The sequence below is a fragment of the Mytilus trossulus genome, chromosome 4, assembly GCF_036588685.1.
Source record: "Mytilus trossulus isolate FHL-02 chromosome 4, PNRI_Mtr1.1.1.hap1, whole genome shotgun sequence".
Classification (NCBI taxonomy): domain Eukaryota; kingdom Metazoa; phylum Mollusca; class Bivalvia; order Mytilida; family Mytilidae; genus Mytilus; species Mytilus trossulus.
In genome coordinates this window covers 1,988,434-2,051,943 of record NC_086376.1, presented here as the reverse complement: position 1 = coordinate 2,051,943, position 63,510 = coordinate 1,988,434, and the positions used below count along the sequence as shown (strand labels likewise).

General features: G+C 30.7%; 2 protein-coding genes across 4 annotated transcripts; one reads left to right on the top strand and one right to left on the bottom strand.

Annotated features, from left to right (window-relative positions):
• Window positions 1–3,531: 3,531 nt before the first annotated feature.
• Window positions 3,532–23,358, bottom strand: LOC134714477 (uncharacterized). 2 transcript variants are annotated; one of them, XM_063575760.1, is made up of 9 exons: window positions 23,182–23,358; window positions 20,519–20,564; window positions 18,836–18,909; window positions 17,868–17,918; window positions 14,549–15,865; window positions 14,248–14,283; window positions 10,409–10,612; window positions 6,676–6,777; window positions 3,532–5,524 (listed from the first exon to the last, which is right to left on the bottom strand). In XM_063575760.1, exons 2-9 carry the CDS (start codon window positions 20,553–20,555, stop codon window positions 5,399–5,401), a joined length of 1,947 nt encoding a protein of 648 aa, XP_063431830.1. In that variant the 5' UTR covers window positions 20,556–20,564; window positions 23,182–23,358; the 3' UTR covers window positions 3,532–5,398. The 2 variants fall into 2 exon arrangements, with proteins under 2 accessions (XP_063431830.1, XP_063431831.1); XM_063575761.1 differs by lacking the exon at window positions 14,248–14,283.
• Window positions 23,359–23,511: 153 nt separating this feature from the next.
• Window positions 23,512–62,904, top strand: LOC134714476 (ubiquitin-like modifier-activating enzyme 6). 2 transcript variants are annotated; one of them, XM_063575758.1, is made up of 35 exons: window positions 23,512–23,621; window positions 29,831–29,883; window positions 30,737–30,831; window positions 31,146–31,174; window positions 32,223–32,317; window positions 34,149–34,260; window positions 34,859–34,939; window positions 35,900–36,022; window positions 37,576–37,705; window positions 38,109–38,221; window positions 38,665–38,727; window positions 39,193–39,269; window positions 40,619–40,832; window positions 41,414–41,481; window positions 42,021–42,099; window positions 42,540–42,611; window positions 44,199–44,276; window positions 46,172–46,220; window positions 46,990–47,019; window positions 47,415–47,520; window positions 47,847–47,952; window positions 48,642–48,731; window positions 49,114–49,194; window positions 49,568–49,696; window positions 49,987–50,038; window positions 53,247–53,310; window positions 55,018–55,087; window positions 55,480–55,551; window positions 56,571–56,694; window positions 57,254–57,333; window positions 58,596–58,709; window positions 59,360–59,490; window positions 60,128–60,215; window positions 60,710–60,804; window positions 61,585–62,904. In XM_063575758.1, the coding sequence occupies exons 2-35, from the start codon at window positions 29,846–29,848 to the stop codon at window positions 61,703–61,705; spliced, it is 3,069 nt and encodes a 1,022-aa protein (XP_063431828.1). In that variant the 5' UTR covers window positions 23,512–23,621; window positions 29,831–29,845; the 3' UTR covers window positions 61,706–62,904. The 2 variants fall into 2 exon arrangements, with proteins under 2 accessions (XP_063431828.1, XP_063431829.1); XM_063575759.1 differs by lacking the exon at window positions 23,512–23,621 and adding an exon at window positions 29,161–29,391.
• The last annotated feature ends 606 nt before the right edge of the window (window positions 62,905–63,510 follow it).

Below are 63,510 nucleotides of genomic sequence, written 5' to 3'. Positions count from 1 at the left end.
AAGTGCAGTGTATGGCCAAACTCAATAAAGATCCATCTAAATTCCATTTAGTTGATAAATTCAATTACACTTACCGTTGTAGTATAGAAAATTCAAAATCATTATGTCATCTTGTGCTGAGATACATTTCTACATAAATTGATACACGACATGAGGAGATGTGCAAAATATGAAAATTTAGAAAGACACATTTTAAAAGCTTGTTCTTTGTAAATAATCTCTTCATAGATACCGGGACTAAATTTAGTATACGCCAGACGCGCGAATCCAAAAGACTCTTCAGTGACGCTCGAATCCCAAAAACTAACGTTTTTTCATTATATCAGAAACCAGTTCAAACCGTTCATCACAGATTTATTGGACTTTATATCTTCATAATCTAATATAACAAAGAAAACGATACCGTAGAGGAAATTGAAACCACAAGCCATAAAAAAAAAACACAATCCAGCATAGTCAAAATAAAAAGACACTAAACAAAACTATAGTTAATTGAGAAACATGTATACCCATCAAAACACCTAGATTGACTCAGATAAACCGAAAACTGTAAGAAGTTCCTCCTCAACTATTGTTAACAACTTAGTTAATTTCAAATATTTTGTCCTCGAGCATCACTGAAATGATATAGTATTGTCGATATACGTATATTGGTATCTGTAATATTGTAACAACAATGAACTTCTGCTGCGTCGTTTCGTTGAAAATAAAGAAGGGATACACAAGGGTTCTTCATTTATGTGTTTTTTTAAAACAATTTATCCCTATTCTTTAAACCTTTTGTCATATACTATCTATTATTTCCTATTCTTTATATTTTAGCACACCATTATTATTTATCATTTATATTTCGGTAAACTATTATTCTTAATTCTTAACTATGTTTTTGCTATCTTTTCCTCATTATATCTTAGCCATTTTTTCTGCGCTTGTTCAGTATTCTCTATTCGGTAAAAACCATCAAAACCCTCCTACAAGCATGTATCAATTAGAATGATCACTGCAATAGTATTGTGACACGACAGACATCCAATTTGATGTGCGCAACTGAGTCCATGCAGAGCAATTTTAGAGTAGGAGTTAATGATTCATTTGATGAAAGTATTATTATAAACTTTGAGACAATGTATACAGGATACTTACTGACATCAGTCGCGATGATCAATGTCATTCTGCATTCTTTCACAGATGAATAAGAGGTCAGCACTTATTAAACGATAATATAAATCGTGTTATTTATACATTGTATACTTAAATTCCTTTGAAACAATTAAAATATAGTTGAAAATAAACTTAAAAGTATATTTTCTGTCTGATGTTTCTCCTTATAATAAAGATTTCCGGACAAATTATTTAACATCATGATTTAACTTGACATTGAGAACAAAGGACGAAAACTTCAAGGTTAAAACTTTGCTAGATTCACTTTTTACTTTTACCTGAGGAATCCATGATATATTGTACAGTTTGTTTTGTAATTTTCGTCTTCATAAACTAAAACCAAGCAAAATATAAAATCACGAAAATACTGAACTTTGAGGAAAATTCAAAACGAAAGTCCCTAATCAAATGGCAAAATCAAAAGCTCACACACATCAAACGAATGGATAACAACGGTCCTGACTTGGTACATGAATTTTCTAGTGAATAAAATTGTGGATTGAACCTGGTTTTGTAGCTAGCTAAACCTCTCACATGTATGAAAGTCGCATCATATTTCATTATATTGACAAAGATGAGTAAACAAAACTTACAGACATAATAGGTAAAAATGTCAAAAATATGGATACAGCAGTCAACTTTGTGTTGTAATGTTAATCACAATAAAAACAAACAAATATTAAACAAAGAAGCACAAAAGGGTATATATCAAATTGAACAATAATTATTCATTGCTTTCTTATTTTTGTATATTATTAATGAATGTTCAATCAACCCCTAAAGAATTGAAATATTGTACTGGGGTCGAATGGTTATATTTACATTAGGTCTAACTTAGAATCACGAGTTTGGCGTCAGAATGTAAACGTAACACAGATAGAGATATAAAATAATTGTATATAAAGGATCGAACGAATTAAGTCTTAAAATGAAATGTAGACTATCTATGAAGGGAAAAATTAATTATGAAATAAAAGGTCTGAATCGAGTATGTGTCCTTCTTTTTTTTAAATTAACAGCTTTGATAAGAATTATAATATAATGTATATACAGAAATAACACTCTAAAACGTTTGCCTGCTTTAATTATTATGATTGAATTTCATAACATCAGAGACATATTGTATTATATGTATCTGATAACATACCAAATGTAAAAAAGACTTTTGTTTCAGTTTGTTTCAGTTGGCAATCACACCACAGCTTCTTTTTTATAATTACAAAAATTGAATATTTACCAATGAACTATCAAAACGAGGTTAAGGTCAGACAATTTGAAACCTTGTCGTATAGCGTGAAGATCACTATGACTATTTTACTCCATAAATCCATCAACAGCTTCAATAAAAGTCGGCATGTCAAAAACAATAACATAAGCTCTTCATTTATTTGGCCAAGATGTCAGAACTAAATTGAAAGAAACAAAAAGACCACAACTCTACTCATACAAAACTTTATCAGACACTGTGGAAGCAGCTGCTGCTGAGTGACCATCTATGGTGTACAATTCTATTACCAGACTAAACAAATGTAAATCCTAATTTCCAAATGGTGGCATTTGTTTTTGTCATTTCCCATTACCATGATTACATGTGCATTATTAATCATGACATGCATGTTTTCCAGAAATCTGTAACGTGAACATAGAAATGATTTTTTTCTGTGACTTCTAGGTCTGTAATATGCTGTGGGAACATCAGTCCCTGTGTAGTACACAGTACCTAAAGATTCGATTATGCCAGAAAACATTGTGTCCATAGATTTCATTGCAATAAATCTAATTGTGTAGTTTCTTGCAACAATGTTTGTTTAATCATTTGTTATCGACTATTCACAACATCACTTGAAACAGGAATTTTACTTGTCATAAACTTTAATGTGCCTTGAACAACTTATTCCTTTAGCATTTAAGCATCTCAGTTCATCTTCTAGTTGTTAATATTTTTCCTGTTATTCATTTTATTTGAATCTTAAGTTTTAAGCGTTTTTTTTTTCATATAAATTGGTTGCCTTTTGGTCTGTTTTTGTTTGCAGCCTTCAATTTATGACTTCGACTTTTTGATTTACTCATGTTCATCCTCTAGTCCTTCTAAAATTCAACATATGACCAGACAAGTTTTGCATTATACCTATTGATATTAACCTATTTTGTTGTTTGTACATGTACAGGGTAAGTGAATAATGATAAAATGAAGACGATTTCAACGAAAATAAATAGACAGTACCCTGTACAAAATGATAGAAAGAACATAAATCTAGGTATATGTTTGCTCTATGGTAGGGTTGTTGTCACTTTGACACATTCCCCATTTCCTTTCTCAATTTTATATCAGATTTTTTACTCTGATTAAAAGGAACAGATAACAGTTAATTGTCATACATATAAGTTTATTTGTAACATGTCCTGGCTTAATACACTAGGACCCATTGTCAGATATATTAATTGGTTTCCAGGAACAACAACATCATTAGATGATTTGACAATAACACACAAGATACTTTTACACCATATACTTCACCAGTCTATGCTTTTAACAATTTTAACAAAATTGGTAAAAAAAAATAAGCTGACACTTAAATAAAAAAATATGAACACAATATCATAAAAGAAGCAAGGTTTTATAATGAAATATCATATAGTTATTTCGTTTGGATATGTTAAAAATTTGAATTGCATTGTATTTATAAGTATCATGCTACTACTTTTACTTGTTGTTATATAAATTTCTGTTAAATAAAAAGCCCACATGAACATTATATACGACTATTGCAATATTGTCCAAATTGAATACATATATTATACAGCACAAGCTTTTGAATTAATGAATACAATATACTGTATACAAGTATCTGTTTGAAAGCGCTTTTATCACATGGTGATGACAACAGTAACTATATCATAGCCATAACTTCATATACATATACTTTTTTTAAAAAGTGATATTTGACTATCGAAATGTTGGTCTCACAAAGAATTAAATTTAGACAAGGTTAATATTGAGTTTTCTGTAATTTCAACATGTTAAGAGACATCCTTGCTTAAAAAAAAATCTAGCAATACAGAATAATCCAAAACTTTGGTATCATAATATGTATTTTTCAAGGTATATTACTATAAAAGGGTGGAGATATATTTGGGGAAATTTTTTAAAAGGAACCATATTTCTGCTTTCTTTCCAAAAGACAAGTCATCATTAAAGGCTACATTTCACAACATCAGTAGCAAATGCACTGGGAAGTATAACAATAGTCAAAATTCAGAAAATTTGGTTGACATTACAATTTGATGGTAGGCAAATGACCAAATCAGATTTTATAAACTTAATGCTTTTTAAATTACCAGTTTAAAAAAAATACTAAAGCTGTTCAACAATAAAATTCTTAATCCCCTTAGCACATTAGCTTAATCTATACTATAACAATGTGGTTCATTCATATCATGATGTGTAAATGCAAAAGGCAAATTTCACAACAGGTACCCCATCCTGTTTTAATTTTCATATACATAACATTAAAACATACTTATAACATAAATGGATTCTTCAACAAATAAAACAATACATACAAATGAAATAAATTAAGATCACAGTTATGTAGCTAATATACATGTTTTCTGTCACTGATGACAGGGCTATTCTAGAAATATAGCCTTTTTAAAAACTAAATTTCTGATTCTTGAATCTATTTATGTCATTGAATTTTGAAGCAAGATGTTTTTTCCTGGCTGGCAAACAGGACTGATTTACAGCAATAGTCAGGAATCTCCTCAAAACAGGTGTATGCCCATTTTGAAGAAGAAACAACAAAATCAGTCTTCTTAAGTTTTAGACTCTGACTACAGAGGATTGATAGCAAATTTTAAACAATTATAAAATATTCTCAATTATAAAATGTACAAATTAATCATTAATTTATACAAATTTTAGTTATTGTTTCTATGAAATGAGTGAAATAGTATAAAAATATAAGGTTTTAATTTGTGAAATACCCTTGTTAATGCATGTTTTGCGGTTGGAAATGAAATACCATAAACGGTTACTCAGCAAGGTTTTAGGTATCAAACTTTATAAAAAAAAGTTATAAATACTGACACTATTTTAGCTTCATCTGGTTGTAAGTACAATTCTAGATTACAGTGCTTACTTCCATATGTTTGTATGCTTTCACTCATTTACAAATACTGTCAAAAATATCAATTATGCCTCATATCACATAGGTAATTTGTTTCACAACAATGTTTAAGTGGTAAGAAAGTCCAGAGCCTTGTCACCATCATTCTCAAACTTGACTAATGCTTCTTTTATTCTATCACCACTAAATCCCAACTCCTGGAACTGTTTGAATATCTTTAAGTATGCCTCTGCCTTAAATAAGAATAAAATTGTGAAAAGTGAAGTCATCAAATTTAAAAACAATTTATGGAGAATATGTCCATGTCTCAAAGATAATGCCCCTCCTTGCATATAATATTATAAAGAGAAATAACTCGGGAATAGTAAAAGTGGGCATAAAGAGAAAATTAGTCAAATATGTATATAGAGACCTGGACAACAGAAAACTGATCTTATAAATGAGTTGACTTACTTTTGAATAGAATTTCAAAATGGATATGTATAACTGCAGCTTATAAGTAAGAACTTAAAGAAGTCTGAAACCCAACAAGACAGATTATTTAGTATTAAATAGGCTATTTGCCAATTCCGGTAATTGATCCTGTAATTAGAGATCCTTAAAAAAGTTGTCTCCCTTATGAGGGACATTAACTTTTATTTACAATGGAGAGCTAGCAGAAAGAGCAAATCTACATGTGCGTCAAGTGAGTAATTTATAAGGTTTCCAAATCTTTTAATAACATTAATTTGTTGTTAAACTTAATACTTTTGACATCAGAAATTATTTTTCGTAAAAAATTAGTTAAATTGCCAATACATCATTTTCAATTCATCATGCTTTACGATTGACAAAGGGAAATAATTTGTTTAAAAAGTGTGTAATAACAGAATCAAATTGGTAATTGGCAAATGGACTATTGAGAAGACCTTTATAGGGTATCCATCCAAACACAAAATCAGAAGATGCACAACCATAAAAACCTGTATGCAAAGCTTGTATTGCTGTTTTTTATCTCCAAGAATGTAATTCTGTTGTACATTGCAATCAGTGTTGTATTATAACCAACCTTTCTTATTCAACTATAGCTTGTACTATTTCTGGGTCTGTATCATAACTGAGAATTCTTTAGAAAGTTCAATTCATAGTTTTTCAGTGTAAGGGTTCATTTTACAAATAAATGAGAATATATCAACAAATTCATTTGTTTATGGGAACAATTTTTAATTGGGATCTCAGCAATAATAAGAAACAGGAATTAAGATATTGAAAGATTGTAGGATATGTCTCAGTTTATGATCCTTATAGTAAGAGAGTGTCATAATAATTCCCCTGCAAGTACATCAAACTACAAATTAACTATTTGTAAACATTTATGTATTATGATAAGTAACATAGAACAAACCTTTTGTTTATCATTTTTATGCAGAACTAATGCCAATTCACTTTGGTAAGTATCGTAACCAGCTTCATTCATCTTGTCAACATTGAATAAATGATCTACAATCTACAAACAAGAATAGATGTTTTCTTTTACAATGTTTTTGGAATTCACATGACAAAAGTTCTTTTAACAATCTATTGTATTATGTAGAGAGTCTTATAACAACAACACTTTACGGACTGCTGCAGAAATTTATTGATCGACATGTTTCGGTGCCTAGGGCACCGTCATCAGGATAAAAACAATACATAAAATCATGTTGAAGTACAAAATCGGGTTGTTAAAATTTGAACGTCACAATGTTGCAATGGTAAGTAACGTTATTAATAGCAACGTACTGAAAGTGAAAGTGAAAGTTCATTGTAAGTATGTAAATAAACTATAAAAAGAAATTAAAAAAATAAAATGTTTTTGTTGTGAAAATGTTTGTTAAAATTATTCTGCCAGCATGTGTTTGTCCTCTTGCATCGTGGAAGGAATAATACAATAAGTTGTCAGGCTGTGTATAGACTGTATTGGTTGTGTGGTCTGAATGTTCTGTTAACTTTCTTCCCCAAAATGGACGACATTTAATCAGCAATTCCGTACCATTTCGACTGGCTTCCCTTGGCCAGAGGTACTGCTTCCAATCGCGTCAGGAATGCTGTAAAATGTTTCGGTCGCCGAGAGTAAAGGACAAAGTATAAATATCACTAGTCTATGTTGAATCTTAACTATGTGTTCGTTCATCAAACTATCGGGAATGGCCAGTTATCTGTAAAAATGGTTGTATCTCGAGGGTTGTATGTTTGATTAACATATTTTCGGGAGCATCAGATTGAATTTGAAGAATATGAAATCGGGTGCATTTAATTTCAAATGAATTCTATCAGAGAAAAACAATTTCCTATCACTGTTCTTTTCCTCCTTAAGGCTCGTTTTAGGTTAAGATGGTCCGTTATTATCTATTTCTTTTCTAGTGGTTGATGGCAGCATTCTCGGAAGGTTCCTGTGGGTGCCTCAATAAAATATAACTTTGTTTACTCTGTGCGAATGGCTAGTATGATTAGCGCTGGTTGCAACGGCGGTTCCTTAAAAGGAATGCAGGGGTTCACGATAAAACAATTAAATCAATTACAAACGAAAGTGAACCAACGCCTGGTGAGTCTGTAGTACGATAGAGTCCATAAAGTGGATACCCGAGGGTATGCAGGGTCGTTATGATAAAAAACATAAAATGTAGAGAGTCTTATAACAACAACACTTTACGGACTGCTGCAGAAATTTATTGATCGACATGTTTCGGTGCCTAGGGCACCGTCATCAGGATAAAAACAATACATAAAATCATGTTGAAGTACAAAATCGGGTTGTTAAAATTTGAACGTCACAATGTTGCAATGGTAAGTAACGTTATTAATAGCAACGTACTGAAAGTGAAAGTGAAAGTTCATTGTAAGTATGTAAATAAACTATAAAAAGAAATTAAAAAAATAAAATGTTTTTGTTGTGAAAATGTTTGTTAAAATTATTCTGCCAGCATGTGTTTGTCCTCTTGCATCGTGGAAGGAATAATACAATAAGTTGTCAGGCTGTGTATAGACTGTATTGGTTGTGTGGTCTGAATGTTCTGTTAACTTTCTTCCCCAAAATGGACGACATTTAATCAGCAATTCCGTACCATTTCGACTGGCTTCCCTTGGCCAGAGGTACTGCTTCCAATCGCGTCAGGAATGCTGTAAAATGTTTCGGTCGCCGAGAGTAAAGGACAAAGTATAAATATCACTAGTCTATGTTGAATCTTAACTATGTGTTCGTTCATCAAACTATCGGGAATGGCCAGTTATCTGTAAAAATGGTTGTATCTCGAGGGTTGTATGTTTGATTAACATATTTTCGGGAGCATCAGATTGAATTTGAAGAATATGAAATCGGGTGCATTTAATTTCAAATGAATTCTATCAGAGAAAAACAATTTCCTATCACTGTTCTTTTCCTCCTTAAGGCTCGTTTTAGGTTAAGATGGTCCGTTATTATCTATTTCTTTTCTAGTGGTTGATGGCAGCATTCTCGGAAGGTTCCTGTGGGTGCCTCAATAAAATATAACTTTGTTTACTCTGTGCGAATGGCTAGTATGATTAGCGCTGGTTGCAACGGCGGTTCCTTAAAAGGAATGCAGGGGTTCACGATAAAACAATTAAATCAATTACAAACGAAAGTGAACCAACGCCTGGTGAGTCTGTAGTACGATAAAAAAATAAAATGTTTTTGTTGTGAAAATGTTTGTTAAAATAGATAATAACGGACCATCTTAACCTAAAACGAGCCTTAAGGAGGAAAAGAACAGTGATAGGAAATTGTTTTTCTCTGATAGAATTCATTTGAAATTAAATGCACCCGATTTCATATTCTTCAAATTCAATCTGATGCTCCCGAAAATATGTTAATCAAACATACAACCCTCGAGATACAACCATTTTTACAGATAACTGGCCATTCCCGATAGTTTGATGAACGAACACATAGTTAAGATTCAACATAGACTAGTGATATTTATACTTTGTCCTTTACTCTCGGCGACCGAAACATTTTACAGCATTCCTGACGCGATTGGAAGCAGTACCTCTGGCCAAGGGAAGCCAGTCGAAATGGTACGGAATTGCTGATTAAATGTCGTCCATTTTGGGGAAGAAAGTTAACAGAACATTCAGACCACACAACCAATACAGTCTATACACAGCCTGACAACTTATTGTATTATTCCTTCCACGATGCAAGAGGACAAACACATGCTGGCAGAATAATTTTAACAAACATTTTCACAACAAAAACATTTTATTTTTTTAATTTCTTTTTATAGTTTATTTACATACTTACAATGAACTTTCACTTTCACTTTCAGTACGTTGCTATTAATAACGTTACTTACCATTGCAACATTGTGACGTTCAAATTTTAACAACCCGATTTTGTACTTCAACATGATTTTATGTATTGTTTTTATCCTGATGACGGTGCCCTAGGCACCGAAACATGTCGATCAATAAATTTCTGCAGCAGTCCGTAAAGTGTTGTTGTTATAAGACTCTCTACATTTTATGTTTTTTATCATAACGACCCTGCATACCCTCGGGTATCCACTTTATGGACTCTATCGTACTACAGACTCACCAGGCGTTGGTTCACTTTCGTTTGTAATTAATCTATTGTATTGTATGATTTCTAAATTCAAACAGGGCACACACTTCTGAATGATTGTAAAAGTTGATGAAATGTATTTTGTATTTTTGAAAATAGGTTGTTTTAAAAACAAAATAATATAATGTCTAAAAATTAATAAAAATACATGTTAAAAATAGCATTCCTTTAGGAATTTTTGGTCCTCAATGCTCTATAACTTCCTACTTTATTTGGCCTTTTTAACTTTCTTTGATTCAGGTGTCACTGATGAGTCTTTTGTAGACAAAATATGCAACTGGTGCAAAAACAAAATTTAATACTGGTATCTATTATGTCTAATATGAGTTTATTTACTAAAGATTGCTTGTTCAGTAAAAAATCCATAGATTTATTTAATAGGTCTCAAATTGCGGCATATTATGATTTTATACTTCAAGCACCATCTTAAAACTTCATTTCCACTTTCACACTTCTTATTAATAACTATAAAATATAAATAACATACAAAAAAATAAAAGTTATTTCAGTTACTTACCTCTTTATCATCACTGCCAAAATGTTCAACAGCGCGAGCAACTCTTGGTCGAGAGAATCCCATACCGACTAGATTATTGACAACCCCCTGATGCTCAGTGGTGAGTTTAAGATATGGATCCACCTCGGATGGACTAGCAAAGTCACTACTACTGTTGTTTGATGCTCCTGACGGGGAAGGAAGGGGAGAGTATTTGTTCCATGACTGAAATATAAAGAGAAATCGTTACTGTTGTTTGATGCTCCTGACGGGGAAGGAAGGGGAGAGTATTTGTTCCATGACTGAAATATAAAGAGAAATCGTTACTCATATGTTTTCCAGTCTTCATCTTGATGTACAAATGGCCTGAAATCTAAGGTTATACTTGGAACTTTTATATGATATGGTACAAAAAAAAGATGGGAAGTAAAATAAAGAGTCCCTCTTCCAAATATAGTGTTCCGCATTTCTATTTCAAGGCTTTTTTGCCAAAAGCCCAGGTTTTAAGCGTATTACCCAGCCATGCTAGCCTAATAATCAAATGTGTATTTGTGAAACAAGGTCTGTTTGCCGTCATTGATTTGGGTGAAAAAGGTTGTAACAATATGAAAATCTCTACCATGATTCTTTTAAAGGATTGTTTCACCATGTTCACAATCATGGCCATTTTCATGATATTTGGTTCAGTTCTTAAAATGATTTTCTAAATATATATTCATATCATTATCATACATGTCATATGTCATGTATGGGAATTTCTCGCTACATTGAAGACCTGTTGGTGACCTTCTGCTGTTGTTTTTTCTATGGTCGGGTTGTTGTCTCTTTGACACATTCCCCATTTCCATTCTCATTTTTATGTTATATTGTCAAGATAACTACATTTTGTGCATCTATGTATACCCAAGTAAAAAAAAACTAAGCTGAATATCAAGATACAAAAACACATGCAAGAAAAAAATGTACTTGTATGATTTTATAATTTTAGCTCATTCATAAATTTTTGAGTTTAGTATGACGTCCATTATCATCATTATCACTGAACTAGAACAAATTTTTGTTAAGGGGACGACTGAGGCAAGTCTCCAGAAGTGTAATTTTTTCCCTCTGTTGAATATCTATTGCTGGCATTTAGTTGTTTTCTGTTCTTTGGTCGGGTTAATTGTTGTCTCTTTAACTTCCCATTTCTTCAAGAGGCTCTCAAGAGCCTGAATCGCTCACCTTAATTTTTTTGGTTAAATCTCTCATCAATGATTATTTTGGCTTTTCAATTTATTTAAATGTTCTTTGAATGGTCCTATTTTCTTCAAAAGCAAAAAAAATAAATCATTTTCTCCTATGTTCTATTTTAGCCATAGGAGCTATGTTTCTTGACATACAAGGAAATAAAATATAAAATTTATACTAGATACTCTGAAACTCATTTAGCCTTAGTTTGGCTGAAATTGATACAGCAGTTTCAAAGGAGAAGATTTTTTAAAGTAAGTCAACATGATGAACAAATTGTGAAAAAAAGTAAGTCTTTAAAGGGCAATAACTCCTTAAGGGGTCAATTGACAATTTTTGTCAAATTGACTTATTTCTAGATCTTACTTTGCTTAACATTTTTGCTATTAACAGTTTATCTGTATCTATAATAATATTCAAGATAATAACCAAAAACTGCAAAATTTCTTTAAAATCATCAATTCAGGGGCATTATACCTGAAAAACCAGTTACCCAATTCGGCTGAAAATTTCAGGACAGGTAGAACTTGACCTAATAAATACTTTAACTTCTTGTCTTATTTGCTCTAAATGCTGGAGTTTTTTGAGATATAAGCCAAAAACTGCATTTTACCCTGTGTTCTATTTTTAGCCATGACAGCCATGTTTTTTGACGAAATAGAAAATAAAACACAAACTTTATTTTATACACCCTACTGATCATTCAGTTGAAGTTTGGTTGAGAAGTTTTAGAGGAGAAGATTTTTTAAAGTTAGCAAATATGATGAACAAATTGTGAAAAATTGTCATTAAAGGACAATAACCCCTTAAGGGGTCAATTGACAATGTTGGTCATATTAACTTATTTGTAGATCTAACTTTGCTGATCATTTTTGCTGTTTACAGTTTATCTTTATCTATAATAATATTCAAGATAATGACCAAAAACTGCAAAATTTCCTTAAAATTACCAATTAAGTGGCAGCAACCCAACATGCCCAACAATGGGTTGTTTGATTCATCTGAAAAATTCAGGGCTGATAGATCTTGACCAAATGAACATTTTAACCCCCATGTCAGATTTGCTCTAAATGCTTTTGTTTTTGAGATATAAGACAAAAACTGCATTTGACCCCTATGTTCTATTTTTAGCAATGGCGACCATGTTTGTTGATAGATCAAAACTTCGGATACAATTTATAAACTAGATACCCTAAGGAACATTCAGTTAAAGTTTGGAAGTATTTGGCCTAGTAGTTTCAGAGGAGAAGATTCTTGAAAAAGTTTTTGACGTCAGACGAGGGACGCCAAGTGATGGCATAAGCTCACTTGGCCCTTCGGGCCAGGTGAGCTAAAAAGACATGCACATATAAATAAATACTGGTTCTCTACATTACATGTCATGCATGTAAATACATGTTTGGATTTGACTTATATGTCCCATAAATGTAATGGATTAAGTTATAGCATTATTTGGTAAACTACATTTTTAAATTAAACAAATTATACAAAACATTTAAATCCTTCACCAAACATGCCTACACTGTAAGCTATACAGAATATATATGACATGTATTAAGCATGTTAAGTAAAATTTGAGTAATGACTAAATGTAAATTCAATTTACTCCTATATCTGTACCTGCATCTTTCTAAATAAAATACAACAATCATTTGCATTTTTTTTTTTTATCATTTTTAATAATTTAGGCTTATTTTGATTACCATTACAGCATCTGAATGTCAACACCAGTCAACATAATTATTGACAACTAATTATAATACCAATGCATGTGTCATTAAAAGTCACTTATCATGCTTATAATGTATGCCAGATTGGTTTAATTCTATAATATTTAGGTCCACATGTAAAAAATACAGAAGTTAACTATTCCTGCAAAAGTTAGATGTGATGGTTGGTGTCTAATTTGTGTCTCTGGAAATTGTCAAAGTAGGAGTACACAAGTCATGGTAAATTTAACAAAGAAATATATTTTTTGGATAAAGTGCAATGAGGACATCATTTCATACAGTATACATGGTACAAGTTAATGTATATATTAGCAAGGATTTGTATAGTAAATGTAAATACAAATCCTTGATATTAGGGATAGATAAATATTAGTACAGAACTATTCTAGGATATATTATACAATGCTATAGACATGATAGAAGGATTCTAATTAAACAGAAAGTTTTCTACTCCTTCATTGATTTTTTGCTAATTCATGTAATTTTAATGATGTTTCTTAAACATTTTCAATGACTGGTTCTGAGCTGGACATGAGATCTTTACTTAAACATGTAAAGCAGCCATAACAATTTCTATATAACTACATTTAGCATGTTTAGTTTGCATTCCATGGCCATTTATCTTTATTCTAAAGTAAATCTAACTCTGAACATGATGGACATGAATAATGAAATTTGATTAATCTCGTTATTATTATAGCACAACATGACTTCATCTTTGAAATAAAGGTGACTCTAAATAATTTTATTGAACATTCATTTTCCTCCTTTGACTGTTACCACTGGCACTATGGCTCCCTTTTTCTTAGATTTTGAATTTTAAATAAAGTAAACATTTTAGGCTCCAGAGTAGAAAACAATCATACAGTCAAATACAGGTAGATCAGAAATATGAGTACTTACTGGCAAGTCCACATATAAATTTTGTTTTATAAGATCCTAAAAAATAATGTTTTACTTAAAAAAGAAGAAGTTCTATAGATACATGTACAGTTGCATTAAATTATCTAATCTAGGCATGATCATGATGATGCCTATTTAATTTTCCTTTTCATAAAATTAAGTCATCTAACTCATCATGATTATAGTCATGATAGTTAGCTAGTTAGCTAAGTTCATGAAGTTCTACCAAAGAAAAGAAAAAACACATTTATTGTAAAGGATGATTATTGTATACAAATGGCATGATATATATAGTACCAACCTGTTGTGATGAGGGTCTGTATGGTGGAGATTTTGACAGTGGAAACGGCGCTCTATCAAACACTTCACTAGAATTTTCTACACCATTCACGGTTTTGACAATATCCGGTGTACTTTTGGCATTTCGTATAGAACTGTCATTTAATGGCGCTGCGGGAGCAACATTTACATAACTAGATGCATTTGTTTTCGATGCAGTCTTTAATAATGACTCATGTGAAAGAGAAGATTCACTTTTCTTACTAAACACAACTCTTTCACTTTGAATGTCTATATTTTCATAACTAGGAATATCAGTATCTAATGGTTTGAAGTAAGGTCTACTTGTGTTTTCATATTCAGTAGCTTGAGCGTTTGTAAATGTATCTAATGCAAATGGATTAGGTTCCGCAGAATTAAAATTTCCATAATTTGTACCATTGGCAGTCATTTGTTGTAGGGGTTGATTAGCTATTGCACTTCTATCACTTTGATAGTTTATAGGTGGGAGGGGATCGTTGCTGACTAAAAATCTTCGAGGGGGAACTGGGGGTAGATTATTCAAGTCCATTTGGGATGATTTATTTGGCTGCTCAGATTCGGTTTTCAGTGTAACATAATCTCCATTCTGATCAGTAGGTTCAGGACTACTGCTAAATGCATTGTTTATATTAGCACCTCTAGAAACACATGTTCCACCAGGACCTTGACCGTTACTATAATGAACATTCTCGTAATTATCTCCAGGCATTTGTGAATTCCCTGTCACAGTAGTTTGTCCATTTCCACTGAATTGTGAGTTTGTATTTCCCAAGGTTTGTTGTGTATTATTTACTGGTTCGGTACTAGTTACACTAGTGGTTTGATTTGTACATTGGAACACATTTTTCAACTCCTCTAAATCATTCAAAGTCTGTCTCTCAAACATATCAAAAGGATTATCCTCTGTTTCAAACAGGGTAACATCCACAGGTTTACTAGGTCCTGACACTGTTTTATCATGGTTTGCTGCGGAGATAGGAATTGGTGTTAGTATACCATTACCTATCACAGGACCTCTAGGTTGAGGAGGCCGAGGGGGAGGTTTAGGTTTTTCACGTGCTGTATTCTGTGGACCTCCAGCTGGGTTACTTGAGTTCTGAGATTTACTTTTCAGCCATTCATCTTCTGGTTCAGAATCGGATTCTTCCTGTGTTATTCTTATAGGGCCACTGTTAACTTTCCCAGCTTGGATCTCTTCCTCGAGTCGTTTTTGTGCTTGTATTTGACGTTCTCTCTCAATTGCTCTTTCCCTTTCTTCTGCCCATTTCATAACACCTTCTTCAATCTCAAAGTTATACTGAAAAAAAATAGAGACCTATTCAATGAGTGGACTAAAATTACGACCTGATGTTAATAACATATAAAATACATGTATACATTTGCCGAAGCATGTGCAATAGTATAATGACTAATGATGATGTTTCTAGGTCCAGGGCTCGACATTACCGTTTGTCCGATTGTCCGGGACAAGTGGAAATAGGTGTCGGGCAAGTAGATTCATCATACTACTTGTCCGATGGGACAAGTGAAAAAATCGATGTCGGATTATTGTCCGATGTTAAAAGATCAAATTCAAGACTTATACATTCCTAAATATATGAATGATTGTTTTATTGATGATACAAAATGAAATAAATATCCATTGATTGGACCAGAGACATATAAACTTGTATAATATGTCTCTGACTGAACGTATTTGACATGCTGACAGCCATTGACCAGGGGAAAATAAGTAAGGGGAAGGAAACCAATGTAAATGTTTCTTCTTATAAGCCTCTTGAATTAGGAGCACCTCCATATGCATGATATGGAGTTTTACCTAAACTTTAAAATTTTAATTTAAAGTTTGTATCATTTGATTTTGCTTTTAGGCATAACATCAAATTAAAAAAGGTTTTATTTAATAAGATCTATATGTTAAAATAACAAGTTAAGATGTAAATTTAAATAAAATCTAAAGAGGCAGAATTTTTACTAAAATGTTTTATTTACTTCATGATAATATATCAATGTATGTAAAAATCAAAATAGATTGTAAAATCCTGTTTGGCACCATCAATAAATTAAAAAAGGTTAACTTGTAAACAAGGTGCCAGGTGTATTTGGTTTAAACCATACCACTACTTCAGAATTAGTCTATTTATGTACATTGTGTATCATCACTGACAAGTGGGGTCTTATTTTAAAGCAGTGTTTAACTCTTAAAAATGGGTCTGTAAATTTAAGTTTCAGTCAAATTCATGGTTTATTTTAAATTTCCCAATTTGATGAAAATGATGCATATTTTCCCAATATAAAAGGGTAGAAGTCAAAATAGTCGTGTAAGTTTATCATTGCAATTTAAAGAAAGGACACATATGTGAGATAGATGATTGTGATTTCAGGAAAATCTGCATATAATTAATGAATATAGGTCCATGAATAGGAGAACCTAGTGATATGGAAAGAGATATGATTTAATGATTGACACATGATAGTGACAATGAGTCAGAGAGCTCAGTCTTGCAAATAATCCCTCAGTCTGAAATAATAAAATTAAAATTGATGTGGTATTCTTGATAACATAACAAAATGTTCCCTTTATTGATCTTTATTAGGTGCAATCAAAGGGCAAGTGTTATTATTGCATATAACATGTATAATCAATATGGAGGGTTTTCAATTATAAATTCGGACAAGTGAGTTAAGAGTTCGGACAAGTTGATTTTTTTGCAATTTGTCCGAAGGGACAAGTGAGAAAAAATGATAATGTAGAGGCCTGAGGTCTAAAGAATTCCAATAGTCAGATCAGCTGATGTTATCATAAATATAATTACACATACAAACACAGGCAATCATGTATTTTTCTAGGTTTATTTAATTTCATTGATCTAAAGAAAATGTAAATCAACGTTTCACCTGTATTGACTATTTTTTTGTAAGCAGAATAATTAAAGGAAATAGGTCTCAGGAGCCTCTAATTCATTGGTTGTTGTTTGTTTATGTGTTACATATTTGTTTTTCGTTCCTTTTTAAAATAAAAAAATAAAGGCCGTTAGTTTTCTCATTTCAATTGTTTTACATTGTCTTATCTGGGCCTTTTATAGCTGACTATGTGGTATGGGCTTTGCTCATTGTTGAAGGCTGTGTGGTGACCTATAGTTGTTAATGTCTGTTTCATTTTGGTCTTTTGTGGATAGTTGTCTCATTGGCAATCATACCACATCTTCTTTTTTATACTTTCCAGTAGCCATGGTAGCTACCTGGTTTTTCTTTTCAGTATTGACATTCTTTTCCTTTTTTAAACTTAACTTGCTTACCTCTTCCCTTGCATGTTTTGGACTTTTCAGAAAATCTGCCTGTAACCTAACCTGAAAAAATAAATTCTTTTCTTAATTTTTTTTTATTATTTAGAATAAAGAAGAGGCTTATTCCAAACTTATCTATGATATATGATTACTTAGTATAAATAATTAAATGGATAGTGTATATTTTGACACTCAAAACCAATAACTTAGAAATAGTGATGTTGTTTAGTAAAATTAGCATTGATAATTTGGTTAATGGCAGATAGTTACAAGTTTGCTAGTTCCTGCTATTGTTTTGTTTTCTTTGTTTTCCTAGTTTAAAATTGGGGAATCAGAATACAAATTTGATACACTTCCCTGAATCCCTGTAAGTTGTTTAAAATATGTCTGCTGTTTGTGAAATTGATTGCCTTTATCTTTTTCATTTCAAATTATTTCTGTTTAATTTCCCTGGCATAACTTTTAGAAACATTTCAGCGCTTAACATACTGTACATTTTCCCATGATTTTGTTTGTGATTGTATGTTGCCCTTTAGATGCTTTTGGTGTACTTTTACATAAAACTGAAGAATTCTGAAAGATTTTGCTACATTTCTAATACATTTGTAATAGGATAGTTTTTTAAGGATTTTATTTGCAGTACCCTCAGAAATGCTTAAAAAATCAATTACTTAAATCATAATACTATGGTTTGGGCTATTCCATAAAAATGGATGTTGGAAGGAAGGATGGAACTTTAAAATCCACCAAACAAAAAGATGTACATTTAAATTTGCTAACATTGTACATCATATTTTAACTCTTCAATTTGTTAACATACACATGTACATGTAACAATAATTAAATGTCCAACAAACTGTGTCAAAATAATTCCTACCCTACTAGAGCCATTTTAATAGATTATTCCTTATTAGAATGCAGATTTAACCCAAACTTATCTCATGTATATCTACTTCTATTGATAAAATTTACAAACTTACCTTATTTGGTACCTGAAACTGAGAACTTATGGTAAATGGAACACCATCAAGACAAGAGGAGGTGGATCCAAAGGCTACAAAAAAATAATATCCAATGAAGTAAACTGTCAATTTAATCTGGTAATGTTGTAAGCTACAATTTGCAATATTTGCAATTTTCTTTTATATATATTAGCCCTGATTTGTATTTTTTTATTGCTGTAAATAAGGTACACATATCATGACTTTTGGTCTGGATGTACAGTTAAAATCCTTCAGCAATTAACTTCTGTAAATTAAAGCAAGTACCTTCCTAATCCTAAAATAATCTTGTCCAAAAGAGTCAGTGTTGGTACGATGTAGGTTTTAATGTGATATACAATGGCACAACAGTTACACTGTGAGAATTCTTAATAAGTCTTTACAATGTATACTATGTAGTTATATTGCTTAGTTGAAATTAAGTTTCATGGTTTGAAAAAGGAACCCTTACAAGTTACAGTGAACTTTTTTTAAACAGAACTCGATATAAAACAGAAACCGGTGCAAATCAACCTCTTGTAACAAACAGGAAATAATCATAATATTTTTTTTTAGATCTATTATTTGTAAACAATGGTAAACAGATCTAGACTCATCATTCTCATTGGTCATTTTGGTGGCCTTCAATGCTAGTTTTCTAGTCTATTATGATTTTCGTTGTGTTGAATCTTAGACACATTCCCTATTTCCATTTTCAATTTTATAATACCTGTCTAATCTGAACAAAATCTTTGGACATGAAAGACTCAGCATTGTTGATCATTGTTCAGTTTAGATATGTTTTAGTTATATTTTTTGTACATGTATCGTTCCGGTGTTGTGTATCAATTATACAGAAATTGTACAAATTGGTATTTTCCCCCAATGAAATAAACATACAAATAACTTTATAAAAGTATGTGAATCTATCTTTGTCAGAGATACTTGTTTGGTTATTGGGAAATTTACAACTTAAGTCTAGACTTCACATGTGTCATGTAGAATTTGATATTCATATGTTTCATAATGCACTAAAGTATACACACCTCTCTATCATGTCTTTTATTAAAGACTGAACATGCTAAATGATAATCTTTAATTATCGCTATTTTGTGCATTTTTCCTTTTATCTTTTTTTGTGATAATTTTTCATATCATGCTACTCGCTTGAGATGGAAAATTATCGCCAGAAACTAAGCAGGCATGTGGCGTTGCTAACGAAATTGACAACGTCGTCATAGGTAAAATAGCGATAAACAGATTATCATTGGTCATCTCACCTCGATTGCCTTTCTCCTTTTCGCCGTCCCGGCTCAAGCGAGAAAATCAATCTCATTGAGATGATCAACGATAATCTATAAATATCTGTTTGAATTTTATTGATGTTTTGTTGATGTCTCTATTAAAATATAAACCTAGACTGGGTGATTTAAAGCTTGATATATATATGGTAATTGTATATAATCTTGAACAGAGATACCAAATTTTCTCTTTTTGTTTGTTTTGTTGTTTGATCGCTTTATTGACATTCAAAAACATTGTGAAATGTTTTTTTTTAGATATTACTTGCATACATGTAGTTCATACATTTTTTTTTGTCATATACACAATACATTTTTAATATAAACTTTAAAATAAAGCATGTTGCTATTCTATTTTGTTATTTTTCTATTGTAACCATACCAAAACTTGCTTCCCTTTCCACTGTTCTGTAAGCCATGTCTCAACTCTGAAATAAATATAAATTAAAAACTTTATTGGATTAAATGACTGACAATGACCATGATGACAATATCAAAGTGTTCAAAAGCAAATATCTCCTGCATACTAAAGGAAAAGAAAGTGATTTGTGTAAGCCATGTTACAGTGTGTAAGTAATAGACAGACATATAATACACCTTGTCGCTGTTTGTTTGCCATTACTGGACGTCACACAGGGTCTCGTAAAATTTTGACATCATAATACGAAATATTTGATGCTCCAATGGAAAAGTGATTGTTGTACGACGTCAATAGTTCAAGCGGGACAGATTCTCAGGTCAGCCTGGATTAGAGATAAGGTATATTGGCGATAACAAGAAAAGTTTCTTCAGCAAAATACTGAACATTTTAGAGTTATACAGTCTACCGTCAATTAACATACTTCAAAATAGCACACCCAAAAAAAATGCATGGAAGGAAGAAATCAATAGACAAATTCACAAATTTTGGAATGATAAATTAAAATCTGATGCTTGTAATAAAACCAGTCTTAAATATGTCTGCATAGATAATTTGGAAATAGGAAAAACAGCACATGTATGGAAGCTAAAAAATCAACCCAGAATTGAGATAAGAAAATCCATTGTGAAATCCAGAATGATGACTGGAACTTATATATTGCAATCAGACAAACATAAGTTCACACATTTCTCAACAGAAGCAACATGTCAACTGTGCCATACAGAAAGTGAAGACATAGTACACATGATAACCACCTGTCCTGTACTAAGCACTATAAGAGAGAAATATTTTATAGATATAAAAAAAGTCATTCTGGATAGCTGTGGTCCTGCAAAATGGAATACATACTGCAACAATAAGATGGAAATTACACGTCTGATATTAGACTGGAGCAATTTTAAAGAATCCCTTAGTATAGGAATGGAACTGGCAGAAAAGTTAGAGCAGAAAGCTAGAAACCTACTATTCCAACTACATATCAAGAGAATTGAAATATTAGATGCAAGGAACATCAAATAATATTGTGTAAAACCAAAGTGTACAGGTATATGAACAATTATACTGTGTATTAATATTCAATATTCAGTGATTAGTGAAGAAGCAAAAATGGATAAATGTTTATACATATAAGAACTGTTTTATTAAAAATGTTAAACATGGAGAAACAAATATATTCATATTCTCATTACATGGACTAGAGATAGATGATTCAAATAAGTGTGTTAGTAAAGAAGACAAAAGGAGGATATTCATCAAGATGAATTGATAATCACCCGAATGCGAGTCCAGCTCTAAATTTATGAGTATAATTTTAAGTTTAAAATTTCTATAAAATGAGAAATGTTATCATATAATTAAAATAATTAAAATTAATGACAAGCTCCTGTATTATAAATGATAATTTTATATGATGCCAAAATATTTTTAACCACATTTTCCACTTAAAACAAAGTAAATTTATTACATGATACTGAACCTAAGAATAAGAACTTTGTTTTTAATGACTGTCTTATTTTTAATTTTTTAGCTTTTTAATTAGGTAAAAGATTATAATTTTTATCAATGAAATTCCACATCACCAGTCAAGAAAATTGATGTTCACTATTATGAGATATTTTATCATATTAAAATTGATGCAAAATATATTTTTACTTTTTAAAATACATACTTGTTCCTTTTAAAATAATTAAGTAACCTCATTTTTAGAAAATTAATCTATAACTATATCCTTTTTATAAAAAAAATAGAATTATATATATATAACTACTATCATTATAGACACTTATTTTGTTTTTGTACAACTTTTAAATATTGGATGTTTAAGTTTTAAAACAAACAAATAAAACAACAAAAAACATGTATATAAGACCCTCACATGTAAATACTGCTATGGTGCACGTTTCTTTTATTATATTAAAAAAATTTTTAAAAAAAATAGATACAAAATAAAACAATCTGTATATATATATATAAAAACAACTTATAAATGAAAGTAAACCTCCTACATAGTGTGCTGTACATAGTTATCTACATACAACCAAAAAAAAAATCTTACAAAATTTACCCCAAATACTCTAATAATATATATATTAGAGGTGTTCCTATTTAAAGGAAGCTAATACAGAGAAGAAGAAGAAGAAGCTTAATCAAGCAGGTTACCTGTTGATTGTAGATATTGTTAGGGGATGCCCAAAAAAAGGCTCAATCAACCAGGTTAACTGTAGATTGTAGATATTGTTAGGGGATGCCCAAAATAATGATGTCCATCAAATGTATCACCATCAATATCAAAATCTCATTATCAAAATTGGGAACTTGTTTCACCATCATGACCAATGATATATAAAACTATAGCTTAGCAAACTGAAAGTATAACAAAATGACAAATGACATTGAGGAAAAAAAATGCACGATACCTGTGATCGAACTAATAAGTATGATTCATATACAGTGAACCTGTAAATTTCATGTCAATTAAACCAAACGGATATACAAATTATTCCTTTTCTCAAGCAGTCGTTTTTTTATTTATATTTGTGACAGTCTGATTATCAAGATCCTTTTGACTTATCTGTGCAGCTCTGGTGCTTTAAAACAAGAATTTACAATTCAATTGTAATTACCATTTTCGTGCTATTTTCTCTGTTATTATTGTCCTTTTATTCTCGATGATGTCATGGTCAGCAGCGAAATGACAATTCAAGAGAAGATAATCTATTATTGATTTATAATGTCAACTTCCGGTTTATCATTGAGGCTCCAGAAGGGTTGTTTGATCTATTACCATATTCCATGTCGAATAACCTTAAATGAATATGAATATCTTTATTTTAAATGGATAGTACGGTTGGGTTTTTTTGTTTTTATTTCAATTATTCAACAAATTTGAAATAATTATGATTTTTTTACGAGATATCAGAACCAAGTTCGGGGTAAAAGTATTATTTTTTTTCAATTTTTAGCTGAGCTTTCATAACTTCCGGTTAATCTGAGTGATTTCCCTTTGGAAATGTTTTTAATTTTGCAGTTTCTAGCTCTTGATTACTGATAAAAGCTGTATAATGTAAGCATATTGACAGTTATACACTTCAATCAAGCGTTTTTGTAATGACCAGTCCCTTTGTCATGACTGTTTACATATTCAAAATAATTGTTTGTGCTGTTAAAAATCTAGCTTTTTGGGTCGAACTTGCTACTGGTATTAGAATTATAAAAACAACTATTTTAAGAAAAAAACATCTCCTTATTATATGTGTGAGCTCGTGGTCTAGTCGTTTATGGTGATGTCTACAGTGCTGAAGGTCCTGAGTTCCTCAGGGGTGCTAAAAATATCAGTACAACAGAATGGTGATTTTAACCCGAATCAGGGTCTGTTCAGCTTTCGGGTCGATCCAGCCCAAGTCGATCCAGCCCCAATAAAAAATATATTTATAAGGAATAAAAGTAAGGATGTATATATAATGGATACACATATAACTTGTTTTTATTTATCTATACACAACTATTCAAAATATTGTCAACTTTAAGAAAAATATATTGACTATATTCGATATTACAAAAAAAAAACAAGTATTATAGCTATAGAAGCCTGAAAAAAATACAATTAATACTTATTATTTATGCCAAACAAAAGATCAAACTATAAAGACCTTGTTGGTTACATACCTTTAATTAATCAGGTTTTGATTGAATTAAGTGATTACCAGTGACATTACCTTAGTTCACAATCATCAGACAATTGTTGAATAAACAAACCAATTATAGACTTATAATTTGGTTAAACAAGACATTATGATGAGTTAAATTTTAACGGTTTCATTGGTCTGAATATTTATTTACCTACTCTGTGTGAAAAGTAAATAAAATAAAAATCGCCATGACATTCAAAGTCAACATGGAAAATATCTTCATATTTTAAAATATGTTGTAGCTGCTATACAAACAGACACAATTACATTCAGTTTTGTATTGATTTAAAATAGTTCTTTAACTGGTACTCCAGTCATGCCAGTACTTCACTTATCTGCCGTCGTTCATCATCAACACTTTTTGCAAATTCCGTTTATACTGTTCAAATTTGTGACAAATTCCTCCATATAGTGGATATAGTTTATTCATATTTTATTGTAGGGCCGGATGGACTTTGGGTCTTTGGGCGGGATTGACTTGGGGTCGGATCAATTTGGGGCCGGAACGACCCGATACTTCTGTTCGCACCCATTCATGTACGCACCCAGTCTCTTTCGCAGTTTACACGTTTTCACCCCTAGTCCATTTGCAACCCACACGTTCGCGCCCAATTTTTTATTGGTTTTGAAATTGCCAAAATGGGTTTATGATGTTACACAGTACATGATACATATGGACCATAATTTGCTTTTAGGCTCGTTTCCTATAACTATAGAAAAGTGATAAAAATGTGTATTACTGTAAGAAAAGTCGTAACTACATCTAAAGAAGCCTTTATTTTTATCAACATACAAGTGTATGCTACTCATCCCTAGAAAAAATATTGAAATTTACAAATTTCAAAGATTGTACGACCGTATTTTTGTGTCGTTTCTCGTGTTACTTTTCGCTTCTGAAGTGCATAACATTGACTGATTTATAGATAATTGTCCCCGGCAAATTCGTAACTTTTGCTTTCAAATAATAAAGAACATCGACCAATAAGAATAGTCAGAAGAAAATGCCGAGAATTATAAGTATTTCTGTAGCAGATGTAAGAATAGTGGCGTTACTTTGGAGTCCGATTTCGTAACACAAATTTTAAATGATGTAATCTGCTTTGTTGTAATAGAATTCTTTATAACAATATGCAAATATGAACTCTCACGAGATGTTCAAACAGGTAAATCAGAGAGGATTTACATTCTAGTTCTTTTCTTCGTAATAATTAAGTTAAAAAATGACGTTATCGTTTTACACACGAAACAGAAGTCCAGTTATTTCCTTTTTTTTAATAACAAATGTTTGTTTATTCATTTCCGTTCATACGTGAAACATGTGACTAACATGTGATCAAGCCATTACGGCCTGATATACGAAATACTAGGTCTAAACATTGTTTTTGTTTCCAATGGGATGTTAGCAAACATAATCTGTAGACTTGTTTAGTCTTGTTTAAAAGAGGAAAATACAATTTTCAAAGAGATTGCGCCGGGGGTCTATTATTTTTCCTATGTGCATAATGTTACATACGATCCTGTGTGAAAATAAATGCCCAATGACTTGACAAAATCGATTTCAGATTTGACAGACGTTAGAACACACCTCGTTTCCCGATAACGATGTAAAGAGTACTTGGAAAATTCAATCGAAATTACGTCCAGGGACTAAACTTGGGAATTTCAAGCTAGGAGCCCAGACCAGATATTTCATAATTAGTTTATGTTCAACTGAAATTTAACTGAAAGTTTAGGGGCCCAGCTCAAAATTTAGGAGCCATGGGCCACTGGGCCCCCTTTAAGTTTTGTCCCTGACGTCTCTTATCATTGTACCAATGCTCGTTGGATTAATTTTACTTCAGCAGTAAATATTACTGAATATTTTAGGTGAATAAATATAATTTAATAAAAAATACATGTTAATATACCGTTACACTTGGAATGTACAAAGTTGGTATCTTTGTCACAATTTTTAATTATTTTTTTTTATTCATGTTCTGCAAACACTTATCAGAAACGCAATAAACTTGTCAAAGGAGAAGTAAACTTTTACCATGTTTACCATGCATGACTTGAAGAGAAGTACTTTATTGATTTAAGCCCACTAAAGTAGGTTAAAATGTGGAAACCATGTAGATGGTGTACAGGTCAAAAATATCGCATGGTGCCTATTTTTAAGATTTTAATTCCAAGTTAAAAGTTTTTTTCTTTACTGGATTTAAAGAATTTTACATTGCCAATGATTTGGAATAAATTGTATATAACTGGAATTTCAAAACCAAATATAAATACATTTTTTTTGGCTTAAACATCAAGATACAACGATTATGCTATCCTGTATCAATGAAGAAAAAATGGAAATTTCTGAATAAATTGTACTAATTGTTTTCAAAACAAGCACATATTTAGGAGTTTTATAATACTGTTACATTAAAGATGGATTTTAAGAAAAAGTATACTGTTCAGATTATTTTAAGCAGATTTTGCAATAAAATAAAACTTAAAAAATGTTTTCGGTTTCTTATGGTTTCCTGTCACGTTTAAAAAAACTTGAATTTAACATTGAAAATAGATTTTAAATATCAACATGAAGCAAGTAACACTAGTAATGGTGTTCATTTATGTCTTTTGAAAAATATTGTGCAAAATAAAGAAAATAAAGATTGGTTTCCTGTTTGGTTTCCTGTCACATAAACGGTGAATCAAAATGTATTAATTTTTTCTTGAAAAACTCAATTGTTCCATTAATACTATTCTAACACCAACTCAACCCACAGAATAAAAGTTAAAGTTTTAGAACTTATAAAAAAGGATACCAAAAGAAACCAAAGGCCGAATACCAAAGTATGGTCCATATATATGTATATCATGTATATATAACATGTATAAGGCATGTAGATGGAATTATTACAGATCAGCTCAATTATCTTTAGTACACATAGGAAAGTAACAGGATCTTAAAAATTAATGCAGGATGCAGTCATAGAAATAATTGTGTCATAAATACATTGTATGTCTAAACAAGTGACAACTCTACGATATATTTCACCAATTGGAATGTTGGATCACCAATGATGGTGACACAAGGCTGAAAAGACATACTGTATATATTCGTCTGAACATCAGCCCAACAATGGTAGATCTGTAAATTTTTTGTTCTTCCCTTGTGGGGATTCAAACTCATGCTTAACTGAGATATTGTCATGCTGATGGCCAGACCAAATGGCCTCGCATTGTGCCCAATACGCTAGACCACTCAACCACCTACATGTGTTACAAATTTCGAGTCTGTTTATATGCAATGTATATATATATATATAGCATGATCATCAAGCCAGTTTAATTGTGTGCATATTCAGATGTTCAGTGAACTTTTCAGTTAAACATACATCTACATTAGAGTAGACTGTTGGTTTTCCTGTTTGAATGGTTTTACATTAGTAATTTTGGGGCTCTTTATAGCTTTTTGTTCAGTGTGAGCCAAGGCTCTGTGTTGAAGTCCGTACATTGACCTATAATGGTTTACTTTTATAAATTGTTATTTGGATGGAGAGTTCTCTCATTGGCACTCACACCACATCTTCATATATCTATGTACTTTTTGTTTCAGTGTTTTATCCAATATGGATTCCTGTTCCTGTTCCTGTTCCTGTTCCTGTTCCTGTTCCTGTTCAGCCTTTTAAAGCACAAACAATAACATATAAATCAAATGCATCAGTTGTTTTAATGTAATTTATAAATTAATCAATTACAATTAACTGATTGGTTATTGTTTTAAATTGAAAACTTTGGGAAAAATAGAAATAGTCAGTTTAAAAATCTAAGATTGATAAATCCATTTCAGAGTTACCTCAAAATTAAAGAATCTGCAAACAATGGCCAATGGTTATTCTACGTATATGATCTGGTCTGGTAATTTAATTTCCGAATAGTTCCAGAACTTGCATGTTCATGTACATGTTGTATGTCGCCTATCTTGACTAAATGATGGGGTATTGCAGAGCCACACCATTAGAATTAACTTGTTACACGGCATAGCCACAATCAGATGTTAATTTTGTGTTTCACATGAAGTCAAAAATGAGTTTCACCTCAGGAAAAAACTCTTTTAATATTTGGTACAAAAATGGTTTAAATTATGAAAAATAGCCATCATTAGGCTAACACTGGAAGCATTTATATAATAACATGCAGTTTTTGGAAGGATTTTTTTTTTTTTTTATTAAATGAATTGTGTTTAAAAGCTGTCTAATTTTCTTTAACATGTTTAATGGTTGCCTTCAAAACATGGCAGGTCACCAGTTTCAGATTTTTGATCATTGACAAAGAATTATTGAATATCAAACATTTTAATTGGATAAAAAATGACAAGAACATGCTTAACTCATAGTTATTTCAAACAAAAGTAGCTTTCTTTGATCATTAATCTTATCTGATCAAACTATATCTAAACTAATCTATAAATAACAAAACTTCTAAAAAAATTCCTTTCTTTTGGCGTATAGAACATTATTATAACTACAATGTATAGAGATGAGGAGTAGCAATAGGCTGAATGATTATTCAGTGATTTATTTTAATGTTTTATTTTATGTCCTGTACATCGAATCAATGGCCCTTGCTTTCCAACATGCTTACAACCATGCCCTTAGTTCAAGGTATATATTCATGTTATGTGTTCTTCTTTTAAAGTTGTTATTCAATCTCCTAAACTGTTGTCCATTAATCCTGTGTAAAGACAGTTATTATATTTCTTTATTAAACATGTTAAAAGATTGTAGCTCAGTAGTTCTAACTACCAGTATACATGGTATGCCATTGTGTATACTGGAAGAGAAAAAAATACAGATATTAGTTTTTTTTTTTCACAGTAGATGTAATAACACCCTGAAGTACCAAACTGTATGTTCAAATCAATATACAATAGATTTAATTGTCACATTTGGTGAGTTAATGAAGAAACAAATGAATATTTTATGACATTCTCTAATGATTACGTTTGAAGATTAATTTCAACAATTTACCTGGGAATTCACTGACATTAGGAAGGATATTTAATGTAATGAAAAAAAAATACACGTAGTTCTGGGAATAATAATGATTTATAACCTACAAAATAAATATTTAGGATATAGATCTTTTAAAATGATCAGACACATACTAAAGGTAAGGCACTGAAAATTGACAAAACAATAAAAAAATAATAGTCAAAAAATCTTTTTTGAATTCATTATGTTTGAGTACTTATATCATTGTTATATTTAATTGTACATGCATATAACAAATTATGAATACTAAAAAACTTTCAATTCTTCTTAATTTGCTAAAAAATAAACTGATTATACATGTGAAGCTGGGGTATCTTAAATGATCCTTAAATTCACTTCACTTTAAAAGTTTAATAGTTACATCTATATATCATGAATATAGAGATGCAAGAATTTAATTTAAATGAAAAGTTTTATTATAATCACTCATATTAGAAACTGATGAGTGATTATAATATAACTTTTTCTGTTAGGTCTTCTTTCATTATATTATACATGTTACTTTTAATGACTATATCTTGAAAAAAAAATCTTATTCAAATATATTTTTTCCTCAGAAATAAACAAAAAAGATGGCAACAGAAATGGAAATTGATGATTCCCTCTACAGGTATGGACAGTTTCTTTTGTAGGACATAAACATTTTAACTTGTTTGTTGAGGATATGTAACACATGGTTCTCGCTAAGGATTTTTGAAGGCGAGTCAAGGGACTCGTCATTTTTGGCCATGATGTGTCTAACAGCAAGAAGAAAATGTTTTATTGCAATATGAATTATTATTTTAGTCTCCATTTCCTAACAGAGCATTGAAATGACATTAAATTCAGATCCCTTTTAAACTTTTTCAATAAAATGATGATATTTGTGTTTAACTGTCATGACTGTGTTCAGTTTATACAAAATATTTCAATCTTGATGCATCTGTGGACTCACCTGTAACATGTGTATGGTAATTGAAATACAATTGTAGAGAAATAGACGTGTTATTGTTGATTGATAATTGTTTTGTTTACCAGTAATTGCTGGTGCCATATTGATCTTTGATTAAGAGTAGATAAAAAAAAAGCAAATAGATTTTAGAAATTAGTGCCTTGAGATGAAGGATGGGAAATTAAAACTGCCATCAGAAAAAGGAGAAATTAGATATGGAAGTTTAACTTGCAACAGACCATGTCATGCATGTAAAGATGTTGCAGTGTTTGCTAATTGCCAAGAGTATCACACACTCCCTATGATTTTATAGATCTTGTCCTGCCAGGAATAAAATTGACATGATTTAGATAAGATAAAGAAATATATGTAGGTCATAAACATTTGTTCTGAATTTAAAACAAAAAATTAAGATAGTGGTTCTAAAATATTTTTTGCAAAAGATCTTTCAACATTAGTGTTTCTTAGATAAATTTGCATTGAATTGTTATATTTGAATACCTTCTATATTTTGATTATATTTATTTTTCAGTCGTCAGAGATATGTCTTGGGGGACCATGCCATGAAGAAGATGGCTTCTTCCTCAGTCCTAGTCTACGGAATGGGTGGAGTAGGAATAGAAATTGGTAAGATGTCTTTTCAGATTTACCCTTCAATTTAAATCAGTTTGTTTGACTTTAAATTGTCATTAAATATATATCTCTGTGTCAGAAAATTACATATCATGCAGCATATTCAGATTGATAAATGATATTCAAATCAATATTTTTTAAATGAACAGATTGTAATTACATGTATCATGATTATATTTAAAATGTTAAATGAATTCTCAATCTTGGTTTATTATATGGTTGTATTGTAATTATAAGATTTTTTAAATATATATATATATCTATAACAAATAAGATTAAAGTTTTTGTAATGAAATTATATGTTTCAGCTAAGAATATTGTCCTAGCTGGAGTGAAGGTGAGTAAATTTTGTGATTAACCTTTACTATCGATATAATTACATAAAATAAGAGGTTCTTAATTATTTACATTCAACTTCAAACATCTTATTTCATGATTAGTATAACATATAATTATGCACAAATTCAATCAAGGAAGGAAATGAAACATTTTTAAATAGCAGTAACAACCGAACAAGAGATAAATTAAGATTTAATTAATGAGTATTTTGTGTCACATTGACATATATATATACAGTAACCTGACCACTGGCATAGTACCTGCTAAAAAAGTGGTATTGTTTTCCTGTAACTCTGGGTGATGAAGACTTAAGTTTGATGCGACTGTCATACAAGTGAGAGGTTTAGCTAGCTATAAAACCAGGTTCAATCCACCATTTTCTACATTAGAAAATGCCTGTACCAAGTCAGGAATATGACAGTTGTTATCCATTCATTTGATGTGTTTGGACTTTTGATTTTGCCTTTTGATTTTTGATTTTCCTTTTTGAATTTTCCTCGGAGTTCAGTATTTTTGTGTTTTTACTTTTTTCTATAAGCTATACATAGGGACACCCAAACAGATGTACAGTTTAGATGATACCAATCCTACCATATTATTTACCAATGCTGAAAACTAGGAATGAATCAAATTTCTATGAAAGATGTGAAATAAATATTACTTTGTGTTGCAAAAATAAATAAGGGATGTATGTCGCACAATTGTCATGATAATCAAATGATAATGCAAGTAATTTAAAAAAAAAATAATCAGAGATTATGACAGCAAATCAAAATAACAAGTCAACACCTAGAGAGCAACATAAACTGTAAATTCTGAAATGTTGCCCTCCGTTTACAGTAGTCTTCAACTTTGGGTATGATTTTTTTTATATCAGTACATATTTGTATTGGTACATGAAGTACTTCCAGTACAAATACAAAATGAGCTTACTTATTTTATCTTTTCTTAAATAAAAAAAAACACCTTGTAAAACAAAGCCATTTTATTGCATAATTTTGATAGTTTTATTAGTGAATTTGAATTTCTGTTTCTATTTACTACAGGCTCTGACTGTTCAGGATGGTAATGTCTGTACTATACAGGATTTGGGGACACAATTTTTCTTACGGGAGGATGATGTAAAGCAAAAAAGAAATAGGTATACAAATATAAATACTTGTAATTTATTATGTTATTGTTTGTATTGTATTATTATTGCCTTGTGATATATATGTGAATGTATAGAAAATGTTCTCTGAAAAAATAATGTTCATTGAGGTTAACTATTATTTTTATTTGCAAAATGTAAAGAAATTCATTGTTTTATTCATATACTTTGTGGAAAATACTATAGGATTAAACACATTGTTTCTAGAGGTTATTGATGTGTAAACTGGGGCGATTAACTCACAAACTGAATAAAAGTCTGAAGACTTTTATGTTGAGTTTGTGAGTAAGAGCCCCGGTTTACACATCAATAACCTCTAGAAAAAATGTGTTTAATCCTTATAATTCTTCAGCCAAACATTTTTTATATTAGGAAACATTTATTTTGTTGATGGCTACTATATATATATTAACCATCAAAAAGTACAATGGCAAGTAGTAACTAAGGAGTATGCCGCCATCTTGACTTTCTAAAAACCATAAATGTTCGATAAATACAACAGAATCTTAAATGAGATAGCACCTACCTCCAAAACTTCATTTTAATTAAATGTTATCCGAATTTGAAGCGTACACATAACGAAATAATCTTTCCCTTGAAAATTTCCATTTGTATGACACCATAACGTAAATTCGCCAAATCCTTCATGAAATTTCGGGGAATTTTATTAAATTTATTTTGTACATTTTCGAAGCTTTAGTGCATTAAATTTATTTCTTTTTTTATATGTGCACAAGAATAGTCACAACTGTTATGCAATTATTTTTTAATCTCAATTTGCTGAAAATCCCAGGGTCACTGAAAGCTTGTGTATCGCGCATGAATAGATTACAAAAGTAGTTTCGGAAACATGGTTTATCGAAGTGTAAACTTAGAGAAAAATTCTAATTGACCAACCCAATTCAAGTATTTATAGATATGCAAATCTTATAAGAATTATATATAAACAACAATCCAAATCAAAATAATATTTTTATGCCCCACCTACGATAGAAGAGGGGCATTATGTTTTCTGGTCTGTGCGTCCGTCCGTCTGTCCCGCATCAGGTTAAAGTTTTTGGTCAATGTAGTTTTTGATGAAGTTGAAGTCCAATCAACTTGAAACTTAGTATACATGTTCCCTATGATATGATCTTTCTAATTTAAATGTCAAATTAGAGTTTTTACCCCAATTTCACGGTCCATTAACATAGAAAATGATGGTTGGAGTGGGGAATCTGTGTACTATGAACACATTCTTGTTGATTGTGTTTTGCATACTGATAAAAATGATGTTATTTCTTTTTTGGTGTTAAATGCCACTTTCAGCCCTATTCTTCTATTTCACTGTGCCAGTCAATTATTTTCACTCTGGAAGAAGTTGAACCGCAACTTTCATTAGGAAAACTTACAATCCAAATGGATCCAAGAGTGTAGTCAATCTCTTCTGCCATGTGTAGGACTCAAACTCACAACCTTGGTGTTGACAGGCTAGGGATACAGAAGTTGGACTACTTAAACCACTTAACCACTAATGACCTGAGATGTCCTTTGACAGCAATCCCTCAAATCCAATAAATAAAAAAAAAGTCTTCTTTTGGCAATAAATGGTCTTAAACAATAGACAATGTCATATGCCTGGTCTGAATAGTCCTAGATATAGACAAGTTATTGATAAGATATAAATCGTGAGCATGTTAAGAGTGAATAAGCTTTTAATTTTGGTCTAGTTTATTCAATATTTTCAATCAAATATGGAAAACAATTCTTATAATGTGAAAAATAACTAAATAACATTCCAATTTCCAAAACACATAAACCATGTATGATTTGTATCTTTCAGGGCAGAAGCCAGTGTAAACAGACTAAGTGAACTAAATCCTTATGTCAGTATGAATATTTTAACATACAGTATAGAAGATTCTACAGATTTAGATTACCTTAAACAATACCAGGTAATCAGTCCAGTATCTATGGTTTCTTGATGAAATTGAGAATGGAAATGGGAAATGTGTCAAAGAGACAACAATGTAAAATTTCAATTTATAATTGTTTGTCAGTATAATGGATGTAAGAAATGATTTCCAAACTAATATGGACACAAATTAAGAATTTTGGTTGATGAAAGAATTGACCTGAAAAAAAGTTTTTTAAGGTTTAGCTGCAGCTGAATACGATTGTTTGTTGATATATAGCTAGGGTATTATGCTATTGTGTAATGGGCATGGAATAGGATATATATAAATGCTATTCATTTTAGCATTGAAACCTTCATAATAACATTATTAGAAATTATAAGTAATATTATATACAAGTATAGCCATATTTAAAATAATTCACTGTTAATCTTGTGTATGAAATATCACTCAATGAATATGTTACTATCAATGTTTTCTAATGAAAAGTAAAGGTTCTAATATAAGATTACTGTTGAGTTTATAAGTTTAATGCTTAGTTTATGCAGATTACTTGATATCTCTTAGTTCAATTAAGTTTAATAATTTCAAAGGTATGTGTGTGTTAATAATTTGATGTTTTTTTACTTTGTTTCAGTGTATTATATTAACAGAGTTACCACTCAGTTTACAACTGAAAATTAACAAATTTTGTAGAGAACAATCTCCACAAATAACAGTAAGTAATTGATATATATAAATATATGTTTATTATCCTCCTTAAGGAGAGTATGGATGTACATGAACAAAAATACAAATGTGATATAATACAGAGTGTTTATAATAAGAATTTAAATAACGATTTGAATAAAATAAAAGATTAATTAAATATTTATATTAATGAAAAATTGAATAGATCATTGAATAAATAGAATAGATAAGTAAATGTTCAGATGAATCGAAAACCTGTACAATGTAAATTAGAAGATGTGTTATGAGTGCCAATTAGACAACACTCCATCCAGGTCACAATGTATGAACATTTAACAATTGCATGTCAAAGAAAGGCCTACGTCAGGGAGCCTTGACTCACACTGAGCAGCAGGCATAAAACATTTTTTTTGCTCCTCAGAACTTTTCATTTTAATTTTAAATTTGAATAAATATATTCAAACAGATGATAGCTGTTGAAATTAATAATTATAAGGTTAGACAGCTTGCTTTAGGTGACTTTAGATTTACTTGCAATTGAGTTCTTCAAGTAAGTTGGGTGGTACACCTTTTAATTTAAATCATGAAATTGCAATAAAACTATACAGTTGAAATGTTATTGGTTAAGCCTTGTAAAAGTTTGTTGCAAAAATTTAAAGATTTCATATAAAACAAATTGAGGAAATCCTTTTGAAAAACAGAATTTGGTGATGATGCATATAAGACATATGATTCTTTGCTGTGTATATAACTTTAATACCACCATAAGTGCTTATTCATGAAAAGTAATATAAATCTTACTACTGTTTTAAAGATGTGATTGTATGATTTATTTACAGATCCTATTTTTGAGTTTGACTCAAATGCTTAAACCATAAACATGTAGTTTAAAGTTATAAAATACATGGTATATTGATATTTTATTATGTATTTATTATTTAAACAGACAGTTTATAATGAGTAATGTGCATTGTTTTATTTTTGACAGTTTATAAGTTGTGATGTATATGGTGTGTTTTGTTCAGCATTCTGTGATTTTGGTGATAGTTTTGAGGTAACAGATATAAATGGAGAAGAGCCGAGAGACATCTTTATAGAGAGTATATCTAAGGTATGGTATGATGGTGTATGGACGTTTTAAAAACTCTATCTCCTTTAGACACATGGCACGAACGATCTGGTTTTCATACAACATTTGGTATGAGTTCATGCATTGATTACAACTGGATTTTTTGCCTTCTAGCAATAAAAAAAAGACACAGAACTCATTCAATTCTGGATATGTAAATTGTGTTTTAAATGGAAGACAACTCCAGATTATTCTCACCATCAAAAGAGTGTGGCATTCCTTACATTATTTCTGTTCCAACTTTGGAACCATATCATAAAGTTAAATACAAATTGATTTTAATTTCAAAAATAACTGTCAGTCTGTTTTAATTTTTACGCTCTCGTTGTGCAGGGCATTTAGTGTTACCCATGTGTGTCCATCATGTCTGTCTGTCCTGTCTGTTTGTCCTGTCTGTTATCCTGAACATGCCAAAAGAAGAAAGTTCACGAGGGTTTAAATTGGCCCTAAATTTTTAATGTATTTAAAATCGGGCCAAACAATTACAAATTTCATATAGAAATACTTGTGATAATAATGTTAAGATTAAAATATACTTTTTTGGCACCTTCCTTCAAATTTTTTGAAGCTATGGCCTCTTAAATATACATAATTTGTATATTAGGTCAATTTTGGTCAATTTTGTCCAAAATTTATATTGTTTTTGGCATACTTAACCTTGACAGCCATCCACGATCCAAAAAGTTTTTAATATTGATGAATCTATCACATTTGGAATCTTTTGGTTACAAAACATTTTGAATAGTAGGAGGCGGCCAAATTTTTACCTACAGCTTTTAGGCCTGAAATTTGCCCAAATTCATCATAATTTGACAAAATGTTCAAAATGGGCCTAATCTGGAGAGTATTATGTACTTTTATGGAAATAATTGATTTATTGAGCATTAAGACTTTTGAAATAGACCCATTTACGAACATCTTTGGGAACTTTTTGGTGTTTTATGATTAAGTTGATAGTTGAGGCCATTTTGTGCCATAAGTGAACCTTGTCCTTTGTTTCTGTTCTCTTACTTAAGTTTGTATCAACCAAATGTTACAAAGTTTATACACAATGTTTAGTTCCACAAGACACAGATCAAGTTTAAAATTGAATAGCATACATTGATTTATCATGAGTTATGTCCCTTTATAAACATAAAAATTATTTTCCTCTTAAGGTGGTACCTAACACAACAGGGGGATAACTCTGTAAAGTCAGTTAAATGTTTTAATTACGTTGTGTTGTAAAAGGAATATTAAGCTTCTCAATGATCAAAATTGGTGTTTGTCAAACTGCTATATAACCAGTGTAATTTTTCTGATTTTTGGTTCAAAGATTTTGAAATTTTTATATTTTTGTTAAAGGGTCAAAGTAAATAGTTTGACAAAATTTTATGAAAATTAAACAAGCCAAATTAATTTTAGTAAAAGTGTTGGGTACCACCTTAAGAATGTTATTCATTTCACTTTATTTCCAATTCATATAAAGAAGAATCAAGATCAAATAGATAAAATACAACAGAATTGATTCATTTTATTTGATTATTTTGTCATAGGATAATCCTGCTCTAGTCACAATTTTACAAGTACGAGAGAAAACACATGGTCTAGAAGATGGTGATGTTGTTACATTTAGGGAGGTTAATGGAATGACAGAAATTAATGAGAAACAATTTAAAATATCAGGTAAGAATAACGTCCTTACATCATTACAAATTACAGAGAAACATGCTCAGAATTTATAGATTAAATTGGAAGATTTGACCGCCGTAACCATTGGAGTATATATAGACTGATTGTAAGCTGTCAGCAAATTAACATGACATTTTGATTCATGTTCATTTGCAATGCACACTTCATATTGATGTTTATTCTTCTACCTCTTTACAGTATATATATCCACACTAACTTAATCTTTTGTTGAAAAAATATTGTATTAAGGCAAAGAAAAAATATTATGCAGTACCAATGACATTACCAGTTCCAAGCTTTTTGTTTTTCATTGGAAATATTTTTGAATGTATCTATTAAAACAAACCAAGGCAATTATTGTAGAGTTAAAACAATGATTGATTTTATATATTTTCAGTAAAATCTCCTGAATCGTTTACCATAAACTGTGATACAAGTAGTGATGAGTTTTCACCCTATACACATGGTGGCAGAGCCATTCAGATCAAAGGTCAAGTCACATTAAAATATGTAAGTAAATGGTTTATGGTCATTTCTGCATCAAAATATAACTATTTCAGTTTAGTAACAACATACATTTTATTAATATACGAAGCATCACATATGGAAAATATATGCTTAAAACATTTTGAAATGTCTTTGGTTACAATGGTTTATTATGGACTCTCCATACATTTCCATTTATAAGCATAGTCATATGGATTCTACACATTTCCCAAATTGAATGATATTGCTTGACTTTAAAAAACAAAGGGAGACAATTTAGATAGTAGATGTATTTTTATTTTTTAACTAAAATATCAGGAAGCGTTATGAATTTTTGTCTTCTAGTTTACCTGACTGCTAGTAGTAGTACAGTTAGGTATTATTATTTCCTTAAAACTTTAAGTTTTGAAATATTAGTACAAAAAACTTGACTTCTAATTTCTATATGCTATGATTTATATTTTTAGGAAAGCCTTGAAAAACAGTTATATGATCCAAAAATCTTAATCTGTGATCTTAGTAAATTTGAGGTATGATTTATGTAGCAATTTTTATAAACTCACTCAAAGTGCAGCTTAAGAATATACGGTATACATCTAAAATGTTGGGTATAACAGTGTGTTGTAATTTCCATAATTTGTCTGTTATAAATGATTTCAAACAATATAAGAAAATATTTCCATAGTTTAATCAGGTGGAATACAATTTGAAGATCTGTTAACAGTTGTTAATGCTTTCAACTGGGCACTTAAACAAAACAAATGAACACCAAGCAACTTGTTTAAGAAAGGAGTACAAAGACCAACTCAAAACGATAAATAGTATGATATCATCTTACATTTCTGTATTATTTATGGGGATATAAGTCAATGGCACAGCAATCCAATGACTCAAATAGAAAACAAGATTAAAAAAGGTTTTCTGTTCAATGTGAAATCAAAATAATTAATTTATTGTGCTTTTGTTACAGCTTTTGTTTACATTTGTTTTTACAGGCCCCCAATTCTATACACTTGGGATTTATGGCACTTCACAAATTTAAGAAAGAAAACAACAGATTGCCAAATATTTGGTAAGTAAATATTATTGAAATGATAAAACATTAGGTAAGGACAGTTGTATAAAGATATACAAAGGAGATATTGGGTACTTGTCAATGTGACAGAAGCCAACTATACCATAGAATGGATAAAAAAACATCTGGAGGTTAATAAACATTCCTCACACATTATGTAACGCTCTTAGGATCTCATTTACAAGGTTTAAAGTTATTATGAAAACAGAGAGTAGCAAAATTTGCTAACTAGACCTATTTCCATAAATGCTTGGAAGAACTAACTAGTGTGCCGTCTGCTGACAGCACATATGGTAGGGATCAGTTGTGACTACTGCTTCTTTTCATCATGATAAGTGGATGGACAAATTTAAAGGGCAAGCAATAAAAGGAGATTCAAAGGTAATAGATCAACAAAATTAATATTGTTTCTAGTTTAACATTTATACACAATGATATTGTACCAAAAATTGTTAACCCTTACCATGCGGAATTGTTTTCAGAAAATGTCTAATTTTCGTTTATTTGCAAAAAATATGCAAATTATATGCAAATGAGCTTAGCCCTGTAGCTGTAGCATATTGATTCCTTTAAATCTAATGTAGGTGATCACGGGGTGGGGTGGTCAGGGCAATGAGGCGGTGGGTGGGTGGAAATTGGCCCATAGTGGGTCATCAGGTGCAAAAAGCATCAATTTTGCCGATTTTTCATCCTTTCTCTTGACCCAGAAGACCAAGGGATCTAGGTAAAGGTATCCAGGTGTAGCCTGCATGTAGAGTGGACCCTAGTTAACCATTTGACCCCAACAGTTGTTGGGTCGGAGTGAATGTGATCTTGATTCAGCAGTCTACAGAAGGTCATTTGGACCAAAAATACTGATTTTCACGATAATTGCAGATTTTTTACTTCGAATGGACCCAAAACCGCAAGTTGTTGTTTCCTATGCGTATTTCAATAATAATAATGATCAGTAGTTATATGGCCGTGTGTTTGCACTATTTTTGCAAGTTTTATGCCTCTGAACTTCTTGTGTAAGATACAGATGTGAAGCCCACCCCTCCAGAAAACCGAGTTTTAGCCAATTTCAATTTTCCAAGTCCGTATTTGTGCTCAAAATTCTACTTATACATGAGAAACGTGAATATGGATAGCCTCAGGTTGAGGGAACATGCATAACTTTTAAAATAAGTATCATAAAGTGGTCTTCTAAAAGTATGGAACACCATTAGAGCCAAATAACGATTATTAGGGTACGCCCGTCATATGACGGTCACCGCATGTTAAGGGTTAACACATTTATCTACCAAATTTTTACAAACTCACTGCTATTCTCAAAATAGTAATTAGATGGTATGTTATACTTACAGGTGTAAAACAGATGCAGAAGTTGTATTATCATTAGTTAAACAGTTAAATGAACAAATGGTGACAAGAGTTGACTCCCTTGATGAAGATCTGATACGTATGATTTCCTACACATGTCGTGGATGTTTTGCCCCTCTCTGTGCTGCCATTGGTGGATTTGTTGCACAAGAGGGACTTAAAGCATTAACTGGAAAATTTACACCTCTTAATCAAATGGTAATATGTTCATCACAGTTAAACCCCTCCAAAAGAAATGAATTAATTTGATATCGAGCTATTCTGTGCAAACTCAAACATGTATGCTTGCTAATTTTTCAAAACACAATTTTTTTACAATTCCTGTACTTTCATTTCAATAATGATTTTTATGGTTAAAAAAAATATAATTAAGGTGGTACCTAACACTACAGGGAGATAACTCTGTAAAATCAGCAGAATGTTTTAATGACATTGTGTTGTTAAGGAAATATCAAGCTTCTCAATGATCAAAATATGTGTTTGTCGAACTGCTATATAACCAGTGTAATTTTTCTGATAAAACAGTTGGTTCAAAGTTTTTGAAATTTTTATATTTTTGTCAAAGGGTCAAAGTAAATACTTTATAAAAAAAATTAAGAAAATTAAACGAGCCAAATTAATTTTTGTTAAGGTGTTGATAATAAAAAAATTATCTGCCCTTCTTTGAAGATATGAATGTGACATGTGGTTGATAATTGACATATGTTTACAGCTAAAAGATATAATGAATTTTATATTAAGGAGTTTTATATGAACAAGAACTATTTTTATCATTACAGATATATTTAGACTCTATAGATGTTATAACTAAAGAAGATAGGTTAAATCCTTCTTTATTTCAATCAAAGTAAGTTAAATAGATTCATAAACAAGTCCATATGGAAACTGTGGATATCTTCTATTTATTCAATCATTTTCATTAATCTTGGTGGATGATGATACATTTCCTAGGTTTTAAAGCATCTTAAATAAACCATAAAAAGAAACAAAATAATGCACAGCTTATTTATCATATTCAGTGAAGCAGCAAGATATTTCAGCAGGTGCTTTCTTTTTTATTTAAGCAAAATACAATTGTTCCCTGTTTTCATATTATATTATTTACCCCTGTACCCTTCCATTTAAACATTCATTTCACATATGGAAAGATAACTAAATACATAACAGACCTTGTCTCAGAAACAGTTCCCTCTTTCTTAAGCATTTCATTTTTAGTGTTGATCAATATTCTAAATGCAATAATGAATTCTATAAATGACATTTAAAAGGAAATTCTATTAGGGGTGTATCAACTTATAGAAGTATTTCATTGGTTGAAAAGACTTTCATTACTTCTCTTATGAGTATAAATGTTGTTTGAAAATGATTATGCTTTGTATTTTACAGAAATGACAGATATGATTTATTAAGAATATGTATCGGGGAGAATGGCTGCAGGAAACTGTCTCAAGTTAAATTATTTATGGTAGGTACTAAATGAAGATACATATTTGTTTTTTGAAAAGATAAGAATTTAGAATGAAATACAGGAACAGCAGTGTATCCTTTATACTCCATATGATATCAGGTATCGTATATATACATGTGTAGACCAATTATCAAGCAGTAGTTGAAGTAAAATTTATCAAAAGGTATATTAGAATTTTTCATGTGATACATCTTGTTTAGTGTGATTTTAACACAAATTTATGTCAGTTTCACCTGAGTAGCTATGAATTCCAAAACATGTCATACTTTTGTTAAAGCTCTTGAATCAAATATAAAATGGACCGTTTACAAGAAAGTATGTTTACATAAGCATGAGAAGTACATATAATTTACTGTGTAAAATAATGTAAAAAAAATCCAGACAATGTCTTATTCATGAAACACAATTTAGATTTACAAAAGTTTTCTATATTTTAGGTTGGATGTGGTGCTATAGGCTGTGAAATGTTAAAGAATTATGCATTATTAGGTGTTGGTTCTGATGGAAAGGTAATCTTTGCTTTTTATTTAACTTTAGAGATTGTGATGTTAATTTTAGAATAAATTAAAAATTATACATTTTGAAATATTTGTACAAAGGAAGGTGAAAAAATGACCATCAGCATCAGAGTTGGGGTAATTGTAATTGTAATCGTTAATCAGCTGTAATTGATTACAATTCTTCAAGTAATCATTGTAATCATTAATCAGCCAAAAATCTGATTACATGTAATTTAATTTAATCAATTACTTTTCAAAATACCCTGTAATCCTGATTACTTTATGATTACATTCTGATTACAATGAAAAAAATCTTTCACTTTTTTTATGGTCAATAAAGGAAACTTTTTTCTTATTCAATTTATATTGAACATTTTAAGACAGTTTGGTTTCCTTCATTTTTTTTAATACATGACATTTGGTTTGTATACTTCAGTAAAAAATAAACTGTTACAGTATTGAAAAGTCATCAATAGCCTAAGAAGAGACATACATTCTGGCCTTAGTAAAAGATATAGTACCTATATTCACAATTTAAAGATGTACATATATATATATTTGATAATAACTGTTATAGTCAAGTAATACTTTTCTTTAATCCTTAATTATAATCTTTTGTTAATGTTGTGATTTTTGTCAACTTTGAATTGACAGGTAGAAAACCAATTAAGGTTTGTTTTTATTGCAATTACCAACTGAATATAGCTGTAGGACAATATATATGGTAAAAGATAAATCAGACAAGTGATAACTTATCCAATTAGCACAAGATTAATTAAAAGTTGGACAAATATCTTGTTTAAAATAAGCAAATTTTTGTATGTACATGTATTTGGACTGGACATGTAAAATGCAACGATTTTTAGCACTTGTATTTTGTTTACAATTTGATTAAACTGGTACAATTTCATCCATATTTTAACTCCCATAAACTACCTTGAAAAAGTCTAGAATATGTCAGAAGACAAACAGCAAATGCTTTTTATAAAGCTATATTCAATTGAAGTCAAAATAATTTAGAGATTAATGATGATAAAGTGCAATGGGTCATAACCAGTGACACAATGTTCATGTATGTATGAAGTGAACTTTTGAGGTTTATTAAATAGATGAAGTTTGAAGTTATCATTTTATAATATAGCAAACACAATGCTTTCGAAAAAATGCTATAGTTATATATTAAACGTTTATTCATTCACATCATGCAAACTGGTTTTTTTTTTAATTCATTGTAATCAGATGTAATCATGATTACTTTGCCAATGTAATCATTAATTTAATCAGACACTTTCAGAAATGATGTAATCATTAATTTAATTTAATCGTACAAATGACAAAGTAATTGTAATTTAATCAATTACATTGAAAGTAATCGGACCCATCTCTGATCAGCATACAAACAGGTTATAAAAGAACTGTATTGTAGACTTAAAACATAATTACAAAGTTTTGTCAAAATAGAATATTTTTAAACAATGATATATATATTTTTTTATAAAATATTCATAATTATTCACTTTATATATGTTCAGATTGAATTTTAAATTTATCAAAAATATGGATAAAATCTTACATAAAGAACTTTTTTGTTGACAGATAACCATTACAGACAATGACTTGATAGAGAAGTCCAATCTTAACAGACAGTTCCTCTTTAGACCCCATCATATACGAGTAAGTATAACTATTATTTTCTGTTATATCTTGGAATGCCTCAAATATAACCAGATTTTAATGAAAAAGCTAAGCCAATACTTATCTTGAATACTGTTATAATACACGATGATTCATAATAACTATAACACTTTGTTAAATGTGCAAACTCTCAATTTATAAAAAGAAGATGTGGTATGATTACCAATGATACAACTGTCCACAAGAAACCAAAATAACACAGACATTAACAACTATAGGTCACCGTACGGCCTTCAACAATGAGCAAAGACCATACCAAATAGTCAGCTATAAAAGGCCCCGATAAGACAATGTAAAACAGTTCAAACGAGAAACGGCCTTATTCATATAAAAAAATAGTGTTGTCAAATCGTACACTTTTGCCTAACCGGTTAATAGGATAATCGTTCGACCGATTAACCGGTTAACCGGTAGTTTGAGTTGGTGCTGTAAAGCCTTATCAATAGTACCCTACACATGTGGTATGAGTGTCAATTTGACAACCTTTCATCAAAGTCATAAATTTACGCTTTTTATAATTGAAGTTTGTTCTCTTTGTTATAAGACTGGTGTGTGAGGATTCCTGTCGAAGTCTGACTTTTAATAATCAACTACACCGTATCAACTATAGTGTTTGTACCAACTTCAAATTGAAAATAGAAAAACCTTCTTGATCTCTTAGAATTGAATATGTCTGAAACGGATTATTCTAAAAAAGTTTCTTTTCACTTGTTGACTCTGAAAATAATGTGGAGTGTTTCAATTAAAATAATTAATTATAAAAAAGAAGATGATTGCCAATGAGACAATTCTCCACAAAGAGATTGAAATGACACAGAAATTCACAACTACAGGTCACCGTTTCTTTACTTTGTTTGCATGTTACTCGTACTATCACGTCGTATACATAGAGTACATTCACATTGGTTTGCATTATTCAAATTTTTAGTTAGCATTTCTTTTAAAGTAAGACTAAACCTTGCGAGACGGAGGTTGTACATTTAGGTGTAGGTTTACACACTATTAGATCAGAAACGAAGTAATGAAGTAAATTGTAAAATTTAATCGCATTATTGATTTAGAGTTACTGTTAAAAATACAAATAAACTAATTATGTTTCTTTAAGCTCCTGCCCCATCTGAGAGACATGTTCTAATTAATTAATTAATTTTATGTGTATAGGATTAACAGTAGCAATCAATTTAGTGGACAATTGATCTGTCAAATTAATTACCAAGACGACAATTTTTAAATAATTTTACATAAAATCTGTCTAAATTGTAAAAAAGTCCGGTTAACCGGTTAACGATTTTGGTATTCGGTATTCGGTCGTTCGACCGATTAACCGGTTAACCGGTTAACTGTTGACAACACTAAAAAAATGAATGAAAAACAAATATGAAACACATAAACACACGACAACAACTGAATTACAGGCTCTCAAGTTCTTTTGTTTTATTTCAATTCTTTAAGATGACATATTGATTATACTATGTAGCTAGTGGTACAGGATTCATTTATTTTTGTCGGTATCAATTATTGTGGATTGTGGAAAACTTGCATTTTTGTGGATATTTGTTTTTTTTGTGGTTTCGCCAATCTCTGCATAAAAGGACTATAAAAAATTTGTGATTTGTTGAAAATTTGAATTCATGGTTTACCTGGACCCACGAAACCAACAGAAAATTTGTTTTGAACGAATAATAATGAATCCACACTTAATCATATTTTTGTTTGATAAAATAAGATATTGCTATACTTGATGTTGACCATCATGGTTTACTGTAATATTTTTTCTGAAATTGTCACCAGGCATGATAAGAGAAAGTTATTTCTAGAGTACTTTCACATGTTACAATATTACAAGATATTAAACTTTATTTTAACATTTACAGCAACCCAAGAGTACAACAGCAGCACAGTCAGTACTAGAAATAAATCCAGGTTTGTAGATACTTGTTAGGACATTTTCTGCATTTTTGTTTCCTGTTTTTAAAAAAACTATGAAGTGAATATTATTTGTGGTGTGTTTTCTCTATAGATTATTTTATTATAAGTTACCATAGAGCAGACAAAAGCTGAAAGCCACCAATGGGTCTTCAACCCAGCGGGAAAATCCTGCTCCCGGAGGTGGACCTCAGCTGGCCCCTTTAAAATTGTGTACTATATAGTTCAGTGAAAATGGACATTACACTAAACTTTCTATAGTTAAATTTGCAGAATTTGTTAAAAACCCCAAAATCAAGTGCTCACACTTCATTTCTTTATCCTCATTCTACAAAATATAGAACACAGGTAAATGTGGAACACGCTCAGTTATATTGCCCACTTTTACCGGTTTTAAGGAGTATTGCACAGCTAGGCTAATCATGGGTTTTCACGCCGGGTAATACTTTACCAACCCTGACACAATGAGGTAAATTTGGCACACACTGAGGTAACTGTGCAAAACACTGAGGGACATAAACACCAATTATTACCATAATAAAGGTTACTCCATTGAATGTGTAGGGTAGAACTGTTAAGACAATTTGACACATCTTCTGAATTTATCTAGCCATTTATTTCATAAATTATCAGGAGTGTGATATGCTATTGCACTTTTGGCAAATGTTATTATTGAATGAGAATTAAGAAAACAGAGCAAACAATTTAAAAGATAAAATATATATATAGCTACATAACAGGACAATTATTATTTTTTTTATTGTAGATTTGAAAATAGAACCTCAACAGTACAAAGGTAGGATATCCTGTATGATCTAATACATATATAAAAAAAACATGAACTTCCTATGAATAGAAAAGAAGTTGAGAAACAGTTAAAATTTGTAGTCGGTATTAACCAATCAGAGACCACTAGTATATTCTAGTACCAGTTTTCAGGAATTATTTCATTAAAATTTGCAATTTTAAAATGTCCTTTAATCAATATAATACTTTGCTGATGTTAACAGATATGATGTGGTAGCTCATTATCATTTCAACGGTAAAATGCTTAAGCAAAATGAACTCTTAAGAAAAATATAGAATGATATCAGGATAAAGATTGAATCTTGAAAATTGTTAAAGGTTTTAAATGAAATAATGAAAACATTGCATGGTAAAAGTTAATGTAACTGTTGTTTATATTTCCAGTTTGTCCACAGACAGAAGAATCTAACTACCCTGACTCTTTTTTTGAATATCAAGATCTTATAGTGAATGCATTAGATAATGTCGAGGCCAGAAGATATGTAGATAGGTAGGTTATAAAACATAACTTGGCTCTGAATTTAAAAACAAATCTTGGTTGAAAGTTTATTATGAGTTAATATTTAGTTCTAAAGCAAACCTGTTTTGCATGAAAATAAAAAAATAAAACAATTTCATTTTATAAAGGTTTGTCAAATGATTTAATTAATACATGATTTTGATAACAGTTAGGTAAAAAGGTATCTTTCTTTAACAAATAATGACTTTAAGGTTACATACATTCATGTAATTACAATGTTGGTTCAATATCAGTGACTTAATATTCATAATTATCAATGAAATGATATTGAAAATGTTTTTTATTTTAATTTCTAGTCGATGTGTAACCAATCAGAGGCCATTATTAGAGTCGGGTACCATGGGAACTAAAGGTCATGTCCAGGTTATAGTACCACATATCACAGAATCATATGGCAGTCAGGTAAACATTAGATTTAAAATATGGACAAAATACAAGACTATATATTTTATGCCAATTATAATTTTTGAAAGATAATGTCCCATAAGGACAACAAAAAGAAGTTTGGTATAAATCATCACTGACACCTACGAAAATCAAATCACAAATTAAGAGCAGTATTGTTTAAAGAAGATGTAATACTGTATGATTGCTAATGAAACATCTCTCCACAAGAGACCAAATAACAAATAATTAAATTAACAAGTATAGATCATTATATGGCCTTCTACAATGAGCAAAGCCCATACAACATATATATTCAGCTATAAAGGTACGGAAATGACAGATATAAAACAATTCAAACAAGAAAACTAAAAGCTTATTGATGTACAAAATAATGAACGAAAAACAAATTTGTAACACATCAACAAACAACACCACTGAATTACAAGCTCATGACTTAAAACTACCACATGCAGAATGTGGCAGGGTTAAATATTTAAGTTTGAAGACATGAACCCTATCCTAATAAGAATATAAATCAGTTAAAAAGGTTTCGAATGTTACAAATTAAAAATTATTCTTGTCCTCAACATGCAAGCAGTATTTTCCACTTAATGATGTAAAATAGTACTAGGTCTTATTAGTTTGAAGTTTTCTTATACTTCAGAAGTTGGTTTTGAAGATTTTACATTATTTTATTGAAACAGAGAGATCCAGTGGATGAAGATGTACCTTATTGTACACTGAAATCTTTCCCAGCAACTATAGAACATTGTATACAGTGGGCGAGAGATAAGGTAGGCTGTTATCAAAATTTGCAATCAGTGTAATGTTAAGGGAGCCAACTATACAACTATAAAACATTGTAAACGTTTCCTATATATTTTTTAAATGGTTTATCAATGCATTTACAAACATGAGTGAACCTATGCCAAAATTAATTCTCTACTGATGATATAAATGTTTAGATACATTTATCAATTAATTAAGTATATCCTTTTTATATCCACTAAGTGTCTATAAGTAATGCCCTATAAAAAAAAGGTCAAATAATATAACTAGAACAGTTTTAAATCTGAGGGACATCTGGATGATCTGATAGCTATAAATGTTTCACATGTGCAGCAGACAATCACACAAAGTAGGATTCTTCATTGATAATAATTTGATGTTTTACAGTTTGAGAGTTCATTTGTACAGAAACCTAGTATGTTTAACAAATTCTGGTCCAAAAATAAAGATGCACAAGATGTGATAGAGGTAAATATTATTTATATTTCAAATAGAAAACATATTTCCATTATAGTAAGATACAACATGGCATTTTGATTACAGGACTTTGTAGGGGTGAATCTGGAAAAATAACTCTAAAGAATGAGAATCTGTAGTGGGAAAATCATATACCGTTAAACATAAAGAAAGTATTTAAGCATATAAAGCATTTAAAAACCATACATTTATGATGACAGATGGAATACATAAATTATTTATTGACTCTGAATATTGAAGAACTGAAGGATTTATTTTACAAGTATTATGATTTTTATTTGAATGAGAAATCAAATATCTTTGTATCCTTTGAAAACGTTAATTGTGTTATAAATGGTGTTAAGATTTTTCTTGCATTTTACAGAAATTATTAGATGGATCCAGTATAGATGGTGGAGTTCAAGTCAGTAAAATATTGCACAACAGATCAGCTACCTGGTCAGATTGTATCAAGTTAGGGAGGCTGAAGTTTGAAAAATATTTTAATCATCGGGTAGGTTACACAACAGAACAAATTATATTAAACTAGTCAAAAAGGGGAGCCTGTGCATAAACTTAGGAATATTTGAATTTGAAAAAGCAACTTCCAACTATTAAATACTAATTCAGCAGTTTCATTCTACAAATCAACAACTTACTTTTAAAAATTAGCCTTCATTACTTTAAAGCTGTATGAGTTTCATGTCAGAAATATCTTTCATCATTTATTAGGGGAAACAATGCAGGTTTTGTTGATTTTTTAATCAATTGCAAAATGTGACCACTTTTAATTTATTTATACAGGCAAAGCAATTACTTCATCATTTTCCATTAGACACCAAGCAGAGTGATGGATGTAAGTAAATCTATAAGCTGTATCATATTTATATATAGCAGTAATCAGGTGTCATGCTTATTGGAATTGTTAAATATCAGATTCAAATTGGATATGAAGCTTTATGGTTAGATAATACATTGAACAGCAGTTGTTTTACAAAATAGATAGGTAGATATTTGTATATAGATTGGAAGATATTTGTATATAGATGTTTTAAAGAATTATACTTACATGTATACAGTTTTTGCTGTGATAGGAAGAATAGTTTTTTTGTTTTATAAATTAACCAATAGGGGACTTGATAAGTTTAGGTCAAAGTTTATCAACATTGATCAAGCATTAAGTTGTTGTTGATAAGTGTTGGTCAAAGTTGATAAAAATTGGTCAAGCATATAGATATAAAAACTGAAAATGTATACCTCTTTTTGAGCACTTGTTGTTTCTAAGAGGTTTTGGAGAATTTTCAGTTTTTAGTGGAAGAAGACGTCAAGTCTTCTGAAGACTTAAGGGGCCGACCCTTGGCATTGAGTCTCCGTATGCGGCATTCATTTCGTGTATTACAATTTCAAAACAACTTAAGATTCCTGACACCGATTTTTACACATGAGTAGGCATCTGAATCATTTAATTTGTAAATTATGATTGTAAAACAATCACTATCGTAAATATGACCCTTTTATTTATGTAAATTATTAGATTTCATCTCATCCACATGAACGTTATTTGTTTACTTGTAACAGGATGTTTTAACTGTAGATATTTGTATTACGCATGCGTGAATTTGGTATCGGGAAAATTCGCCCTGTTTACAAGTTCGCCCTTGAAGTTACGAATTTGCAATCCTGCAGACAAGAAGATTTTGTTTTTATATAAATAAAAAGGATATATAAAGTGTTGTCTTTATTCATGGTTTTCCTTTGTCATGTGAATTAGATGCCCTTCGTAACATACATGTGAACCTCCCGACGGGAGTACAAAACTCCCGTTTTCAGGGGTCTCCTCCCGTCCTCCCGTTTAGGAGAAAAAACTCCCGTGTATGAAATATTTCATGAATGAAAATTTTCAGACGCCATATTTGATCATTTCTTACTACTGTACGGGTGTAATTGACACCTGTGTTAAATTTTACCTGAACATCAAAGAAGATGTATAATTATATGGCTTCACTTGACAGCTTGGGTGTCAAACATACTGGTAATCAACGATGTTTACCTCCGGCTAACTGCCGTTGTGTTATCAAAACGATGTGTATTGGGAATATTGAAATACTTTTTTGTTACTTCCCTTTGTTTTAGCCTGTTTTCAGTTATTTTGCTTTTAAAAATGTAAATTGCAAAAAGACTATAAATGATTAATATTTTAATCAAATAATCATAAAGTGATGTTGATTAAATGAATTTTATGATTTTGGACAAATAAAAAAAATAAAATTAATAAATTATTTTAGCAATCTGGACCTCCTTTCAAGGATTACATTAAAGTTTATATGATAAATTTGTTTCTTACTGATTAGAAGTCAAAATACCTTATGTGCAACTAGACTAATAAAAGGTCTAGTAGTTAGATTAAGTCCTAGTAAAATCTTGAAATTTAAATTTGTAAATGTTAGTATATATTAGATTTTATTGTGTAAGCTAAGAAATAGCAAGACATTTTACACTGTTTTTAAGTCTTAAAGCTTTCTACAAATATGACTTTCATAATGCTTAAAATCCATGCAGTACTAGTGTTAGTGTATGTTATTTTTTTAATTAATTTACGATGTTGCAAATATACATGTGGAGCTTATTTCTTTCTTATTTTTCTAAACATTTACAAATGATAAGGAGATGGAGACATGAACAAAAATATATACAGATAAGATATATAAATATAATGATTCATTTACAAGCAGTGGACAATCATTTGTCAAAAACTAAACAAAACAAGAAACAGATTCTTCTTATTATTTTATTTTATTCAAATAGAGAGGCAATAAGGGAACTATAAACATTACAATTTGATGGAAATTTGAAGAAAAAACACAATTTCTACATCATTTGGTTACATTTACGACAAAATTTATGTCGATAAAAAAACATGATGTTTTGACCATTCAGTACTTAATAGATGCATAGTTCTTGGGGAAAATTTTCATCAAATAATATGAATATAAATGACATTTTTTGTGCTCATTTTTTACAGTGGGTTGTGATGATCTTCCAGTTAGGTTACCCTCATTTGGAGTGTTGTTCCCAACCTGTTAAAGGTCCATCTTTGTGCATTATTCAAAATTGAAAATTTCAACAAGCATCTAATATTCTTAATCTGGAAAATAAACCCTGGTCTGCTAGCTTCATGTATATTTTTTCTACCGATTTAATATATAACTAGAATCATGCAAACAGACTTAAGGAAAAGGCATGTAAGTTCATCATACAAATATGACACTTTTTCTAGACAATCCAGATCTTGCAAAATACGTCGCTAAAAATTGTAACCTTTAAAATTGTTGTTGTGCAGTAAAAACCCATATGGGAACTTTCAACAGTTGGCGGGTATGTAACAAGTCTTACTATTTTTATGCTCCATTTATGGGCAATATGTTTTCTAGTCTGTCCGTCCGTCCTGCTTCTGGTTATAAAGTTTATGGTTGAGGTAGTTTTTGATGAAGTTGAAATCCAATCAACTTGAAACTTAGTACACATGTGTTCCTCTTGATATGATCTTCTTAATTTTACTGCCAAATTAAAGATTTTACCTAATTTTCATAGTCAACTGAACATAGAAAATGATTGTACGGATGGGAAATCCATGTACTTATGACCTTTTCTTGTTTGAAGAAAAAAATACATTTTAACAATAATGGAACAAAGCAGCCTGGGTAAGTGGGGCTGCTTTTATGGTAATTCAAGTTACTTTTTATTCACCTTCTTCCACTTCAGAGCTATCAGCTCTTTGATTTAGTAGTGTTATCTATGTAGAATACCCCTTTGCAGACAAATTAACTGCTCAGCATAACAGAATATATCCCCAGAGCTTGTGAAATTTCTTTTTCTTTTAACTTATATAGGATCAAATAGAAAAAAATGAATATTGCAACCTGGCCATTTTTAGTCTCTGAGACAGTGATATCAAGGATATGTAGCTTTCAAATCAAACTTTTTTTGGTGACAAAATGGCAGCATGGAAGGTATTGGCTTGTTCAAGTTTAAGCCTACATTTAAATTTTCTTGTGTTCTTTCAGCACTGTTTTGGCAGTCCCCAAAGAGACCACCTGTGCCACAGGAATTTGATGTGGCCAATGAAAAGTGAGTTTAGACTAAACAACAATATAAAGTTTGACTTTTTATGCCTATATTTAAGTTATATTACAAGATATCGGCAGTGTGCAATGTGCAAGTTTAATCAATTATCTCCCTTGCATATGTTTCTTTGAAGAAATAAGACATTAAAGACGCCATGAAATTATAGCATAATAAAATAGGGGAACATGAGTGATGTGATGACAAATTATCAGCATGGACATCTCTTTAAGGTCCAAAATATATAAAAAAATCTTATTCCAATTAAAAGGCTTTCAGGGCAAGTTTTAGAAGAAAACATTTTTAGTCTTGTGGAAGTAGTGTGATAATTACATGTAGGAAAATTACCAAGATTTGTTAAGTGCAGAAGATTTTATGAATTCAAATCTTGCAATTATCCATCAACAAAAAAAAATGTTAATTTTCATGAAGAATTTATAAGACGACAAAAACACACTAGCCACATTACAATATTATGTTATACATTATTCAGTAGAATTGATATTAGGTCCGAGACCACAGTCATCGTCCTTTGATTTTCGTTGTCCATGTATAAAGTCCCTAGTGTGGGCAGTGTATTACTTGCCAATTTTTTTCTACCCTTTCCAAATCTATTCTCTGTGTTTTATGTCTCACCTAGCAAGTAAGGGGGTGAAATGACACTGTAAAAAAAATTGGGTCATGAATTTTAAAGTAATGATTTGGTCCAGCTGAAAAAGATTAAAAATAGCATTTCGGAAGCTGTCAAAAGATTCCAAGACTCCCTTAACATAAAATTGTCCATATTTTGAGTTTGAGCTGATGAAGGTTTCTAAGATTTAAAAATAATTTGTCCCAAAAGTAGTACAACACACTGTCAAAATATTATTGAGAAAGTGCAGGTTGGGATTTTTTAATTTTCATTTATTGTCCAAAAGAAATGCACTACCAAATAGCTGTAGTCTTGGACCTCATATGACTACATTATACATAACAAGCGACATAAAAGATACAACTTGTACATAGACAAAGCTGAGTTGTCTTTCTTCTTCCAAAAAATAATCATGTAATACTGTCTTGAAGGTTGTATAGTGCTGTTTACATCCTTGTCCCTTTGTCTCTGGTAAATAGACCACTTTCGAGTTCATCAGTCACTGGAAAAAACTCGTCAATTATACACGCCTTTATGACGTCATTTACCAGATAGAGGGGGGTCGCCTGTATCCCTGCACTATTTACGTTCATCAAGTGTCTTAGTGGTCGTCATTGTGCAGAATAAACTAGAAATAATGGTTGTTCTGTAGGTACTTAATGACATTTCCCTAATGACAGCAATGCTGATTGTCAATTTTGAGTATTCAATTTGCCGAATAATTTGTACAATATAGAATTATAGTTTTCCAACCACTCGCTCAACATTGAAACGGAAGTGACGACGCCCCTAAACGCATACATGACGTTCACTAAAACCAGAATTTTGACGGAAATGCATCGAACTCGAAAGTTGTCTATTGTTGTACCAGTATCAATCATACCACATCTTATTTTTATATTGAATCAGAATTGTTTTAACATTGGATATCCAGAATTTTTTAGTGAAAGTTTCATACAATAGCATTTATACAACCAATAAACTGTACCATCGTTTTTGGTTGTTTATGGAAGTAACATTGAAAAGCTTTTGTGGGACAGCATCATTAGTATTAAAATTGTTTTTTTTTTTGTGTTTTTCAGTCATATGTCATTTGTGATCAGTACAGCCAGACTTTATGGCCATGCTGCAAATATTGCTCAGTCATCACAGGTAAATACATTCTTCTGTTTTAATACTGATTTGTGATGGCTTACAGGTCTATATTATGATTATAACTGAATCAGATTAGTATTGTCATTTATGTAGAACAAATCAAATTTTAGCATAAACTAAAATTATTATACATTTCTGATTATATAGACCCTGTATTTAAATGTCAAGGCCATATAATCATACAAAAGCCATAACTCTATTTTCTTCCTTTCATCATCCTGTTAATTCAGTAACAAAAACCTTTAGTCTAAGTTTTAAAAAAAAGGCTGGTTTCTATGCAAAGCTTAGTAGAACAATTAAAATTCATTGTTGATTTTAATTATAAGATATTGATTTTGTTAAAAGCAATATCATTGTTGAAAGATTATTTGATTTTAATTTCATTTTAGGATACATCAATAGAAGCAGTTATAAAGATACTACACTCAGTGGTAGTTCCTACATTTCGTCCATCTTCTAAGGTATGTCTTACAGCCTCTAGTAGGATATAGGGACAAATACTTCTGGTATGATAGAAATTCATAAAAAAGTAGTTGTAAATAAGAAGAAACTTCAAGCAATTGTCATAGATATAAGGGTGTCCTTTCTGAAAATTAAATACTTACATGTATTTATTTAAGAATTGAATGCTTCTTTTGGTAAATTTATTGGGATGGTAATGCATTGACCAAATTACATTTTGTAATATGCACTTCATTCTAACAAATGTTTGCATGGTCAACCTTTTTATAACCCTATGAAATTACTAAAAGAAGCATTCAAAACTTATAATTGTATTTTTTATGCCCCACCTACGATAGTAGACGGGCATTATGTTTTCTGGTCTTAGGTCGTTTCGTCTGTTCGTTCGTCCGTCTGTCCGTCCATCTGTTCGTTCGTCCGTCTGTCCCGCTTCAGGTTAAAGTTTTTGGTCAAGGAAGTTTTTGATGAAGTTGAAGTCCAATCAACTTGAAACTTAGTATACATGTGCCCTATAATATGATCTTTCTAATTTTAATGCCAAATTAGAGTTTTGACCCCAATTTTACGGTTCACTGAACATAGAAAATGATAGTGCAAATTTCAGGTTAAAGTTTTTGGTCACGGTAGTTTTTGATAAAGTAGACGTCCAATCAACTTGAAACTTAGTATACATGTTCCCTTTGATAAGATCATTCTAATTTTAATGCCAAATTAGAGAATTTATTCCAATTTCACGTTCCACTATACATAGAAAATGATAGTGCGAGTGGGGCATCCATGTACTGTGGACACATTCTTGTTCGCTATGATCATGAAAACACAATTACTATCAAATTTTTCTATTATTTACCTGTGCACTTTATTGTACAACTTCGTGTCATCATGAATGTTGCAATTCATTTTAAAATGAAGGTTGATTTCATATTGAGGGGAGATTGCTGTTACCCAATAAGAATAATGTATTATAACATCTATTGTATTTATAGTTGGATAAGGTTCTTTTTAAACCTGATTTCAGAGAATAGTAACAGATGAATCAGCCTCTAAACCATTGGATGAAGGACCAGCAGATGGGGATGAGTACCAAGACGCAGCCAATAGAATACAACGTGTCATCAACCAATCAAAAAGTCCTAATGAAGGTTCATATTGTTTATGTTGCATAGAAATGATACTATTTAATTATCAGGTTTTTATGAAAATTCATAAATTGATAAAATTGATTGATTGTTGCTTGCTTAACATGCAGTTGGAAATATTTTAGCTAATTCAGAACAAGAGACAAGGAATAAATTTAAATACAATATATATGTACTGCAAGATAGAATGGCGAAACTGAAGGGTGGGAAATTTGGACTGCCACTGGAACTCAGAGTATGGTGGAAAAAACTAGAAATTTAGCAATGCAAACAGCTACCTACAGGCCCCTTAAAGATTTGTTGCAAGGAATTTTAGAATTCTATATTGATGGTGACAGTGAATAAATTTATTTGCAAAAAAAAACCGAAACAAACTTCCTTTAGCATGATATTGATGTTCAATAAAATGCATGCAGATTGGTAATATAAAGAAAAGGGCATTTTTTTGTATCAGTTGATAATTTGATTAATATTTTGCCATTTTCTGTAGCACCAGACATTGTGCTACATTTGAATTTAGTAAATATGATATATATATATATGTATATTTGATCTATTCCAGTAACATCAGTGATGAAGGTAGCTGACTTTGAGAAGGATGATGATACAAATGGACACATAGACTTCATCACTGCAGCAGCTGTAAGTGGCAATGGTTATTCCTTAGATAAGTAAAATTGTGAATGGAAATGGGGAATATTTCAAGGAGACAACAACCTGACTAAAGATAAGAAAACAGCTGAAGGTCACCAATGGGTCTTTAATTCAGTGATAAAATCCTGCACCTATATGTTGACCTCAGCTGTCCCCCAAACCAAAATGTGTACTAATTGAGTGAAAATGGAAAGAAAGTCCTTATTAAACATATACCGGAAATAAGTTAAACTAAAAATAAAATTTTGAATAGAAATTCACAAGCTGTATCATATATAGTAAGAGACAATTAGGATAGGACCACTAACAAACTAAAAGGCCTTCAACAACATGGAGGTTGATAAAATTACGTCAAGGATTTTGTTCCTTTTTGGGATTTTTTGTGAAAAAACTCACCTTAAGTACCCTGTTTAACCTGGGAAATATTTTGGTGTATTGCAAGAGAACTAGTGAAGGGGTGTGTATTATTGTCGAGTCTTCGACTTTTGTCCAAAAAGCAAGACATCGCAATCCTGCATTTCGTCAGCATCAGTGGCCTCCATTAATATTCACTCTGTGATTAAAGGTATTGAAATTTTAATAACTTTCTTAAACTATCCTGAATGTCTACCAAACATGGACAGGAGCTTGTTTATGTTCATAAGTTAGTATCCAGAAGTAATTTTTTTTTTTAAATCCTAATTTTCTGTATTTTACATATAAATGGAATAGTTTTTCTGCCAGAAACATTACATTCACTCTGTGGTTTAAGCTTTTAAAATTTTAATAACTTTCTTAAACTATCCAGGATACCAAACTTGGACAGAAGCTTGTTTATGATCAAAAGCTAGTATCTAGAAGGAAGTTTTGTTAAATTTTGTCCCTTTTTTTCCGTATTTTACTTATAAATTGACTTAGTTTTTCTTCCAATTTACATTACATACAGTCTGCAAGTTTTTAAAACATTTATTAGATTCATAAACTATTCTGTATTTTTACCAAACTTGGACAGAAGCTTCTTACAATAAAAAAAAAAGTATCGATAGAAATATTTTTACTAATTTGTTTCCTCATTTTTGTTGAGCCTGCATTTAACAGCAAAAGTAGGTGAAACACTGAGTTCTGAGGACCCTTACAAATTTTTGTATGTTGTAACAGCTTTCAATAAGAGACCTTTGTGTATCACAAAATGATGTAAATAATGAAAAACAAGTTAAACTCAACAATTCGCACATAAGTTTTCCAAAGGCTATACAATTGATTAATTACAGAATTTACGAGCCAGTATGTATGGTATAGAATGTTCAGACAGATTAAAAGTAAAGAGAATAGCTGGTAGGATTGTTCCTGCAATAGCTACGACCACTGCTGCTGTAGCTGGGCTGGTGAGATATATTTATTTTATGTAAAAGTGAACATATATAGTAGATGCTCTTGATACAACACAAAAGTATATTTCTTGTAAGGAGAATTCCTAATATTTTAATCAGTAACATGTAACAGCAGTTCTGAGAGACATTGTAACAGTATTAACAATGAGAACCTCACAAATCTGACAATCATTATAAACTAGGTTAGCAGCCAAAATGAGCACACATTATATTTTGAATTAAAAAAAACTCTTATATAACTACAATAGATCGGTTCTCACATTTTCAGTATATAGTTATCATATAACTCCACTTGTTTGGCTCTTGCTTGGCCCAATATGAGCCAAACAATTATGTATTTGCCACTTAAAGTTAAGAAAACAACAATCAATAAATCAGTCCTTGCCAAGGGGACCCAATCTGTATTACACTATCCTGCTTTTTAATCAAACTGCAAGATTTACCATCATTTAGATTTTATCAAAATCAACGATGGACAACAACAATAAAAAATATTGAGAGACGACCTCAGTGAGTTTTGTTGACTTGAAGCCTTTATTTTTTCAACAGAGACAAAAATTAATATATGTATTAAAATAATTTTAGGTTCTGTCAAGAACACACAACATATAGTTATAACATATAAATTATGTTTTGATATTTAGGTGTCTGTGGAGTTACTGAAAGTCCTTGATATGAAACAACCTATAGAAGTTTATAAAAACTGTTTCCTGAACCTGGCCTTACCAGTGTTACTGTTATCAGAGCCAGGACCAGTGGAAAAGACAGTACTAAAGTAAGATATATACAATAATTTGAATCAAATTGATTAGAAGTCATGAATTAAGTAAAAATAATAAATGGAAATTAGAGAATCAACCATTAGATTTACAGACAATAAGATTAACATAAATATCATTTAAAAAAATAAAGTTTGTAGAAAAAATTCCATGTGACCATAAAAACTATATATTTTCAAAAAGCTGTATTCTGGATATTCAAATTTTCTACAACGATTGATTATAAGGTGATGATATCTGCTGAAAACCAAAGAATAGCATAAAAAAAGGATTTGGTAATTTCATAAATGTTGTGAATTTAAATTATACAATTCACTCTTTTTACGAAATATTCCTCAGAATTCGAGAGAAAGTTAAGTTGAAATGTTTATGACTTTAAAAATTTGTTTAAAAAGCTTATTGCAAAAAAAGGGCTGCAGATACATAAAACACAATGATTATTTTACACAAAGCTAAAGACTTTTTTTTATTTTAACTAGATTTGACAAGAACTTTATATACAAATTGTGAATATTGATTATTTTAAATTTTTTGTTGATATTGCTGTTTTTTCACAACATTGTTAACAAAGTATGTATATATTTTTATTATACCAATGGAGGTTTCTGTTTATAAAAGATGTTCTATTTTCAGAGAGGGTCTAACAGTAACAATGTGGGACAAATGGGAAGTCAAAGGCAACAAGACATTTGTGTTACAACAGTTCTTACAACACTTCAAGGTAAATTAACAACACATATTACAACAGTTCTTACAACACTTCAAGGTAAATTAACAACACATATTACAACAGTTCTTACAACACTTCAAGGTAAATTAACAACACATATTACAACAGTTCTTACAACACTTCAAGGTAAATTAACAACACGTATTACAACAGTTCTTACAACACTTCAAGGTAAACACATCCATTCAGAATATTTGATAGGAAATCTATTTCACAAATTTTTTATTGTCTAACAGTGCAAGTATAAATTCTAAGTATCACTAAATTAAGTATACTTTGCCTTGAATTTTCTTTTTAATTCAGTGACTGGTTGACCTGTTAATCATTTACCTATTTCATTTATTGAAAAACTGCTTATTTCATGTATGCATTTATTGCTTTATCATGGTGCTTTTTTCTGTTCAACCATTCCGGCATGAGAGAATAAAAAAATGGTTGCAAATGATGAACAACCTCCTTTAAACTGTATTTTCTCTTTATTTCAGGATGTATATGGATTTGAAGCAACAATGGTCGGGCATGGTGTAAAAATGGTGTATGTACCATTTATGCCAGGACATTCTAAACGACTAAATCAGACGTATGTATATTGACAATGGCATAAGCTGTATTTATATGCAGCATAAAACTAACATTAACAATAATACCCTATGTCCTTATTTTATATATGGTGCTGCTTACCAACAGATTCTGTGCACTTACTTATGAGACGTTAATCAATGCTTTTGACAATGCTAACATTGGAAGTCAAATTTGATACTGATGAAATTCACTTTTACTGTCTAGAAGTTATTGTTCTTTATAGCTTAGAAAATGCCACTTGCTGTACTTCCAATGAAAAAAAATATATAAACCGACCAAAGAATGCTTTCCAAATGCATATAAGCTTCCTTAGAACTTATGGTGTATATTTTGTAATTGAACATTTCATCTGTAATTTATGTAATAAAGAAACAAAATCAAAGTCTGTCAGCCAGAACTATAAGACAATATTGAGAAAAGAAATGGTGAATGTGTCAAAGTAACAACAGCATGACCATAGAGCAGACAACAGCTGAAGGCCACCAATGGGTTGTCAATATAGCGAGAATTCTCGCACCCGTAGGAGTCCTTCAGCTGGCTCCTAAAAAATATGTATACTAGTACAGTGATAATGGACAATATACTAAACTCTGAATTATACACAAGAAACTAAAATTAAAAATCATACAAGACTAACAAAGGCCAGAGACTCCTGACTTGGGACAGGTGCAAAATTGCGGCAGGGTTAAACATGTTTATGAGATCTCAACCCTCCCCATACCTCTAGCCAATGTAGAAAAGTAAATACAATATTTTTAAGCCATCATTTTGTTTGTAGCATGGAGAAGTTACTGAAGCCTCACCCTGGTCAGAAGTATGCTGATCTGGTGGTGTGTCTACAGGGTGATAATGAAGAGGATATAGAGGGGCCACCCATTAGATATTACTTTGGACTGTGATAAACATACCAATGGTCTTTCATTGTGACAGTACTTTTATTGTATGAGTATTTCTGTCTGTTTGTGAACAGGCTTTTATTGCCTTATTGTATGAGTGTTTTTATCTACATTTATGAAAGATGTCAAATGTACAATTTTTGCTGTTTTTTAAGAATATTTGATGGATGCAAAGTTTGTAGTTCCTAAATATTTCATTGTTATATGAGTGCTTGTATGGCTGTTATTTATGACAGAGTGAATGTTCTTTTTAATATGATGAATGTCTTGAGAATAATTGCCAGGTTTATGTATAAAATGGCAATGATTATTTAAGTTATTTTAATGTACACCCAATGTATGTACATTTGTAGTAAAATAAATTAATAGCAACTGAAATCAATGAAATTGATTAAGGATGCAGCAAATTTGTTCTTTTATTCATAAACATAAAAAAATTAAATGGAAAACATTATCCCAAAAAAATTGCATCCATACATCTAACAAAACTTCTGTAAAAAATAAAACAAAACAACATAATTGCCAAGGATATCTAGCCAATGCTTTAAGTGTCACTATACATTTAAATGGTTTGTTTTTTCTTCTTCAAAATATGGCATTATTTACTTGTTATAAGCAATTATTCAATTATTTCTTTTTTTCAGTTTTGTGTTGAAATAATTTGTATAAAATTCAATTATTAATCATTTATGATGCCATGATTCAGCTATATATTTACTATTATGTTCACTATTAGATTAACATAACAAATATCAGTATGATATACACAAATGAAAGTGCTAGGAAAGATATGATCAAATCCCCTTGAATTGTACAAAAAAACAACTTGCAGCAGTTAAAACATTGTTATGTATGAGTTTAAGTCATCTTAGTTGTATAAATACAAAACAAATTAACGAAAAAACAAATATTCTGATGATGACTATTCATTTGATTCTGACTTGTGTACATTGGTTAACGTGACGGTACCCAAATTGCACCTATTTTGACAGTTTTTTCACCTACGTTTTCTTATAATCAAGCAATAAATGTCCTTCATGTGTTTATTTTGTAGCCCTATCCTTCTTTATTGTAAAGGTACACCAATTTTAATTTTTAATCCATATTGAGTCATAAAAAAATGGGTTTGAATCAACCTCCAAACTATCCATGATTCTGTAATGAGGAGTACCCAAATTGCATCCCTGCTTAAATTCACATTGTCAAATTAAGGAATAACAGTACTGAAGTTGAAGAGTTGCCACCGTCAATTGTAGATTTGACGGTCGCAAATGCAGTTTTACTGGCGACGCGTAGCGGAGACAGTAAAACGGAGATTTGCGACCGTCAAATCAAAATTGACGGTGGCAACTCTTCAACTACAGTACTGTTATTCCGATTCTAATGCATTTCAAGAAGAAATAATACGATAAAACTTGGAAAAATGTATAATTTTGACAAATAAAAAAAAATCCGCGAAACGTCATGAATAATTTTGGCACAAAGACGTCATGGCTAAACGTGACGTCATACAAATGAAAACTTACAAACTGGACGTTATTCCGTTACCTGTACGCTTCAAATTCGGATAAAATTACATTAAAACGGCGAATTCTAGGTAGGTGTTGTTTTATTTTTTATTATTTAGTAGTAATCGAACATTTGTTGATTCACTAATTCAAAATGGCGGGTCCCTCCTCAGTTACGCCTGGTCAACTGTGGATTTGACGGCAACTTTTAGCCAATGAAAAAAATTGTTACATCCAAATTGCATTAGAATGTCTAATAACCGAGCTTTTGTTTAATTTCTTCAAATATTTTAAAGAATT

Excerpts from the sequence above, each read along its gene's own strand:
- LOC134714477 (XM_063575760.1), bottom strand. The coding sequence starts at position 20,555 with ATGGCTTACAGAACAGTGGAAAGGGAAGCAAGTTTTG. Across the intron at positions 10,613-14,247 it reads ATTTATATGTGGACTTGCCA|TCATGGAACAAATACTCTCC; the intron begins GTAAGTACTCAT and ends TTTATATTTCAG. Across the intron at positions 6,778-10,408 it reads TTGGCAGTGATGATAAAGAG|ATTGTAGATCATTTATTCAA; the intron begins GTAAGTAACTGA and ends TCTTGTTTGTAG.
- LOC134714476 (XM_063575758.1), top strand. The coding sequence starts at position 29,846 with ATGGCAACAGAAATGGAAATTGATGATTCCCTCTACAG. Across the intron at positions 38,222-38,664 it reads GTCAAGTCACATTAAAATAT|GAAAGCCTTGAAAAACAGTT; the intron begins GTAAGTAAATGG and ends TTATATTTTTAG. Across the intron at positions 42,100-42,539 it reads CTCAAGTTAAATTATTTATG|GTTGGATGTGGTGCTATAGG; the intron begins GTAGGTACTAAA and ends TCTATATTTTAG.